The 71,289-nt window shown below is 40.4% G+C and overlaps 4 protein-coding genes across 15 annotated transcripts in view; 2 read left to right on the top strand and 2 right to left on the bottom strand.

Moving 5' to 3' along the window:
- cth (cystathionase (cystathionine gamma-lyase)) overlaps positions 1-11,272 on the bottom strand; it is a 12,172-nt gene extending 900 nt beyond the window's left edge. Inside the window, exons 1-13 of one of the 3 annotated variants that reach the window (XM_086046198.1) lie at positions 10,976-11,195; positions 9,361-9,442; positions 9,020-9,115; positions 8,829-8,938; positions 8,488-8,622; positions 8,329-8,386; positions 7,314-7,391; positions 5,961-6,113; positions 5,061-5,182; positions 4,741-4,793; positions 4,093-4,234; positions 2,778-2,849; positions 1-505 (exon numbers count right to left, since the gene is read on the bottom strand). The exon at positions 1-505 is cut by the window's left edge and continues 217 nt beyond it. In XM_086046198.1, the coding sequence (XP_085902324.1) occupies positions 293-505; positions 2,778-2,849; positions 4,093-4,234; positions 4,741-4,793; positions 5,061-5,182; positions 5,961-6,113; positions 7,314-7,391; positions 8,329-8,386; positions 8,488-8,622; positions 8,829-8,938; positions 9,020-9,115; positions 9,361-9,442; positions 10,976-11,158 (1,497 nt within the window). In that variant the 5' untranslated portion in view covers positions 11,159-11,195 and the 3' untranslated portion in view covers positions 1-292. Of the gene's footprint in view, positions 506-2,777; positions 2,850-4,092; positions 4,235-4,740; positions 4,794-5,060; positions 5,183-5,960; positions 6,114-7,313; positions 7,392-8,328; positions 8,387-8,487; positions 8,623-8,828; positions 8,939-9,019; positions 9,116-9,360; positions 9,443-10,975 lie in introns of all 3 variants that reach the window. The other 2 variants (XM_086046196.1, XM_086046197.1) reach the window with 2 other exon arrangements.
- Positions 11,273-13,185: 1,913 nt separating this feature from the next.
- Positions 13,186-36,459, top strand: LOC147138317 (ankyrin repeat domain-containing protein 13C-like). 2 transcript variants are annotated; one of them, XM_086046185.1, is made up of 14 exons: positions 13,186-13,264; positions 15,178-15,637; positions 19,677-19,718; positions 25,302-25,406; positions 28,672-28,757; positions 29,578-29,623; positions 30,124-30,190; positions 30,579-30,723; positions 31,186-31,317; positions 31,464-31,625; positions 32,551-32,630; positions 32,958-33,056; positions 33,264-33,364; positions 34,552-36,459. In XM_086046185.1, the coding sequence occupies exons 2-14, from the start codon at positions 15,259-15,261 to the stop codon at positions 34,680-34,682; spliced, it is 1,575 nt and encodes a 524-aa protein (XP_085902311.1). In that variant the 5' UTR covers positions 13,186-13,264; positions 15,178-15,258; the 3' UTR covers positions 34,683-36,459. The 2 variants fall into 2 exon arrangements, with proteins under 2 accessions (XP_085902311.1, XP_085902310.1); XM_086046184.1 differs by lacking the exon at positions 13,186-13,264 and having other exon boundaries at positions 14,960-15,637.
- Positions 36,460-36,634: 175 nt separating this feature from the next.
- LOC147138316 (uncharacterized) lies at positions 36,635-43,957 on the bottom strand. 9 transcript variants are annotated; one of them, XM_086046187.1, is made up of 12 exons: positions 43,612-43,957; positions 43,020-43,153; positions 40,560-40,669; positions 40,380-40,469; positions 40,256-40,302; positions 40,051-40,184; positions 39,811-39,892; positions 38,417-38,530; positions 37,625-37,711; positions 37,406-37,477; positions 37,143-37,305; positions 36,635-37,057 (listed from the first exon to the last, which is right to left on the bottom strand). In XM_086046187.1, exons 1-12 carry the CDS (start codon positions 43,731-43,733, stop codon positions 36,848-36,850), a joined length of 1,365 nt encoding a protein of 454 aa, XP_085902313.1. In that variant the 5' UTR covers positions 43,734-43,957; the 3' UTR covers positions 36,635-36,847. The 9 variants fall into 9 exon arrangements, with proteins under 9 accessions (XP_085902313.1, XP_085902312.1, XP_085902315.1 ...); XM_086046186.1 differs by having other exon boundaries at positions 37,137-37,305; positions 43,612-43,956; XM_086046189.1 differs by having other exon boundaries at positions 37,137-37,305; positions 40,560-42,765; positions 43,020-43,110; positions 43,612-43,956.
- Positions 43,958-44,319: 362 nt separating this feature from the next.
- xxylt1 (xyloside xylosyltransferase 1) lies at positions 44,320-64,714 on the top strand. Its single transcript, XM_086046199.1, has 5 exons — positions 44,320-44,678; positions 45,389-45,963; positions 48,906-49,053; positions 54,488-54,620; positions 63,968-64,714. Exons 2-5 carry the CDS (start codon positions 45,472-45,474, stop codon positions 64,362-64,364), a joined length of 1,170 nt encoding a protein of 389 aa, XP_085902325.1. The 5' UTR covers positions 44,320-44,678; positions 45,389-45,471; the 3' UTR covers positions 64,365-64,714.
- Positions 64,715-71,289: the final 6,575 nt, after the last annotated feature.

The following is a 71,289-nucleotide window of genomic DNA, read 5'->3' as shown; positions in this document are numbered from 1 at the left end:
CGCTCAGTTTTATTATGTATGGCATCCGCCCCAAATCGAGAGCTCCATGTCGTAAACCAACAGCCAAATTTGAGACTCAAAAGTAAAATGAGGATGCTCCACTTCTTCAATCGGAACCGCCGTCTGGTTCAATTTATCGCCTCGCTCATCACAGGTTGCCTTCTCACACAACCACAGACATGTGCCAATCCAATTCCCATTTGCTACAAATGGCCTATGGAGGACTCCGCAGATGTTATTTGAGTGTTGACTTGAGCTGGAGTATGACATGGAAGTTTACTGCATGAGAGCATCAGCCGGGCAATTTTTGGAAATGCACTTTACTTCCGAGTCCGCTGATAGTGTAGTGGTACGCACGCCTGAGTTGTGTGCGGGCAGCGTGGGATCGATTCCCGCTCAGTGACAGTGTCTGTGTGTGCCCTGCGACTGGCTGGCGACCAGTTCGGGGTGTAGTCTGCCTTCGCCCATTGACGGCTGGGATAGGCTCCAGCAACTCCCCGCGACCCTGTATAGGATAAGCGGTTTGGAAGATGACATGACATGACACTTTACTTCCTGGCAGTGTGGCAGCGAGTGGGAAATTGTGAGAAGAGAGCCAAAATCAGCTCACTCAAGGACAATTAACACCATGTGCTAAAAATCTATTATAAAGTGTTAAATTACATCCAAGAAACTGTGCAATTTATCGGTTGGTGGGAGGAGGTGGGTGGGGGGGAATTGCATTATTTCTAAATGGATGGTTTGGCTTGAAGATGGTTATTTAGAGTACAGTGGAACATCAAAATTGCTATGCCCCAACGATCGTACCATATTGACACACAGGCCAAGATTTTCAGGGAATCATGTGAGAATGTCAGCAAAACTCTCGAGACCTTATCACAGCGATTAACAAAGGTTGTGTTTAACTTCATTTCATCATTGTTTTTTTTAATGAAAAAAAAAAAAACATTCCAAGAGATTAACAGCAACACATTATACATGATTGAGGATAATTGCTGAAAATGTGAACTATGCAGTGATTAGCTTGATTTTGTGTAACAATTAAGAATGATAGGAGCAATAAGCCACCACTGAAGTTAAGACTAAAAGTGGAAATCAACCCAAACACATTTTTTTCAAGAATATGTTCCTAGCATGCCCACTAATTGAAACATGGCATTCTGATTAATATTGCGTCTGTGGAATATGAGTTAAGCAGCAAAATGCACCCTTTTTTAGTCATCTCAGGGGGCGGCCATTTTGTCACTTCTGTCGATCGACGACCAATCACGGCTCAGCTTCAGAAAACAGGTCAGCCGTGATTGGTCGTTACCTGAGCCCTGAGCAGTTGTGATGTCATTTTCAGTCGACAAAAGTGACAAAACGGCCGCCCCCAGATATGGCTAAAAACGGGTGGATTAACTCTTATTCCACAAACACAACATTTATCAGAATGCCTTGTTTCAACTAGTGGGCCTGCATAGAACATATTCTTGACAAAAATATGTTTGGGTTGACTTCCCATTTAAATGTTTTAAAATGTTCTTTCTACTTATAATCACTGTATAGTGATTTCCTAGATTTGTTGTATACAGTGCATGTTTGAAGATAATTGCTAAAAACGTGCACAGACAGAGAACTGTGTAGTACTGAAGTGTGGCAAAGTGGTGTTAAACTCCTTCACCATTTCAGAGATCTTTTATGCATGGCTAAAACGACACCCAGTGACACACTTGGGATTTCTGTCATGAGTTGGCCCTCCTCCATGATGTAAGAACTGAGCACCTTTATTCTATTCGTTTATCGGCGTAATTGCGACAGCGTGCAGTTGGTTAGCTAGCCATGCCTACAACTCCAAAAATGCATCTTTCCTGGATGCCACAAATTTCAGAACAGCTTGGGGTCATTATTTAAATTCTCAAGTGTTAAATATATTGTGTCATTCGGGCTATTGTATGTTGCAAGATAAAACACTGGTCGCAAGAAATATGTGCCAAAATGTCTGTCAGGTTAGCCACAGGCTGTGTTCAATATACAGTGAACAAACCCTGAAGCGTCTCTGTTATGTGGACCCGAACAACAAAATAAAACTTAGCAAGGAAGGTGATGTTTTGTACAATCTCTCAACCGGTCTGGAAGCTTGTGAGCTAGCTGGTGGATAGCGCCTCTTGTTGCTACATAGAAAAGCCCTGTGATGACTTGGTGGGATATATTTCAGCCACCGGAGGCTTTAAGCAGATATATTTCCAGGCTTCCAACATATCGGGATGTGTAGGCAGGCATATGCTAGATGTACTAATGTTATTAAATTGACAGTTGAAAGCAGTGCCTGTTTTCATTGCATTCACGCCCAGAGTGTCTGAGGCCTGAGAAAAAGTCTGGATTTTTCACGATATTGAAGCCCAATTACAAATACTTTTTTTTTTTTTAATTAATTGAAATTTGGCTTGTTTCCAATACACTGTTATGTGTTGTCATATTTACACGATATTTTTAATTTCACTTTAAACGGAAACTATCAGACAGTGGTTAACCTATTTGAACATTTGAATAATTTACAACACTGCTTGTACAGTTAATAATTCATGATGGTGAGAATTTGACTCTGGAATAGATTATTTTCATCTCCATTGTTTCCTATATGAGACGGCCCAGTGTCCTGAAACAGATTGTGTTGGACTTTTGAGGGTCCACTGTAATTCAAAACAAACAAGGGGAGGGATGTGATGCAAAAATCAATGGTGCACAACACTGCACAGTGAAAGGGAGGGGAAATAAAATCGAAGAGAGGACAGAACCTGAGAAGAGGATTCTGGGAAGACGCTTGTGGAGGAGCCATCTGCTGGCCTTGCAAAGACTTTGATGTCTTTCTGCAGCAAAAATACAACACTACGGCTAAAATACACAATTCTACAAATGGACTATAAATCTACAAATCGTGTGTATGAATACAAAGACAGAATGCGTTTTCTGAAGGCTTTACCGAGTACAAACTGAAAAAGAAACCCCCAAAAAACTATGACTAGTCCGCACAAAAAGACATCTTGTGTCTGATGGACGGTCATGTGGCAGTAAATGCCTGCGCGGAGATACCACAGCATCCAACAAAGTAACACAATTTTTCCTCGAGCCTTCCTTTTGACAAATGTGGTGACGAATTGAGTAGGTCAAGTGACTAAACGCAAAACGCTAAATCAGACGTTTTTTCCACAGTTGAGTTTTGTGCCTAATCGTCGCTTTTGAAGGGGTTTTAATCCAACCTTGACTTTGGGGGGGTGGGGGCTTGGGGGTATTCAAAAGTGCAAGCGTACAATTTGAGGTTATAGTGACACAATCTTGACTAAAAATATCAAAGATCAATTTACACTGATTAATCATGACTGCATTTAGCAGTTGAGTTGGTAATGAAATAGTGCTACAGTTTCTTACATAATTCAGCTTCTGGATAAATGTGTATTAACAGCCTTATCTCATAGTTTTCTTTTTTTTTTTTAGCAACTGTGTTCCTGTCAAATCTTCCAGTCCTTTCTCTGTTGAGTGACGCAGTAAAGGGCTCTTAGCATATGCACATTTTTTATACAGGGCCCACAAATTGAGCCTACTAACAGATAATTATGCTAATGTAACACAAGCGGAAAAAATCTGAGCAATTCTGTTGATTTATAGTACTGCGCCTGCTGCACACTACATTGCTGGCAGAAGAAAAATTGGCAGTAAAAATGTAAGACAGTAAGGCAGGACAGTAGTACTCTATTTTCCCAGAGTCTACAAATTAACACACCACATAAATGTGCAAAATGTTTCTCTACACTTTTTTTACAGCCCCCTACAATGTGACATTCGCAAATTAATTTAATTCACCAGTTACACCCAATGTGAACCTTTATGAGGGCAAAGTATTTTATCCACTGACAAAACAGCCCTAAAACAATTAACGAATTGGTGGGCTGAAATCAGAGGGATTCAATACAAAAAAAAAAAAAAAGCATTTGATAGCAACACAATTCATACCAAAATACTTTTTCCACATCTTCCAGATTTGGATATGGATCTAAAGATTGTGATATTATAAAACACTCTGCAGCTACCTGCTTTTGCACTTTTGAAACTTACAGCAGCAGCATCAAGTGCTTGATTCAGATCTTCAATGATATCCGCCTCATCTTCGAGTCCCACAGAAAGCCGGATCAGAGTGTCACTAATGCCCAAGATGTTCCTTTCCTTCTCAGGCACCGACGCATGAGTCATAATTGCCCTGCGGTGGAAGAAGATGGTGACAGTTTGAGGTGAGACACTTCCTTGTATGAGTGTGGCAAATAGAACAGGCACACTTTACAAGCCCAGGGTTGATCCAACTTTCCAAAAGGTTCAAACACTATTCAGGACTGATACAATCACATATGTACTGACCAAAACACTATGTAAAACGATTACTTGATAATTACTAGGCATAAAAAGCAGGTGCAGCAAAGGGAGGGAAAATAGCAAAATAAACAAAGTCAATTTAAATAGCTTAAGTTTATGTGCTTAAAATTCAAGCAAACAACCAAAAAAAAGAACATGGTATTCATCTCTTAGCATCCTAAAACTCAACTTGTTTGATCTCTGCTTCCCTCTTGTGGCGTATTACCTGACATTACAGCTCTGCCGTTTACCCTTTTCAGTAATGCATATGAACTATCTACTAGGAAGGAAGACCGGAGCCGAGCTTTGACCAAAAACCGTATTTAACAATAATAAATATTATGTAATAATACTTACGGATGTTCCGCTAAACTTTCATAACCACCAAGACTCTCGGCCACTGCAAACAACTGAATAAAAATGAAGAGAAGACAGTTGGTGGCATCACAATAGTACATGGCCATTGTAAAATGCACCAACACTGATCAGTTTTAAAGACCCTGAATAAAAAATAAAATATCAGTGGTTTAAAGTCAACATGACATTACAAAGATTATTGTTTATGATAAAAGTTTGCAAAAGACAAAGGCATACATAACCAATAATCTCATTCCATGTGTGCGCAACTATAGTTTGACAGTCCTGAATGGCTCAAAGAAAATGTTATGGCTAATCACTTTGAGACTCTTGAGAAAGGTGTTGGCATGTTCGAGTTTTCCTTTGATGTAGAAGGTGATCATTCCAGGACATCCCGAGCATTGCCGTTTAACCACTTCAGACTGCGGGTGTGAGGGCAGACCTGCGACAACAGAGGGGGGAACTGTCAATAAAGTAGACAAATGGTGTCATTACCACATGCGTGGGTGCGCTTTCGTTTAATAAGAAAGAATTATTTCCATATTAATTGAATAGTAAAAAGTTAATTGAATGTGTTTCATAAATGCAGAGGTTCATTAAATACGTTTTTACATTCTGAGCATAGTGTAAGCGGTGCTATGTTTGTGGATGAAAATGCGTTCAGTGGGCACTAAAAAACGAGTGCTATAGATCCAAGTTTGCATGCCATCCCTGTGCTTAGGTGGTTTTTATCCAGTACTCCGATTTACTGCCACATTCCAAAACTGACATGGATGTTAGGTTAACTGAAGGCTCAGAACTGTCCATAGTAGACACAAATGTTAGTGTGAAAGGTTGTTTGGCTACATGTGGGATATGTTCCAACCCCAACTAATGAGCACAAGCTGTAAAGAATATTGAAGGTTGGATGGATGAACGTAACGTACTTAATAAGGTAATAGTGTGCACTTACAGCACTTTATCGACAGCAAAGCATCACACTCACCCACTTACGCAATTTGTACCCTGATGGGCAGCTACTTCTATATAAAGGTGCTGCCAGGCCCACCGGGAGAAAATTAGGGTTGAGTGTCTTGCTCAAGGACACTTCCACAGTGGGTAGTTGGAGCCAGGATTCAAACCTTGCAACCCTTCGCTCACTTGACGACCAATTGAGCCACCGCTGCCCTTTATGTCATCATGTAGTGTACGGAATCAGCTGCACGATTAGCGCACACGACCTGGGTAGATGACACGCTCCACTCTCGGATCGGCCTCTAGAAACTTGGCTGCGGCCATGCCGTTCTTAAAGTGGCGCTCCATGCGCAGATGCAACGTCTTCAGCCCACGGTTGACCAGGTAGCAGTCAAAAGGGGATGGCACGCCCCCTAGAGCTAAAATGAAAGAAACACACATGAAGAGAACACTTTTACAAACCAGTTTACAAAAAGCCTCATTCATCCAAACACACTGTATGTTGATACTTAAGAGCCGTTGGTGTTAGATGCCTGACAGATGTTTCCTGTTGTCTTCTCACCCTACAGCCACATTCAAACCACAACAGTACATCAAATACAACAGTGAATCATGAACTGATTCTGACTGAGGGCCATTTCAGAGTAGTGCAATGTTTTGCTCTTTAGCCGTGTTGTGATTTATTATCCTCTTATGAGACCCATTACCTGCGACTGATACAAGGCTTTCTCACACTGGTTAGCATACTTCTCTCTAGAATCCCTTGATAGTCGAGATTTAATTATACCTTGCACAAATTCAAGACACCCTGTGACGGATGTGGGGCTCAAATGACGGATGGTGCATTCTGACAATGATGTGATTTGACTTTGGAGTTCACATTTTGTGTTTTGGGAAGTTGTTCTATAGGCTCTTTGGCAACCATTCGTATTACCCCTCTCTTCAATTTGTCATCAAATTTCCTCCCGCGGCCACGCACTGGGAGGTTGGCTACAGTCCTGTTGACCTTATATGTGTGAATATTATGTGCAACTGCTGTCACAGGAACATCTAGCTGCTTGGAGATGGTCTTGTAGTCTTTACATTTCATATGCTTGTCTACAATTTTCTTTCTCATCTCCTGAGACAAATCTATCCTTCGCTTCATCTGGTCCATGTTTAGTGTGGTATACACGACATCGCCAAACAGCACAGCGACTACTTGTCATCCTTTAAATGGGCTGACTGACTGATTACAAGTTTGAAGACTCCTCCGATGCTAATTAAACGACAATCTTTGGTTGGACAAATTGTTTTCAGTCTTTTCTGAGGGGTACTACCATTTATTTCCAGGTCTGTTTCATGAGTTCGTTTTTTTTTAAATAATTCTCATGAACCACAATTCAAAAGCTATGTTTGATTTTCATTGGTTATTTTCATAAAATGTTGATTCAGTATTATGTTTGTCAGATTCAAGTTATTTCTGTGACCACTGTGGGAGTACCAACAATTTTGTTCACTTGTGTACACAAAATACGTCCTCTGCATTTAACCCCTCATAGTGAAGCACAGACTGGGGTTTCAGTGGCTCACTCAAAAGCACTCGGCCACAGTTGCCCCAATGTGATCCTTTCACTCACCATTCTGTAGAAACTTTAGTCGGTCATACAGATCCTCTCGGTTGACTGACATGAGGCCCATAACCACGTCACTATGACCTGCCGATTATACAAAAGACAGAATGTGGATCAAACCAAAAGACATCTAAGCGAGTCAGCAAATATTTGACATTATATATACAGATGGGGTGAGTGACATTTATGCTATGTCCATAAGTAAGGGGTCATTAAAAAAAAACGTTCCTCCTATTCAAAGTCCACGGTATTACAAAAAAAAATACCAGTTGCATTTAAATAATATAACATTTTTAAAAAGCAAGCCCTGTAAACTCCTAAATATAAAGGCTATTTTAGCCAACCAGAAGCCTGAAAAAGTTATTTCTGGAAAATGGTACAGGACACACTATCAGATGTGTGTGGAGTGAGTCAGGAGAGGAGCCAAAAAAAAAAACCAACACACATTGCGCTTCATTTTTTTGTGACCTTTTGTGTTTTATAGACCTGTTGTAGCAATATTTTCTACAATAACAAAGTGTCATATTTTTAGTTTTGCAAAAAAAAAAAAGGGGAAACAAATGCATGGAATGCCGACCAACGTCTCCTGACTTGCAGACTTGCAGGACAGCTGCTATCTAAGTTACACTAAACATGGAGTTGGGTCATGCATCCAGTTGTTCACCGTATAATTAGAACATAGGGTTCAACATAACCTTATATAATGTGCCTGATGCTGCTTCACCATGCCACAGACATGATTATCTGTAGCCACGTAATAAATATCCTCTTCTAGTATCTATTACAACCAACATTTGGAGGTACGTGCTTGTCATTGGATAGTGACGATATATAAAACAAACACTTTCATCAATTGTGTCGAAACTTAACCCTAACCCTTTCCAAAAAGTAACATCTATATATGATGGAGTTTATGATAAACAAAAACTAAAGACAGAAAACTGACGTTTATGTAGAGCAGGCCCAGAATGACAAAAGACGCTTTTATGAGTATAATGCAAAGTAGATAACTCTTACCTACCATTCATATATTTGGTGGCTGAGTACATGCAAATATCTGCTCCTAAAGCCAAAGGGCGCTGAGTGAGGACACAAAGTAAACAGTGAATACATAATCTAGACATTTTTACACATTGACTTGAAGCTTGAACAAAATGAACACCACATCTCATTGTCACACCTGGAAGTACGCAGACATGAAGGTGTTGTCTACCACAACCACGATGTCTTTGTTGTGATCGTGCACCAAGTCAGAACAAGCCCTAATGTCGACAACTTTCATAGTGGGGTTGGTTGGAGTCTCGATCCACACCATCTGCATAAGCAGCAACAGGCAGGGAAAGGCTGAAAAACACTTATATATCTGATTGTGTAAATAAAGTGAAAAACAAACACTTATGCATCGCACTAGTACTGTACACACCCGCAAGAAAAAAAAGCTTGGTTAAACAGTTTCACAACATGCAATTTGTGGAGCCTGCTGGAAGGTGACCAAAAGTTAAAACAGTATTCTGCACTTACTTTAGTGTTGGGCTTGAGAGCCGCCTTGAGTAGCTCTGGTTTGGTACAATCGACGAAGGTGATCTGCAGCTCAAATTCGGCAGCCACTTTTTGGAAGTATCGGTTTGTACCTTGGAAAGTCGCAAAGCATAAAATGTCGCCAGCTCGTAAAACGTAATCTTCACTTGAGTGTGTATTGAGTGAGTATTCACCTCCATAAACATCATCCATGCAGATGATTCCATTTCCCGCCTTCAGCAAGTGAGTGATGGTCACTGTGGCAGCAAGTCCTGAAGCCACAGCAAGGCCTGCAGAAGGGAAAAAAAAAAAAGTGTGAATAGTTGTTTGTCTGGATACTATGTGCCCCATCGGCTGGCGACTTTGTCCCGTTTCTCGTTGAAAACTCAGCTCAGACAGGCATCAGCTCATCCCGCGACCCAAATGAGGACAACTGTTATATAAAATGCATAGCTGGATGTATCCAACTATGCATACTGGAATGGATTGTGATCATACTCGGAATTTCCACTTGTGTACACGCTGTCACACTTACAGTGCTTTGCCCCATCCAGCGCTGCCACAGCTTTCTCAAGACAGTCTCTTGTAGGATTTCCACTGCGGCTGTATTCATAGCCCTGTATGAAGAATTAAAAAAAAAAAAAAAAAATTAAAAAAAAGACCAATCATTAAAGCAACTTTAAACAAAGCATGCCGTTTTTGAACTGCTTATCAGTGGATAAAGCGTATCCTGCCGCACCAGTCTGCTAAAGAACCCTCAGAGCAACACATCCCTCAACTTCGCTTTTAATACCGCTGAAACCACATGAAACCACATTACTTCCTGTATTAGTTTACCAAAAGATTGTTGCAACGCATTTTCTTATTCGCTGGCGGAAGATTTGACTTGGAGAGTCAAAGTTGTGCCTCTGCTCTAAATCAAAAACAGATACAACATTCTTTATGGGACAAAAACATCTCTTAGTTTGCCAGTCAAAAGCACCAGGGGTTGGAGCTCTGGAATGAGGGAGTTATTTTTATTTCTCTCCAATAAGTAACTGGATTATGCAATTCATTTATATGGATTCTATCCAGATGTAATGATTACAAAGGACATTGGCAACTCTGATTAAAAAACAAACCATTTTTCCAAGGACATCCTCATGAGCGTAATTCCAATAAAAAAACAACTAACGTGTGTAACCCCTCAATGTTTTTTCAATATTTCAACTTAAATATTCATGACAGTTTTAACAGAATAAAGTTTCACCAAATTTTGTGAAATTAAATATTTATTCAGCATCGCTTGGTAAAAATGTTGTGTGTATGCAGGGACATTAGATTAATGCTTTGTCATTATCATATAATTTTATAATCACTTTTTTGCGGAACCCTTCTTTACGACAAGGACACCTGAAGGTTTCCGGGAAATTCGTGTTTGTAAACGATTGGACTATTGTGTGTTCCGACTTCTGTACAAATTGGGGTAATCTCAAAACTGAGGACACCCAAACCCTGTACACGTTACAAATGTGGATTCACATCATTTGAGTTACTGTTTGCCTTGAAAGGAACACACAAACATCTCTGTGAACTGTGCCATGTGTGGAGAAGCAATGAAGATAAACCTGTTTAGTTCATGTATTTGAAATACACTCAACAGCCCACAGACTTCAGCCTTCATCCCACAAGCCGTATAATGGGCTTTCTGACTATGTCTATAGGATGTGTGCCCCATGTAAAACAAGAGCACACTCGTGGGGTCAAGCATACCAGAGTCGACAAAACAATGTCAAAGGTCAGTAAACCAGCAGAAATGGATTTGAGAATTTGGAACTTGTGTGTGTACTGCTGTATCTCATCAAAGAGCGATGGATTTATTGGAGTTATCTGTGGTGCCAGCCTCCACTAGAGAAAAAGAATAAACCCCCTCTTTCATGTGTATTTTTTCTTTACTTTTGGCCCATGTGTAAAGACTAAAGACCGAAATATAATACACATGATGTAACTGTGATGGACGTGACCCAGGAAGCTGTTAACAGAATCCTTATTAAATCTGATGCAACACCCAACCGCCAAAGCCACGCTGGCCTCATTAGAAAAGAGGAATGCCGTATTAGAACTTTCATTTTCATTATCAGTTCAAGTCATCCACACGAGACTGTACTTACGAAGTGCTTTCCGGGTTGGCTCTGTTTGAACGTTGTAGAGAGCGATATCGGCGGCACTACAGCTCTGGAGGTCCATTGCTCCGGCTCTTGTCCAACGTGGATCGCATCGGTGGCAAACGACTTGAAGGGCTTGCTGAACCCGGCAAAAGAGTCGCTCTGGTCGCCCTCAATGTCGTTCTCCATTGCTATGTGGTACACTTAAAACGACCAGAAACACCTGAACGGGAAATGACTGCGCAATCGCAGCCGTCCTTAAGAAGACGCTCCCATATAGTACGTTAGTACTCGTCTCTTTCAGCCAATTGGCATCCGGCATCAAGGACTACAGCAGCATCGATTGGTGGGCTACAGGGGCGTCTACACCACGTGACCAGCGCGTTGTTGCAGCGGGAGAGCTCCGCTAATGTTTCCTGTCGTTTGAATCTTTTCGTTTGGTATTTTTTATTTTCATAAGTTTATACTTTTTATTATGATAAATTGCAGGAGGCAAACTGCCGTAGCAGTATTAAATGTATGTCTTTTTCCTTGACAAAACCCAATAAGGAATCCAAAATCTTTATAAGACTGCAATAAACTTATTAAAACAATTAGGTTGAAGCAAGAATCTATGTAAGGCATTGAATGCAGTCGGGTCGTTACTGTATGTAATAACTATATCTAAAATGCGGCAGCTCTTCCCGGCTTCTGAATACCTCGACGCTCACGTTAAGCTCGATGAGATGAAGTATCTCTCGGCAGCTTTTAGTTTTTCAAAATAAAGGTTTACGTTAAAAGTTCCCGTTTGGGCGTCTCTTTGATTGGAAAATATAGTTAAAGATAAATGTATATTTAAAGGTGTATATGGCTTTAGTTACAGCAATGAATAAGTTGTAGGAAGGAATAAATTAGCTTGTGTTAACTTCTTAATGTAGGCCAAAGGGAATCTGTCAAATAACCTTGACCTTTTGTCTTTTTAAAAAAAAATTATTGTAGGTGGTAATGTTAGATTGTTATATTTTATATATTTTTTATTATGCTCAGCAGAATTCAACTGGCCCGGCAAGGCTAATTGAACATAATTGACAATGTGAACCACATAAATGTCTGTACACCTGTCTGTGTTTTTTTTTTAATGTTTGTGACCATTTGGACTGCCCGTAGATGGTGGCATTTTGCCCTTAAAATTTGTGACAGTGCAAGTAAAAAAATCCTACACTCATGCATGTGCGACCCATGAATTTGTTGTTTTTTCATTGTAATTGTCATGTCATCATGTCATGTCATCTTCCAAACCACTTATCCTATATAGGGTCGCGGGGAGTTGCTGGAGCCTATCCCAGCCGTCAATGGGCGAAGGCAGACTACACCCGGAACTGGTCGCCAGCCAGTCGCAGGGCACACATAGACACTGTCACTGAGCGGGAATCGATCCCACGCTGCCCGCACACAACTCAGGCGTGTGTACCACTACACTATCAGCGGACTCATTGTAATTGTTGATTATTATTTGCTACACTGCTTTTTAACACCTTCTGCAAACTCGAGTCTTTTATGAGTAAGATAGTGAAAATGTAAATATCGCTGGGATCAGGCAGAACTCTTGTGCCTCCAAATGTATCACTTAGTTTTTTAGGAGATAAAAAACCTTTAACGTGGCCTGAACAGTAGAGGTATTCAACCCACGTCCAGCGATATTAACTTTGCTACTTGGTTCACAGTGTGTGACCCTGCATTTTCTACTAGTTTGCAATTTCTTGACCAACATAATGTTGGCAACATTGATGCATATACTGTAAATACAGTACATAGTACAGTACAGAGAATAACAGTGGCCTTTGCATTATGGGTGGTGGACAACAACGCACAACACTTTATTAACCCATAAACACGCATCCACAGGTTGAGAACCCACACTAATATCTTATCCAAGAGTTTCTCGCCAGGTTCCCTCTGCATTTTCATGCTCTCATACCCCTTCCAAGTTGTTGCCCTAGCAGTTCATGTTCACTGCAAAATACATACGTGTGAGACATGATTGATAAATCATACATTAATAGTTCAAACATTACCTAAGAAAAAATAGAATTTAGTATCGTTCACCCTTCTACCTCTGGTCATATTGTGGCCCTTGCTTCTTTGCTGCATGTGTACTTTAAAACATGAATCATCATTTTCAGAGCTGGGCATCTCCTATTTCCCGTCTGCATATTTAATCGACCCACGTGGTCCCAGTCGGTCAGAGTCAGCGAAACGTCGTCAAGAATGGATTTAACCTGTACACGTCACACGCAAGTGCCGGACTCCTGACACGTAAGGAAACCAATAAAAATAAAACAGTGTTGTGTACCTTGCGGTCCCACAGACGCAATGACATGTGCCCCATATTTGTTTATTTCAGCGATCACCACGCTGTGCGTCTGTTGTTTTTGTTTGATTATTTGTCTTTGTTTGGAGGCGAGTCTGGTCGTTCGGCGCCTGCTTGTGACATTAAGATTACGTTGTCAACGCCGATTGGCTGTCGCCGACTAGGAATGGACCGGGACTATGAGGTCAATTAAATAAGCGGGACGGAACACGGTGGCGGTTAGGCGATGCTCAGCTCTTAAAAAAAAAAAAAAAAAAAAAATAGCCACAACCATAAATTTATTATTCTATATATGACTTGTATTCAAATATGTAAAAAAAAAAAGAGAGAGAGAGATTTTTAATAGTATCATAAAATGTATAGCATAAAATTGTTTTATTCACTCTTGCATGGTTGCTGAAGTCAAACAATACATTTTCACTGAAAGGGGATGATGTGGTTCTATAAAATAACGTTTTTTGTCTGTGTATATAATGTAGTTCTTATTCCATAATGTCTAGGTGCTGAGAAAAATAAATCAGTAACCACGAAATAAGCATCTGTTTGATGAGTTTTACAATCAGAAAGTGAATATTTAGTGGCTAAGGTGGCTAGCCCACCTACGATAATATTACGTTTGCAGATGCACTTTGAGGAATTACGCGATTTACCCGTGACTCCATACTGTTATTTTAATTCACCTGCTAACGTTTGATAATATTATTTATAGTCTACTTTTGTAAATACTCTTGAATAACGTAACCTACCGGCTGTGATTCCATATTCTTAAATTGAAAAATAAATACGGCTCCTACTGACACTTTCGACAGCTTCCGCTCATCGAGGTCCCTGGTGAGAGTCGAGGTAACCACAAGCCGCGCATACGCTTCTCGCTCTTTCAAAACGTGGCTGCGCTTCCATTGGTGTGCCGTTGGGGGGAAGAGTTTTCGCATGTTTTACCTAGTGGAACTGTGAATGAAGATTAATTTCTCATTCTATCCTACTTGTAAATAATTGTTTTGTTTTCAGTGTGATTCAACAATTGTTTTTTTCTTCAATGTGGTACCGGTTGTGCCACTCATTCCAGCATCTCGTGATCGTCATTACAGGGATAACGCAAATGTGTATTTTTATGTGCCCCAATCACATGTACACAAAGCAATCATTCGCTCACGGTAACACAAACTTTATTGCCGATACTTACTAAAGAATTGTACAGTACCCAGGATATATGCTATTACGAAACATACAAAAATAATCTGTTTTCAACTTGGTGTAAAGGGCTAACAACGAGGCGGCAGAGTGAGCGATGGTATCAATTTAGCATATTTGCCTTCGAAGTTCTGAAATTAATGTGAATGGTTGTCCCTGCAAATGGCTCGCGTCTAGTCCAGAGTATACCCCGCCACTCGCTCAAACTGGGACGGGATCAAGCTCACCCACACCCCACATGACGGAAAAACAGTACATAGACAGAATGGACAACAGTAATTTAGAATTTTTAATTTATTGAAATTATATTTAATACGATACACTTATAATTATTTATTATTGACTCAAATGGTGTTTTATTTTATTTTGATTATTAAATGCAGTTTTCTATTTTGTTTTTGTAGCTTGTCACCGTTAGTAACCTTTGTGGTGAACTCTCGCGATAACTTGAGGCGGAAGACACCAGGAGAAGTCAACCAGAAGCGCTCGTGTTGTGCTGACAGTAGCGATGGGAGGATAGCGAGGATTTTTTTTTTATATATATAAATATTTTTTTTACCGACTACACACTAACCACTAAAAACAGTTTGTGGCGTTTTGTTTTTGTAGCGAAGCCCTCCTTTTAAAGTGTCTTTCATGTTCTTCTCTTCACGTTGGTTGCTTGAAGACTTCCAGCTGGCGAATTGCATCCGTTGGCCCGGAGGGTCCTCGTCACCCTCTGTTCCCTTCACGTCAGCTCTTTAAAAAAATGACCGGAGAGAAGATCCGATCCCTGCGGAAGGATCACCGACCCAGTCAGGACGATGATTTGCTGGAACCCGACGAAGAGGCAGCCACCGGGACGTTTACCGCCTCCAAGACGAACAACAAGAGCAAGGCGAGTCGAATCTTCAGCAACCACAAGTTGGTCAAGTCAACGTCCACGCAGCAGCATCAGCAGAAGCAGAACCAGCACGTCAATGCCAACAACACGCCGTCTTCAGCCGATGTCGTTGACGACAACAACAAAAACCCCATTATCCGAAGAGGACAAGACTTTCCGGTACACGAATGTGTGTTCAAAGGAGATGTGCGACGCCTTTCGTCGCTTATACGGACTCAAAACATATCCCAGAAGGACATCCATGGTGAGTATAGCTGTGTGACAAAACCGACGTGAGGGGAACGTCCCAAAACACATCTTGTTCAACTGTTGAAGTCTAGGCGAGCTTGCTTTTTTGCCTAATACAACTCTGTTAAATACTGTAAACCATTTTTACAATGGAATGCAATAAAATTCATGAATACAATACAATTTTATTTATACAGCGCAAATTTACAACAGCTACATCTGTAACAAAGCACTTTACATACAATTACAAAAATAGCCATAATACAAGTGAAATCAGTAAATTGACACAAAGCACGATATACAATAGACACCGGAAAATCATAAGAGTTTTTAAACGATATGTTCTTGAAAAGCAATGGGCCTCAAAAGTCGCAAAAAAACACGTGTCAGTGAAAATAGTGTTTGATTGTTTGAATGTGTTGATATTTCTGTGGTTAACTTCTTTTACTCTTGCAATATAGATGAGAAAATTACTTTAATGGATAGTGTCCTTTTTTTTTTCTTGACAGCAGTGCAGTTATTTTTTGGGGGGTGAATTTGACAATATGATGCGTTATCATGCACATTTAATGACTTTGAAAACAATGTTTAAAAATATGCTGGGCCCCACCATATTTATCAAACATGGGACCAGATAACCTGGGTTGAGACATCACATGTGCGTGACACACTCACAATTAGTATTGATAATGCCTTCGCAAATACTGATCCTGAAAGGATTAGGCCGCATTGTTTGGCAGCAACATGACCGAATAGGTCTCAAAAGAGTTCTCGTACTTCAGATGAGGAAGATGCAGTGTGCACAATCTCCCGTTTTTAGTATCGAAATAAGTCAAAGTCTAGCCATAGTACACCGCGATTGTTCAGAACACACATCATGACAATTTGCTCAAGTCCAACTTCAAAGTCAAAGTCTCGTGCTTACTTCTGTCTTTGTTTTGGTCCGTCTTCTCTAGAAACATGCATCCGCGATCGTCAACAAATACCGGGAATACGTTGCTGGGACTGCTATCTGTTGAAAACGATTAGCGGACTAGGAAGATGAAACACTTGTAACATCACTTATGTGATTAGTGGCCAATATCAACGCCCACATTTGATCAAATGTTTGCCGTCATAGTGCAATGAATCATTATAAAAATGTATTTTTCAGTGTCCCAACGCTTTTCTTGAGCTAATCTAATTAATTACTACCAATCAAGCCATAAATATTAATTTGACAAGCATCACATTATTGCCAGCACTGTAAATAGGTTAGACAATGGTGAGAAATTGACAATTTGACTCAAGAAAAGATTAATTCAACCTAAGAATGAGGATAAGAGGTACGCAAAATAGGTGAATGAAATATTTTGACTGACACCCAAAATGTAAATACACTGTATTAAAAACATCTCGTAAGAATGCAAATCTCACTTGGTTGTGAGTATTCAGTTTGTGATGATGGCCTTGCAGAGTTGTGGAAGTTCCACATGACAGCACTCATTTGGCAGGGCAAAGTCTGCACAGATAAAAACAGGATTTCCGACCAAACACACCCTTGTTGCTCTTGTCTGTACTGGAATGCGGCCTGTCCTCATATCACAGCTCAGACTACAGCGCAAGCAGGGGTCAGCCATTTCTTGTTGGGTTGGAGCTCCAACTTGTTTTGTTCAATTGTCAAGCGTCCGTGTGAGTCAGAGTCTGCGGCTCAGATTCCATTGCTGTTGAGCTGAAACCTCATGCGCCCATCACATTACACCGGGCCTTTATATTTACTAAACACTCGACTTCTTCTCAGTGTAATCACTACAAGTTGAGGTAGATGAGAAAATCACACTGTGTGATTCAGGGTTGGACTCTACCCCTTAATTCTCCTTGAATCTATATTTTCATGCCTCCAGCTTTGTGGAAACGATTTGGGGAAGGCCCTTTTCTGTTCCAGCAAGACCCAGCCCCAATTCACATAAAGAATTTGGTGTCAAGAACTTCCCAATGAACACCTTTGGGATGAGCTACAACAGATGCCTCACAATTCAGTAAGATCTTAAAAAAGAAGTCAACCTCCCCGAACTCTCTGCAGCAATATGTTGTAGGCACCTTCACTTGTCCAAACATGGAATTCTGATTAATACTGCATTTGTGTAATATGAGTAAAGCAAAATCCAAACATTTTTAACCATCTCAGTGGGGTGGCCAATTTGTCACTTTCTGTCGACTGAAAATGACAGAACAGTTGCTCAGGCCTCAGGTAGCAACTAATCACAGCTCACCTATTTTCTGAAGCTGAGCCATGTTCGGTTGTTAGCAGAGCCCTGAGCAACTGTGATGTCATTTTCAAATGACAGTAAGTGGCAAAATGGGTGAACCCTGAGATGTGCAAAAACGGGTGGATTTTACTTCTTAACTGATATTTCACAAACGTAATATTATTCGGAATGCTCTGTTTCGACGGGTGGGGCTGCATAAAAACATTTTTGGGTTGACTTCCCTTTAAAATCAGAACGAGTTTAATTGAAGGCTAGGCCACAACACTCTCTCTCTGTCATTCTCTCTCTCTGTCCACAAAGCACCGTTTGAGTAGCCTGTGGGACTGTTCTAAAAATAGGTCACCATGAAGAGACATTGTGATTTTCTAGGAATGTTGCAGAAGTGATCATTTGAAAATGTAAACAATGGCAGATTTATAGAAATAAAATGTTGCATATTGCTTTTTCTTAATTATTGTGAGGAATCAAGTTTATTCACACAAATAAATATAATTAATTAGTAATAACAGCATATCATTGAAGGTAATCCGAGCAAATTTGTTATTCCAAAAGTGAGTGTCAAAGTGTTAGCCCTTCACATTAAACAGTTACCAAGAAGTAGCTCTCTGTTTCAAAAAGGCTGTTCAGGTGTTTTTTTGGCGGTACTACTAGAGAGGCTCACACTACCGAAGACAAAGTCCTCATGTGTTCAAACATACTTGGCCAAGAAACGATTCTGATTCTGAAATCACAAGGAGAAAAATGCCAGTGATTGAGTGGCAAACAGTCCAGGGTGTACCCCATCTCTCACTTAGGCTCCAGTTACCCATAAGTGTCATGAATACAGCTGCTATAGATAATGGATTGATGGCTGAAACATGAACCAGTGCAGTGCTGATACTGTACATTTATCTGTAAATAGCACAGATGGCAGGGTTTTGAAATGGCACTTTTTGTTGTGTTTCTTTTGAGGAAAAAGTACCAGTGAAGATCCGGCCATTTTATCACATTTTCAGCATGCTGACACAATGTACAGCGTTTTGTTCCCATTCAATTCATAAACATCCACGCTGAAGTGGACGTGACACGTCTTTGTTGACCATTTTAAGCTCCCCTTTCCACAAACATACAACTTGAACGGGCACATGGGTCTTTACAATGGAAATACAGAAAAATGCATCCTGAAACATCAGGCCTAACAGGCTTGCCTCTATGAACTTTGGTTTGTGCACTAGTGGTACAGTCAGTCATGCTGGAGCAGTAAAGTACCATTCTCAATTTGTCACTTTAAGAGGTCTAGCCCCACACTCTCTTCATGAAATGAATGATTAATAGGTGTTTTCAGAAGCATTTGCCCACGCAGTGTCTAAACACTTTTGAGTGCCTGTTGTGACATCTGTGTTTATCTGTTTACTAAAGCACTTTTGGACATGTGCCAGCATATTGGTTCATATTGGAGTTCTTCTGCTTGTATTGTCAACCACACTTGGGTTTCTGCAAAAGAGAAGCTACTTCCTCTGGAATGTGTTTGGCTCTTAATCCTAAAAGAAAAGCTCAGTGAGTGCTGCTTGGTTTTCCCTTGAGGGATGTGCCAATTTTCCCAAGAATGCCTTTCTAGGATGAACCCTTTGTATTTCAGTGTTTCGTTACTAATCTCATTTAACAATCCATTTTCTTTATGTTGAATGCACTGTGCAGTACTTCCATAGCTGCACTTCCACGAAGTGTAGGAATAATGGACAACACATTATTGCAACTTAATTGTTCACTTCTTATTGTTATAGCCTGTTTTTCCTCGATGCATTAAATTGTTTCTGCCTTTTCCAGGAAACACACCATTGCATCTGGCTGTCATGTTGGGGCACAAGGGTGAGTCGGTTACATTTACATTCATGTCAAGTGTTCAGGTTGTTTAGTCAGATGCTCGTCCATGTAACAATGCTGTGAATTAAATGAATTTTCTCAAAAAGTGAAAGAAATCTACAAATTAGTTGTACAGTGGAACCTGAAGTTACGACCTTAATTTGGTTCCATGAGACCGTTAGTAAGCTGAAACGTTCATAAGTCGTAATGTTTCCTATTGAAATGAATAGAAATGCAATGTATTTGTTCCGGCCCCAAAACTAAGTTATGCTTACCTTCTCATACCAGTGTGTGATTAAAAATGAATAAAATGAAATAGAAATGAAAGCACACTATTTATCGCTCATTAACTTTAACTAAGGAGGGGAAAACGGGAGGAGGAAAAATCATAAGGTTGGACGTCACATTGACATTTAAAAAATAAATGAATGTATGTGAATGTATCGTAAACTTCCCCCTCCCGACAACATGCGTGGACTATTTTGACATGATTACGCTGACATTAACTTTTTCTTGCTCGATTAAAAATACGCTACAACTCAATAAATAATACATACTGTGAATAGTGTTTTCTGATGAAAATAAAATGATTTTTAGTCTTCCACATCAATCATTTGTGATTGGATGATTGAAGAGGTGGCCTTATATGCGACGCCTTTCTGCCTTAACGTCGTGGAGGGATACAAGTTTTTCACCATGCCAAGACTTAAAAAATGTTGTGCCTAACTCGAATTGTTCATATACAGGGATGCTTGTAATGCAAGCTTCCACTCTATATTTATGTCACTTCCTTCCCCCTCCAGAATATCATTTAGTTTGATGTTCTCGATTAATATGTTATGATATATCAAGCTTACAGTGTAAACTTGAAATGATTTTTGTCTTCAGTTGACTTGCTGAAGCAGGACTGAAAGCCCGATTCTAAATTATTAATTCACTGCCCCTTTGATTGTGCAAGTAGGTCGTGGAACGCACTGTTGAAAAATGCATCCTCACAGGGAACAATTCAAGCATGGTTACACCACGTGCTGGATTTCACATTTGTTCTTCCAATGGACCACAACGTGCAATTGATTCCACTTTTCCGCCAGGGCCTGAACAGAATTGAAGCAGCAGAGTAGGACTGGACACTGTGGAATTGATTGTGCTAATGAGGTTGTTAGTCTATTGCCTGAGCTGCTGCCATGTCCTCCAGGTATCCTCAGATTAGACAGACTACAGGAGGGCTACAGCATGACAATGACATCATACAGTAATCTGGGTGTGGCTGCCCCATTGTTGATGTAGAGACTTTGTTTGTCTGTGCAGGCCTCTGTGTTTATTATCTGGCCCTATGAAATCCCCTGGGATGTATATTAAAAATGAATGAACAAGAGCACTCAGTAAATGCAGATACCCACTAAGGTTTAAGCATGTCCCCTTTGAAATCATCCGCTGCATGGCTACTATGAACTTAATAGCTAAATGAAAAGTAAAAAAAAAAGAAAAAAGATGAGACAGGATTAGATACATATGCACAGCAAATTACAACTTGGCAAGTGCCAATCCCAGCTGTTTTGGGGCAAGAGGCGGGGCACACCCTGAATTGGTCAGCCAATCACAGAGCACAAATAGACAAACAAACAACCACACTCACATTCACCCCTAAGGGCAATTTAGAGTTTCCAACCAATCAATCCACCACACATGTCTTTGGAATGTGGGCGGAAAACCACGCAGGCAGGGGGAGAACATGCAAACCCCACACAGCAAGGCCGGAACCCGGCTTTGAACTCACGATCTCAGAACTGTGAGGCAGATGTGCTAACCAGTTGGCCACCGTGCCTCGAAATTTCATCCCATGATCAAGCCGTTCAGTTTTATTTTTTTAATGAAGTGAGTTGGTGACTCCACGGGTGCTGAACCGCAAAGGTGCAGAGGTCCACTATACAGGGTGACCCCCCCCAAAAAAAACGAGCCCCAAAAGAAGATTTGGATTTGGAAACTTCAAAATTTGAAATGGATTTCTTAAGAAGAAAAGACCACTGAGTATAATGTTTGAATGTGATGTTATAAACACAATCAACTAGTTATACTTCAAGATACATTTGATTCCGTAAAAATTTCGAGAAATTATATCTAATGAAAGTTGGGCCCCTTTTTTGGGAGCGGGAGGGGGTTATGTATGAATGAACAAACAACAGTAAACCAGGAAGTTGCATACAAATAAAAAAATTAATAAATAAATAAAAGAAAAAATACATAATTCCATACTCATCAAAACATAACGTCCTTGCCTCAGGTAGGATTACAAAAAAATTAAACATTTATTTAATTAATGGATCTTATTCCCATGACTACACATTTTTCAAATCCAGGAAATGAGCCACATGAGGATGTACTAATTTGTTGTATTTTGATTACCGGTACATTGCTGTCTCCTTGTCAAGTTCCTCAAAGGAAAATGTCTCAAAACACACCACAGCAAACTCAAATATTAATCTACATTTGCATTTGGCTTTATTTTTTTAATCAAATTCAGAAAACCGCTACGGTATTGTTGAGCCTGCAGAAAATCATTCATGGGAATTGTGTGGCTTGCAAAATGTGGGATCACTATTTTGCTGATGGCTAAATGAGGACAAACCCCGCAGCGCCAGGCTGTCATGATGTAGCTAATTTCATTTCTAAGAATTGTTTTTCTGTATACGGAACTTGAAATGTGCACCTGGGAAATCATAGTGGGCATTTTACAAAATGCTTTCATGCTTTGTTCACAATTAAGACCATCATAGCAAACTGAACACAAAAGTGGGCTGCTTATGTTGTACCAGCAACATAATAACACCATATGAGGGTAGAGCAATGTCAGTTGCAGTATTAAATTATAAGTAAAGGTTGATGCTGAAACACGCAGCATATATTAGTTACGGTAATACTTATTCCAAGTAAATTCTGCATGTCAGTGCTGTATCAATGAAAACTAGCAGTTCTGCAGTTTAGGGCAACGGAAAATGGCTCTCAGGTTATGTAATCTGTGTCTGCTAAATGTTGTCATTACACAATCATTGGATGGCATATGTAGGTGAAAAGCTTCAGGGACTGAGACTTACGTCAGAGAGTGCACGTGTGTTTTCTCAGCGGTAGCCCGTTATCAGCTGCTTCATCCCTGAGCTGAATTACAGATGTTTGATGCAGCATGGGGCACAGATGTTTGATGTTTTACTTTTGATATAAAACCCTCATGGCAGCTGCAGTCTGATCTACTGGCAACAGTGCAGTGCTTCCTAATTCCATTAACTAGAGACCACCCTTACGGATCAATGGGTGGAGTAATACTCAGGGAGCCTGTGGCTGGATCTCAAATTAGATTTAGGGTAGATTTACAGGAGAATGATCAAGTATACCTTTCTTTGGTGTTGATATGGTCTTTAGAAGGTCATTTTTTAAAGCTTCCACTTGGAGTCTCATTTTCCAAAGTGTTTTTTTTCTCTTGGCCTTTAAACAAGCAGCCAAAACGACACTGGTCTAAAAATGGTCTAACGTGAATGTCGACTTTTCAGCTTGTTGTCTTTAATTCAAATTCCTTCCTATTTACTTTCACATCCACGTTTGCATTCTCATTCTCATCCGCATCTAATGGCTAGCAGGCGTACTTGTTTGTGTCAAACCGGAATTAGAACTACTTCCTTCTTCCGTGTCTGAGAATCATGGGAAATGTAGTCCTACTGGCTCAGTGGTTCTCAACCAGTGTGCCGTGAGAGATCATCAGGTGTGTTGCGAACAAATATCCAATATGAATTATTTAGACAAAATATATTATTTTCTAATATATTTTTTGTTAATTAATTAATTTTTTAATTAATTTCTGGCGGCACGTTTCCAGTGTTCCAATGTTGAACAATTTTATTGAGGTCTGCCATGGGACAGAGAGGTAAACAACGCAGCTCGCTTCCAATGACTGCCTGGACCGAGGTTAAAAAAAAATATATTAGAAAAATAGCGGGCTTGGCTTGGTCCAGGCAAAGTGATAACACAACTGACGGTCACCAGATTGACAAGTGATGTTCCATTTTTTTTTCGACTGTCGGAGGAGCCCCTCCTCAACAAAGCTGGTTTTGGACAGTGGCTTGTAACTGCAGTTGTACTAATTCTGATGAAGGAAGCACTTTAAGTGCAACCGCTTGTATGGAGTCGCTGCACATTATCTCGTGCTCGGTGCTTTAAAAAGGTGGTGGAATAGCTTTTAAGATTGGGAAAGTTCTGCCTCATCAAGCAAACACTCCTATTATGCATTTAGCAGACGACTGCACTTTGTTGCTTAGTGTTCCGCCAATGAGCTGTCCAGACGCCGCCAACCTTTTAATGAGTGACGTCATCGTGACAGAACAGTCATCTGAGCCGGAACAACAGGATTGGTATTTGGGTGGGTGTGTTTTTTTGTTTTTTTTCCACTGGCTGCATACAGAGCAGAAGGATATAATTCTCCTTTTACGGCTGAGCCTACAACTGTTATGTGGACTTGTCAACCTTTGTCTTTTATAATGTGTTTGCTCTTTCCTTGCCCAATCCCTAATTGTATTCAGTTGTAGGATGTGTCATCATTCATGGATGCTGGCCCTTTTGTAGTTTTATAGAATGGAAAAGAAATTGCATTTGTAACAGGACGCGGAAATCCAAAAACTGGAACAGCTGAATGCTTTTTTTTTTACCGAAAATATTATGTTACAACTCTCATTTCACCAGATCAAGAGTCACATCAAATCTGTACTAGATAAAATGTACTTTATTGGAGGGGGGTGGGGGGGGTTTATCATTTACTAGCATTTTCTCGCTATTTGCAATCTGGTTCCGTCCCTGGCCCCCTTGGAGAGCGGGGGAATAATACAATTTCCCTTCAGAATACTAGTTAATAAGATAATTGAATTTTAGAAGGAAAAATGGTTTCTTCCGCTTTCTGCTGTCAAGGCCCGTTTTATGAACATATCGCATTAATCGTCCTCAAGTAACTGTTTTAAACATGGTCAGGTACAGTTTGCTCTTGTTGTCGTTCTAAATGTGGAGATGGGTTTGGGCTACTGTTTAGTGCGGAGGTGCAACTAATCTAGTGGGATACAGGGCCAAATCTTAAAAAATTCTAAACAATTTGCATTTTCACGTTTAACACAAACCCGTCATTCAAAATATCTAGAAAATATAAATGTACAATTGCTTGCTTGACTAATTTTAGTGGGTGTAGCCCTTTGCAATTCCACCTGGCAGTTTTACCTGAACGAAAGGCGCACCAAAGTAAATTTGATGCTGTACTTGAACATTTGGAGTATCGGAATAGTATGGAAGTTTGAATACATAAAAGAAGGCCGACCCACGGACGACCCACGGCCTTCTATGTATTCAAACTTCCATAATTCATTTCCAGTAGCACTTGACAGTTGAGGAGAAAAAATCAAGGTGTTATCTTCGAAAAGAGACCAAAACTATGCCGATACTCCAAATGGTTCAAGTACAGAATCAAATTTACAGCATCAAATTTCAGCCTGCACGCGTTTAAGTGCTAAAGTGTGGGGTGTATTGCACTGTTTTGATGGAGTGATTCCCTTCCCTCTACAGAGTGTGCCCATCTGTTGCTGGCCCACAATGCACCAGTGAAGGTGAAGAATGCTCAGGGATGGAGCCCCCTTGCAGAGGCTATTAGCTACGGAGACAGACAGATGAGTAAGTATCTGACTGTCTGACACTGCTATACGATGAGGACATTTTCTGAAACATTTTCACATTCAAATTTAGTTTTCTGTAGAGAACAGTTGAGATCAACAGATGCAAATCCAAAAATGTACTCCTACACATTTTGCTGCTGCCTGCCAATGAAGCTTGCTTTGAGCATGACATTCCTCAAGGCCCTCCAGCCTTTGGTGTGTGGATGAAAAGAAATTTGTTGGTTGTTTTTCTCTCTCCTCATTGGCTGATCAATCCCAAATCCCCCTTTCCACTAATCCCCACCTACCCCTCAGTCAGGTTCTTGAATAGTGGCTTGATTAGTAGTAAACAATACTGTAAATCAGGGGTGCTCAATCCCGGTCCTCAAGAGCCCCTATCCAGCCTGTTTTCCATCCCTCCCTGGCTGCAACACACCTGATTTAAATTATCCGCTCATCACCAAGCTTTGCACAAGCCTGATAACGATTGTGATCATTTGTATCAAGTGTGTTCAGGTAGGGAGAGATGAAAAACAGGCTTGATAGAGGCGCTTGAGGACCGGGATTGAGCACCCCCGCTGTAAATTATGTACAAAAATGAGCTACACTTGGAAACAAAAATTGTTTTGGCACAATGTGTATTGATCAAATAAAGTTCAAAATCATGATCAATTTTATGTTCGAACTTAGAATGTATTCTTGGTGTATTTTACAAATGACGCTTTGTGTGAGTGCCCGTTTCATGCCCTTCACAAAACGCAGCTCACATTTGGTACTTTGTAACGTAAACTGAACAAGCTAAACCCTCATCACATCACTATTTTACTGGAGCAAAGCAACTTCCACTAAATCTTCAGTGCAACTTGAAGGTTCTCAAGTTAACTTGGCTTAGCATAACTTGCTCCCGACATCTCTTATGAGCACATCGCTAAGCAGTGATTGAGTGTAAAGTGGTGTGATTATTATTGTGGGAAATGTGTGGGAAATGTGTGAAAAAGAAATAAAGAGCAGGCGAAGGAGTCATGGCTGGACTTACGATGACTGCCGAGCGAACCAACGCAGCACACAGCAACGGTTGCGAGGGGCACTTGAGCCGGAAAGAGAGTGCGACGGCCGACCCTTGGGATGTGTGATTATCTGAGTATTCAATGGAATAATCAATAGGATAATCGATTCCAAAAATATTTTGTTATTGACAGCCCTGTAGTGAAGCAAGGATGGAGTTATCTGCTTCTCTCTTAAGTGTTTGTGTTTCACACATTTTGCATTCTTGAGTTCCCTAAGGATTATGCGTCTTTCGGGACAGCTTCCTGACACCTTTTATCGAAGAAATTTCCCTGCCACCATGGCATTGAATGGAAAAGGTGCTAAGGGAAAATGACTTTTCCCTCTGTTCACTACATCTGTGGCAAGCTGGAACGTACATACAGGAATAAAAATGTTTGTCTGGGCTTGCCACCCTTTGTAAAAAACACATTACACTGGACTGCTAATAGAAGGCTGCATTCGAACTGTAATCCCGATCTATTCTTAGCAAAAGACATTTCATTATTGTCTGAAGTTATTTTTATCCAATGTTTTTGACCTACATTTTCACCCATCTCGCCCATTTGACTTTTTTTGGTTTGGATTCCTACTGAAAATGAGAAAGTATTTTCTCTTAATTACATTTTAGTTTTTAGTTTGAGTTGGGGAAGTTTGTCAGTTTGTGCCCCAAGTTGCCTTCTCGCCACACTGCTCTGCCGTCGACTTGAGCTCTTTAAAGGCAGTCACAGACATGTTATTGTTTACTCATTAGACGAGATTCTTGTGCTCGTGGGTGACACACTAATTAGTGGTGGTAGTTGGCACTTGATTGATTTGGCCTCAGGCTGGCTACAGAACTTCAGTTTTTCTCTCTAGAAGCCAGGGGGATTCAGGGAAGTAGCAGCTTGACAAAAATGAAGGAGACAAATATTTTTAAACCAAAGCTAATTTCATGGATTGTTTTTTTTTCCTCCATTGAAAGATAAGACAGAATATAGGCTGACCAGAAAAGACCAGAAAATTAGCTCCAGAGGAATAGAAAGTAGAAGGAGGCTGCCCGGCTATTGTACATTCCAAAGGAGGAGGCCTACTTTGTCACTCTTTGAAAGCCCCAAATTTACAGCACACACGTGTGGTAAACAGACACATTTGGAAGATTTGCGATTTGAATGACACTTTGAAAATACACATTTTGATTGATATTCCAGACAAACTACTTTTCTGCCAATTTCTGTTTATGTATTTTGTACACAAACTTGTGATTTGAGTCAAACAATTCCTTTAAAGGAGACACTACAAACGGACAGAAAAGCTATTCTGTAGCTCTAGTTGTATGCTAACATCGCTGTATATTATTGCCCTGCAATGGCTGTTTGACTGTTAATATTTAAAACATTATTCAGGTCTGCCTGTTGGTTGCCTCCAGCCTCCCAGTTGAGTGAGTTCACATGATACCTGTGTCAATATTGACTGTTCTCAGGTTCTGGGAGGGCTGCCAATGAGGCTTAAACTAGTGATGGAAAACACACACAGAGTGGTGTAAACTCTCTTTTCATTAGCCCATTTAGGTAAAGTATCTCCTAATTAATGAAAGGAAAATGTCCTAATCATTATAACTGAATTGGTGTGAACAGAGCGAGTTTGGTTGAATATTGATGCGGTCTGCAGTTCTTCAGCGGTATGTGGCGGTTGGGTGGTCGGTGAGCAGATGCCTCTAATCTTGTCCCACTGAGTGGTAGTGAGGTGATCAGGGGCAGCCCCAACTGGGCTTGTCCACACTCATTAGGCATCTGAGTCATAAAGACACCCCCATCCTGTTGCTCTCTGTGAGTATGTGAGTTACTTGCCAGGTTGCTCACACTGAGGGCTGCGCCCACTTTGTGTTGCCTGGTGGGATGGAGAGCCACAGAGTCAATAATATTATGTTTGTGTCAATGCTTCAATTGACTGTGAGGATACTTAATAATCAATGAATCTATTTGTTACCCAGCCCGAAGGTGTTTTATAACGATATGATACAATGATTATGAATTTTCTTAAACCACAAAGATTAGTTACCGTAATATACAAGTATGCAGCGTCAGCATTTTGGAGCCACGCTGCTTTTCTTCTTGGTGAATGTGATGAACTATCTACTTTGCGCTTCCTGCTTTCATGCACCCTGTGACTGAGGCAAATATTTGGATTTGTGCTGCAGGTTTTATAATGTACAGCAGGTGGCTTATGTATTCATTCATTGAATTGGTCTTGTTTTCCAGTAACAGCGCTGCTGAGGAAGCTGAAGCAACAGTCCAGGGAGAGTGTCGAGGACAAGAGGCCAAAGTTGTTGAATGCACTGAAAGAGGTATGTAATACTTGACTTCTTCTCTTTGTCGTTGTCGTCCTCTTTTCCTCTCATTCAGAACCTAAATATTACATGGAGTGGTCGATTACATCAACCATGATGCGGCCTTCCTGCTATGCCATTAAAAATCAGTTGATGCAGTGTAATAATTTGTGTCATAAAATTATCTATTAGTAATCGTTGTCATCAATTGTGATGTTTTTCATTATGCACGCAGGCCATACCGCCATCTGTATAATAACTAGATGCGTTGTTACACTTGTAGCTTTGTAGCATGAGGTTATGGAGGCTAAATGACAAGTGTAATCATCCGGTGATTTCACTTACCAGGTCAGATGTGTAACAGTGCACCCCCCTAGAGGGACACGGCGCAGATGGCCAAATATGAGACCTCAATCCCATGTGCTTAACTGAGACATGGACTCAACCATGAATTTCCTCAGGCTTGCGTGTCAACGCCAGATTCTGGTGAATGTTGCTTCACCTTGAGTCTTCACTTCTATATATCTTTTAATCTTCATGATGAAGATAAACAAACCTCCCCCGAGTTGAACCTTGTACCTTGTCAATATCCCGTGGACCTTTTAGGGCTCCTTCAGTTCAGGATGAATCCATTTTGATCATTCGGGGTACTCTGGCTTAAATGTATATATTCTTCTTTTGAAATTGTGTGCACCCACCATTTGCATCTCCATCTCCACATGCCACACACGAGTTAGTTTGCAGCGACGGTATCCCAAGTAGAAGGCTCATGTCAAATTGGCTGTCCAGTATTATTCTTCAGCATTTTAACTGCTTCTAACATTGCACCTTTTTGCAGCTTGGAGACTTCTATCTGGAGCTTCACTGGGACTTCCAAAGTTGGGGTGAGTCAAATTCACCTGCAACTCAGTTGTGCTAAGAAGTAGGATTTGTCTCCTTTATTAATATTACAGCACAGAAATAAATAAGCAAAAAGAGTGTCAACGTAATAAAATGCTTGGTTCGAGGAGGTGGAGTTTTTATTTTCAATGTTGTTTATGTCAGCGTGGGTATTCCATCAGACACTGAAAGGCAATTAACAGGACAGAGTATATGTAAATGAATGCACAGTGGATCTATTTAAAAGGGGTAACAAACAACAAAATGTCCATGTTTTGTGTGTCTGAGGGTACGACACGATCTAACAAATCACCACTTTCAGTTCCTTTTAAAGCAAATGACTTAGATTCTAAAAAATAAAGCTTTTGAGCTACACATAATTAATTGTTGGTGTATTTGCTACTGGAAATGAATGAGGACTGTCCTCATTAATGAGTTTGCCTTTTATATCTATTTATCCCCCCAATGTGTTGTTTTACACGTCTTTCATCTTCCAATGCTGCAGTGCCTCTGCTCTCCAGAATTCTACCCTCGGATGCATGTAAGATCTACAAACAGGGACTCAACATCAGGTAAGTCATGTCAGCAAATGTAAATCAACTTAATAGAAGAAGTAGGAAAGCCTTTGCCATCTGGAGCTGATGTGAAAAATCTATTTAGAGCCACAGTACAGCTTTCCACATGTTATATATAAAATATATATAACAGTATGTTTGAATGTGTGTTGTTGGGATGTAGTATGCTTTAATGCATTCTGTAAAACTTCTCCAGGCTGTCTCGTAATCCTAATAAAGACCCTCTCTAGAGATGATAAAGCGTAAACATGAAACAAAGTTTTTATTTATTTATTTTTTTAATGTTTCATTGTGTAAGTCATGTAAGCACTACCAAAAGTCATTTTCATGTTTGAAAATCCTTGTGTTCCCACTCCACTCATTTTGCTTCTGTACATGTTTATAGACTGGACACCACCTTGATAGACTTCACGGATATGAAGTGTCAACGCGGTGACCTGAGTTTCATCTTCAACGGCAACGCAATCCCTTCGGAGTCCTTTGTGGTGCTGGACAACGAGCAGAAAGTCTACCAGCGGATACACCATGAGGTTTGTGAGGCACTGATGTCAAACCAAAATCACTCTGTGTTCCTTCCAGCCCTTAGAATTTCGGGGAATGTGATCATTAATATGATCATTTAAGAAACAGTAAGGATCTTTCTGGGGGGGTTCTTTACTTCTGTTTACCTCGTATGTTGTCCCTTTTCTTGCATGCATTTCCTTCAGGTACTCTGGCTTCCTCCCACATTCCAAAAAGATTCACGTTCGGTTTATTGACAATTCTAAATTATCCCTAGCTGTGAATGTAAGTGTGAATGGCTGTTCGCACTGTGATTGCACAGTCTACCATTACTTCTTCATTTCAGTAGTGCCTGTTAACATGCTGTATAAACTCACCGGGCCCTTCATTAGGTACACATGACCACTCGATTGAACTTTATTACCGGTACAAGAAACAGACTCCCACTGAGTGCACATGCTTGTGTTGACATTTGTGCTTCACATCCAAAGGAGTCGGAGACGGAGACGGAAGAGGAAGTGGATATTCTGATGAGCAGTGACGTGTACTCGGCCACGCTCTCCACCAAGTCCATCACCTTCTCCAGAGCACAAACCGGCTGGCTCTTCAGGGAAGACAAGACGGTTGGTAACAGCTGTCAACGTCATTGCTGGAGATGTGGGGATCCAAATTGTCACAAAAGAGCTTCTCGTCGAATTGTGGGGAGGGAAACAAATTGAAATATTGCTTCCTTTCCATAGATGAGTTCATTTTTTTTTTTTATCTCTAGGAGCGTGTTGGAAACTTTCTGGCGGACTTCTACGCTGTGAACGGCCTGGTGCTGGAGTCCAGGAAGAGGCGGGAGCATCTGAGCGAGGAGGACATCTTGAGGAACAAAGCCATCATGGAGAGTCTGAGCAAAGGAGGGAACCTCATCGATCAAAACTTTGAGGTGAATCCCGTCTTACGGCTCAGCTTGACTCATGGCAGGAAGCCACAACTTGTAACAACATCATGTAGAATCAATACTACATTTTCCTAGCATATGCTTTTACTTGAATCAAATAAAAGAGAGTGGCATTATTGTTTATCGGTTATAAAAAGATTCAGTTGACCTCATTACTATGGCCCAACCGGGCCAGTGTGCTTGGCCTTTCCACTCTACACCACCATCTAGTGGTGAAAGACCATTTAACTAATCAGAGGTAAGCTCTCCCAGCAGCTGTCTGCTCATACTGGAATTTGGCTTCTTTTGCATGACAAGCACAACTTAAGGGAGGTGACATGTTTTTTACTAGCAGTGATTGGTGTCAGGGGAAAAAAATAGTCTTCTTATTTTATTACATTTCGAAGGGCATAAAATGACAATGCAAAGACATTTCTAAGTGGAATAGCAATAGCTTAGTTTTATATCATACAACGTAAGAGGTTCTTGTGGTGGTTCTTCTTTTTAATGCATCGCTGACGTATCAGATTGGGACCTGGTATCGGCAGATACTCAAAATCAAGTAACTCTGATTTTATTGCAGAAAATATGATCAGAACCCCCCCCCCAATGATCATGCCGCTGCATGTGTTTAAGACAGTCTAGTCCAATCGCTGGACTCAGCCTAGCTGATCATGTCATGGGCAAAGAAACCCTTGAGGTTATGTAAATTGGCCTCACTGTTGCGTAACAGAGAGAAGAAGACCAAAAAGAAACCTAGCTATTTCTATACAAGCAAAGCAAAGATGTGACCGAGTGTAAAGCTAAATTCTTGTTGACACAGCGCCCGAGATGAAATCACATCACATTGATAGAGAGTGACAACGTATAGGAGTTGTCTTGACGACAAACTTGATTTTTGTTTGTCTTTCTGCATGTGCACACTCATCAGCCTGTGAGGAGACAATCTCTAACCCCGCCTTCACCCAACACCATATCCTGGGAAGAGTACATCACTGCTGACAATGGAAAGTAAGTGTCTCCGCAGACATGGCGAACCACTTTAAGGCTTATTAGGCTACAGTCAGCTGGGATAGGCTCCAGCTCACCTGCTACTTCTATAAATGGTATCAAAATAGATGCTTCGATTCATTTCCTGATCCTTTGAGTGGCCAGGGAAGATTTAAGATATAAGTGTTTGACTGAGATATCAATAAAATTGACCAAATGGTCATTTGAAAACCTTATTACATTGTGCGGATGTTCAGAGTGAAAACAGCTCAACTGCTTGACAAGCTGTCTTTCTTGTCAACATGAGACGTCGTACTAACTTGCGTGTTGTTGTCCGTCTCGGCTCAGAGCTCCTCATCTGGGCAGAGAGCAGCTGTGCAAAGAAAGCAAGAAAAACTTCAAGGCCACCATAGCCATGAGTCAAGACTTCCCCCTGAGCATCGACGCGTAAGTCAGATGAGATGCCCATTTGGCCAATTTTGATTGGTTGTGTCACTTAAACATTGCAGTGTTAAGCCAGCGTGAATGAAAATGTTTTGGGCAAATACATCTTGTCAATTTGATTGTAATGTAACAGAGACTGCTGGAAATATGACGGATGAAGTCTATATGTATGACCTTGCTCGACTGACCCGGTGTTTGTTTTGCTCTCAGGTTGTTGAATGTTCTGGAGGTGATCGCACCCTTTAAGCACTTTAATAAACTCAGGGAGTTTGTGCAGATGAAGCTCCCTCCCGGCTTTCCTGTCAAACTCGGTAAGAAGACCACCTTCCCTGTCCAAGAGACTACATATGCAGAGATGCAGGGATTTCAGCCAATCGGCTTAAAGAACCTACTACTTACTACCTTACACTCATTTACGGCACAAGCAGTGTATCTAGTCCAGTAAAGAGCCACGCCTCGTGCTTATGTCCGCTATCGTTTTATTGCTCGTCCATTATGGAACACTGTGAAAACTAAAACAAAAGATATTCCATAGTGTTTACAATCAATATTTACAATCATCTCTTTGAATCAAAGATTCAAAAGATAAACAAAATATAACATACCACGTGTGCCTTCAAAACCGGTAGTATATGCAAAACATACATACTGTATACATAAAGTATTAGACTCAAAGATTGTCAATGTTTATTGTCATGGCAACCAATCGAAGGTATTACTAGTGTGAGCTATAAGCCGACACAGCCAAATTACATCACACACACACACATAGTGTGATGATTGGTGAAAGCCCCACGGGTCACCAGATTGACTAGTGATGTTCAAACTTTTTTTTCTGTCAGAGGAAGAGGATTGATTTGAAAGTATGACTATTTACAATTTAAAGATTTGACCAAAATGTAAGAACTATGAACTACAGGAAGTCCTCGATTGACAAACGACTTCCGTTCCTACGCTGGCGATGTAACCTGAGTCGGATTTCACCGTTTAAGGTGAAAATTTGATCAAAATAGTATAAAGTATTAGTGTAAAAAAAACACCCAAAAAACCTAAATACAATACATTAAAAAAAAAAAGATGCTGTACTCACCATTACTGATGGAGAAGAAGCAGGTTAGGGCGAAAAAGGCAAAGATACTCCAAATCAAGTGTGGCCCCTTAGGTTTGCCCACCACTGCTTTAGAATAACTTTTGGTGTTTCCCAGGGTTGATTCAAGTAAGGGAGAACATATTTACACCACACTCCATTCATAGACACGTAAAAAAAAAAACAAGTAAGCAGCTGTTCATTTTAAAAACAGTAAAACACTCATTTTAAACTCATTAGTGAAGAAGAATGTGATGCCTGGGTAAGTTTTGTTGACTGTCCTGCAAGTGTAGAAAGATGGTCAACCATATTTAAGTGTGATTCCAATTAAAGGAGGCATTTGACTTGAGACGTTTGACTGAGATATCAATAAAATTGAAGACCAACCAGCTAAATGTTCTCTTCTTGCAGACATCCCAGTCTTTCCTACCATCACGGCCACCGTGACTTTTCAGGAGTTTCGCTACGACAGCTTTGACGAAACCATTTTTACCATCCCCAGCGAGTACAAAGAAGACCCCAGCCGCTTCCCTGACCTTTAACCCAACCTTCAACAGGCTGGTGGAGGGGTGGATGTTTATGAAGCAACATCACACTACAAAAAACATCAACTCTTCCCCGACAACCTTACGATCCCTAACTGCTTGCTCACCTCAACTAAATGAACATCTCCACAGCCAGCTAAACAAAAACAAACAAAAAAAACACAGTTAGGGTGATGCTGAGTACAGTACTTAAATCCATGTTTCCACCAAGTGGGACGGGAGGGATTGCTTGATAGTTTGACGTCATTGCAGCCCGACGCAATGTTATAGGGATTTACAACTCTACTGTATTTAACGGTAACTTCTTCCTGTCATATGGAAAGCAAGCTTTGTTTGAGCAGGGGATAAAAGCACAATTTGTGTTCTGCTTATTCAACCAAGAAACTGCACTGCATTTAGCTCCACCCTTTAGGCACCACACCACGGTGGCAGGATGGGCCAAAAAAGTGGTACAGTGCCAGTCCCTTTTTTAAATACCTTTCCCATCTTTGACAATGAAAATGCAAGCCAGACAGGACTGCTTGGTGGAAACAGGTGTTACGTGTGTGAGTTTGGGAGCGTGTGTGTTAACACTGATTTTGACAAAGAGACAAATGTGTGTGGTTCTGTAAACACGCAACAGGCATATGACGCAGAGTTGTACATGTGTGAATACACCTCTTAACTTTGTAAGAATTGGTCCTCTTTTATGTTGAGCAGTTCCCAAGATGAATTCACACTCATTAAAAATGAAATTTACTGTACAGGGTGTTCCCCCATAAATCAGACATTTCATACTCTAATAACGTAGTGAATTCTCATTCAAATGTCAGGTTTTAATGAGGTGTCTAAAAACTAAAAAATATTAAACTTGAGTTTAAGTTTAGTGTTAGTTTTACATGAGCTTTTTTTTGTCCATAGTGAAGAATGCATTCATTTGCCTTGAAAAGGCATTTTGTGCGTTAAAATGTGCTTAAATAGTCCAAGAAGAGTGTAACTGGAAAGTAGATTTGGACAAAGCACAATAAGAGTAGTTGAACTAGTCACAAGCGGTACATGTATTGAACAGTTGTAAAGCTTTGTGTATTTGATTATATAATCTACAGTATATCTGTTCTCTGTTGGAATTTTGATACATCTTTTATTCTCATGAAGCCTTTTCAGTTTGTTTGACTGGGAGATGTAGTACATCTTTTATTCTCATGAAGCCTTTCAGTTTGTTTGACTGGGAGATGTAGTCACTCAGATATCCATTTTTCAAATGAGGTCATTTTTGGGGTGGGGGAAACACCCTGTACCTGTACTTAGGTTTTGTTGATTAATGAATCTATTTTCATAGAATTCACTAAATCTTTTGACACGTGTAACATCTACTGCAGCTTTTTGCTTTCATTTCTTAAATGCACAACTGTCAAACTTAAAAGGTGGCATTTGAAATGTTTTTACTCTGAGGCAATGTTATAAATGCTGCAGTTTTTTATGGTACCATGTCGTCTGTCCGATGTTTCTTATGTCACCTTTATACGCTCCAAACTAGGATTGTATAATGAGTAGCTGTTGTAAGGAACTAAGTATTGTTCTTTGTGTTATTTTACATAAACAAAAGCCTTTCTTCTGCACAATCTGTCCATGTTCTCCAAGTCACTGTTTCTTCCTTTTGGTATGTTTTACCCTGAAATTCAACTCAAGAGTTAGTTTGTTCCACTGACTTTTATCCAACAATATATTGGATTGTAACATGGCGGAAGTTGCTATTTTTGTATATAGATGTTTTTAAAGAAAACAAATCTCCTGATTCTCTGGTTTGTTCTTTTGAGAAGGATGTGAGTCAAAACACACCCGCACACTCGATGGTGACAGTTTGCCTGAGTTTTATTAGTTTCCTTTGGAAAAGATCACACTTCAATGTACCTGAAGGACTGGAAATGGAACTGGATGTGTGATGGGCTATCAAGACAAATCATTCTGACTTCTATGATGAGTATTTTATTGAAAACTGACATTGAGCACAAAAAAAAAGCACATGAGCATTTTTTAAAACGATTACCATGTTATATATGCAGCAGTCCTTCATTCAACGACCCCTCTTTTGTTTATAGTAAATACCACACATTGTACTTCAATTGATCAGGCAAGTAAAGTAATATGTTGCCTACATTAAAAATATCCTGTAAATGGGGATCTTAGTCACTCATTTCCATGTCTTCCTGGTGGTGATCATCCCCATTGACTTTGGAGTTTCTGGGGGCGTGGCCCTGGCCTTTCTCTGTCTCGTCAAGTCGCGAGGGCGATGAGGCGGAGTCTGAGTCGCTCTTCCTCTCCTCATCTTCCTCCTGCTCCACTTCCTTTTCATTGCCGTAGCCTTGCTCCTCTTCATCGTAATCCCGCGGCACCTGAAAACAACGTATTCAAGTCACGTGGTTCTGTTGGCCGCACTAATTAAAATAAAATTTTAAATCAGCCTAAAAAAACCTTCACATCGCCTTTGTCGCTGTCTGACTTGCGGTCGCGGTCTCGCTCTTTGTCTTTGCTCTTCTTACTGGACGAGCGTTCTCTCTGCTCTCTACTTTGGTCCCGGTGCTCCCTCCGCTCTCTCTCTCGCTCCTCGCGATCCTTGTCCTTTTTCTTCTCCTTCTTGTGCCTTGACACACACACACACACACACACACACACACACACACACAGTGTTATTACTTAGCAGTCAAAGGCTAATCTAAAAGAAAAAGCTGGTAGGAGCTCACCGTCTGGGCGATGGAGACCTGTTCAAGCGTTTTTTGGGGGATCTGGATCCACTGCGGCTTCGCCTGTGCCTCCTGAAACATGAGATTAGACCATTTGAAAAACTGATTACTGTAACAATCGTTTACTGAACAACAGCCCTCCATTGTTTACTGTCCAGTAAATGTAACAGGGTATCGAACAGACTTCAGTTAACGCCCAAGATGCATTGCAGTTCTTACCGGTTGACACTGCGAGACCTCCTCGCACTGCTGTGACTCTTGGGTGGCGTCTTTGACCTCTTTTTGGACTTTTCCTCTTTCCTGTCCCTGTATGCACAAAAGCCAACAGCATGACTTCCATGATTACATATAGTATACGAAGCCATGAATGTCAGCACTAACCATGGAACCGTTTTAGCCATGGGCAGCACGGTGTATAAGTAGTTAGCGTGCCTGCCTGGCTGACTGGATGTTCTAGCTACGATTAATGCAAACACTACAAATCAACTGGCGTGCAGTTATTATACACAAGCAAAGAAGCTATGTACAAAGTTAAGTTGCCCCGACCGATATGGATTTTTTTTTTTTAGGCTGATTCTGATATTTGGCAGATTAAAATTCCAATAACTGATTAATTTAAAAAAAAATAATTAATACAATTCTTTTTGAACCCTTAACGCTTATAACTGAAACAATATGAATTACAGGTAGAACATTTCATTGTTTTACAATACTGTGCTTTAGCATTTGTTTGATTTTACAACAGAGAACAACTGTCATTATTTGTCTTACGTTTCACTCTATTGTCTAAAAGAAAAAAACAACAAAGCCTATTTTTTACAGATTTTTGGGGGCAGGGAATGTTTGAAGATGATTATCTTTGGCTTATGTTGTAATTTATTTAAAAATAATAAAAAAAACACTCTCCCCCAAATAAAAACCTAACAATCAAAAAAGTCGGCCAATTTTTGTTAATTTTAAAAGCGCTCCTATTGGCCGATTCATCGATCGGGTACTAGTTGCGACGTTAACCTAGATCTGCTGCGGCGACTTCTGCCATGGGTGTGGGAACTCCTCCTCCGTGGGCTCTTGGACCTCCTCCTATTCCTCGAATGGGACCTCCTCCGAGACCTGCTCTGGGAGCGTCTGCCAGAAAAAGAATATAAGTACAATTTTTTCATTCAGTTGGTCAGAACACATTTTCACAATAACACTGAGGCAGAAATTCAAGGATTCAACAGCAAACACTGTAGATTGAGCTTCTTTTTGGAGCTCTTAAGACTTCCACCCACATTTCTCATGTATGAGCTATGAACTGTTTCTGTATTGCACTGCCTTTGTGTGGAATCAGATCGTTGAGATGTCCTGGGGGACAAGGATTGATTTGCTACTTTGTGATGTATTGGCTTTCAATAGTCCCTGTGGGGACCCTAATGCACACAGAACTAAATGCACACTGGCTGTCATCTTGGAAAAATATTTACCATTCAGAGACGAAACACATTCTAACTGTGAATCCGGTGTTAAAGGGGACACATTTTGAAATATTGACTTTTTGAATTGCGCCCTATGATTGGCTGGTGACCAGTTCATGGTGTGCCCAAAGGTAGGTGGGATAAAAGCTCCAGCTCACTCTCGAGTCGCCGAGTGGCGAGAAGAATGCTTGGATGGATGGACTTTTTGATTGTTAGCATACAAATCATTTCTTCAATGATTTGTATCATTGCCCACCCATCAAATATGAAAGTACACAACCTGCCTCCACAAGTGGATATACATTTAATGCTTTTTCTGGCTTTATGAATCGTGCGTGTTTTGCACTTGTTTTCGTTTGCTTGGTTGGTGTTGATTCGGAGGACAAAACCTTGGTCATTTGTATCGCACATTCTCAGCATGTGATGATCCCTTCCCAACTCTGTTGTTCCCACGTTAAGGCTTCTTGTTTTTATTCTTCCTATTATTTGTGACTTAACTTGAACACCGCTTATTGCTTCAATGTATCTTTACTGGATTGTATTGCAAGTTACCTAGCAGTGCCAATGTAAACTGTCCAAGATTTACTTTTTGTCGCACTGAATTCCATTTCAACACCAAATTGGAGGGCCTTCAGCGCATATGAGAAATATTGTGAAAGTGAGTGACTGTGAGACTTATTGTAAAAATGGTTTTGTATGACTGAGTCATTTATTAATTCATGCTTATATTGACTTGACTTCATTTGAAAAGCTGTTCGCTCACAAGTTTGTCAACCTCTGAATTTGCATCTTTTGTTCCTGGGGCGAATGTTTTTTCCAAGAAGGGTTGCTCACCGGATGCTTTTTTTTTCTCATTCAGACGAGGAACATTATCCCTCAGCATTTACACGTGAAGGAATAGCATTTACTACCACTAATATGAGATGTGGATGAAAAGAAAAGTCATTTTACCGGTGTCTTGAGCGAGATCTGGAGCGTCTGCGCCGTGACCGTGAGCGGGACCGAGAATGTTTGCGTTTGTCATCTTTCTTACCTACAAAAAAAAGACAACAATGAAATGAATTGTACATGAAGAGTACATGTAATGGGACTGTAAAAGGTCTGATCAATTTAGAACAGAACATTCATTGAGATTTTTTTTTTTTGAATAAACAGCTAGCTCCACAAGTCCTGCAATTATGAAAAACGCACTTCCTGGTTCAATGGCGGCAGAAATGAGGGACTGGGCCTCTCGAACCCGCTTCATGGCCTCTTCAATTTCCTTGTTGGAGCTGTCATTCTTCAAGCCAGGATTTAGGTTCAGTCCAGCTGCAAGTGGATTCAACCTGCAATGCGCACAATTACAATAGTCGTAATACTTAATCATCATAATAAAAAAGCCCATGAAGGTCCTTACTTTGGATCCATGGACTGCATGAGCTTCAGGAAGTCGGCAGAAAGGGCCTAAAACCGACAACATCGTCATGATAAGACAGATTTTTATTGGTTTGCTCACACTTGGCTAACAACTGATAGCTGACCTGAGGGTTCATGTTAGGTCCTGCTATTCCCATTGCAGCCATCTGCTCCAAGTTGGGCGCTCCAAGACCACCAAACGGCGTTCCTCCCATCTGGAACGGGAAATCATTTCATCATTTCAAATGTTGAGCAGCAGCGGCAGCGGCAGCGGCAGCAATCTCGACGCGTTTGCGGGAACTCACGGAAGCCAGAGGATTGGGTGTTGGAAGAAGGCCCGCCCCGGGCATCATTCCCGCCACGGCATTGGCCGGCGCCAGCAGCGACATGGCTTTCGATTCATCAGGAATGACTCCTGGAGAAGGAGGAGGCGGTTTCAGCGCGATCATACCAGTAAACGTGCACAACTTCCACAAGACAAGCCACCACCAGTTAAACTGCTCTGTAGCCAAGACCAATGCAAATGAACGTTGTCTTGTCTGTAAATCTTAATCCCTGACTTGTTGCTCTTTTGTCAATATGACTGTAGGATTAGCATATAGGAGTTGAATAGTCACAATTACACACTGTGTTCAACACTGCCAAGATGTTATCACCTGTACTTGTTTTCTAAGTCATGAACCAAACGTAAGCAAGCACAGCCGGTTGTCCCGTGGGATGTGCTCTCAACTTTCATTAGATGTTTTATGAGCAAGCGACTCGCGCCGGCTGCTTCGCTATAAAGCACACAGAAACATTGAGATACAGAAAACAAAGTTTGTGATTCGGGTGCAAACAGGGGAACATTTCAACAGCACTTACCAAGACACAAACAGGAAAGGCTCATTCATGTTAGCTTTTCCGAGCTTTTGCGTCTGGTTACTTTGTTTATAAAAAAAAACAAAAAAAACAAACAACAACAACTTATACCCCGTTTCCTCCAATAGCGGCCAGGGACAATTGGCATTGTGCTTTCACTCAGGTGGAGACTGTAACAGTCATACAGGTGTTTAATTACATATGTTTAAATGTGTTTAAATGTGCTTTGTGTTGACAAATAATTTGACATGACATTTTATAATAAATATTACAACTATTCACATTGTATGAGTGAATTATAGTTGCAGTGGAAACTCAACGTCAAACTAAATCAGTTTTGAGATGCTGCTTGACTTGAGCAAATTCTAATTTCAAAAACATGTTTCCACTGACAAATCCGATAATGCCAAGTGAATTCATCCATTCCACATTCATACCTTAAAGTGGAAGTCAACCCCAAAATTTTCTTCACAATATGTTCTATGCACCTCAACTAATCCAAACACAGCATTCTGATTAATATTACGTTTGTGGAATATGAGTTAAGCAGCAAAATCCACTCATTTTTAGCCATCTCAGGGGGCGGCGGCCATTTTGCCACTTTCTGTCAAATGACAATGACATCACAGTGGCTCTAGGCTCAGGTAACAACCAATCACGGCCTGTTTTCTGGAGCTGAGCCATGATGGGTTACTACCTGAGCAACTGTGATGTCAGAACATCTACCTAAGGAAAAAAAGGAGGACTTTATTCTAAATGAATCATTAATGTTAAATTGGACGACGCACAGATGAATGCAAGCGCAGCGTGTATTAGGGTGGTGGCCACTATTTGAAGAAATAGGGTACTATACTATATAATCTTAATCGAGCTATACTATAGTAACATAGTATTAACCTACTTGCCTACAAGGTACAACACAGCTCGGTTTTGTAGTAATATCTAGTATGCGTAACCACACCAAAAATTCCCATTGGGTTATTACTAGCAAAAGCAAAATGGAGAAGCTCAATCCATGATTGTGCTATCTGAAAACACCCCTTTTGACATTTTCATATTGTAAAAGGGAGACACGCACACATACACATATGGGCACAGCAACAACAAAACAGACATTTGAGAAACAGGATAAGGCTGCAGAGGACAAAACGGTTGGTGCCATTTGCAGCAGGGCCTGGTATATATGGCTGGCTGAACCAGGAAAAAGAACTGTAAAACACAATAACAAAAAGAAACACCACTGTTAAATTGGGAGAGGCACTCAACCCTTTCTGAATTACGTATGGAGACGCTCAGGTAAGAAGATTAATTGGTCTATGGGTTTATTAGTGCATTTTTTTTGCATTACAATTGTATTTGTGAGGTGAATAATATTACACTTCGGCACATGCACATACGGTTTTAGAGATGCCCTGACTCATTTGATTTGGTGATAACAGCATCTTGATAAGCCTAAATGCTGCTTTTATAAAGATGATAAGTTTGCTTGACCATAGGTAAGAGAATATTCCCTAAATAGAAGAAAAAAAAGTTTAAAGAGAGAGAGACAAGAAGGGCCTGCGAGCCTGGTGCCATTTTTTTCTAATCTCCTGATGGCAGTAGAGGACCACTTTCAGCCAGCAAGGAAGGGGCTCTCTGCAATTGACTTGTCCACTATGAAAACCACAACACAAATAACAGAGAGAGAAGTTTACAGCCAGATTGCATGACACAAATTGACATAAATTCACATTCTCCTATAGCCACATAACTGCTTGGTAACACCTCAGACAGCTCGTTAGCGAGTTCTGATCCGTCACAAAAGAAACAACAAAACCGCACGATGCTCACTGTCATTGTTTGCAAATCATCAAATGCTCATCGTGTGATGTACGTTCAGGGAACAGAGACAGAAAGCGAACACCAACCTTCTGCGAACGGCACCACGATCAAGGCCCGGTCTACAAAGACGGTGTTGGTCAAGTGCTGGGAGACTCCCACCGACTCAGCCTCAAGGAACTTTACAAAACACACACGTGAAGTCACAGGCAAGGGAGAGTCACTGGAAGAAAACACACACATGTTGTGCAAAGCATACAAACAGGGACAACGTGACATGGTGTCTTCTTGACTGAAGACAGTGACCACCACGGACAAATTGACTCTACAATATGTCCTTATTTTTAACTCTTTTGATCTCATGAAATGCAAAGGCAGGTGCCCAGATTGAAGCATAAATGAGGCAAGTGGAATAAGCGGAAGTGACGTAAAGGCTGCCTCGACCACTGCCGCAAATTATTTTCTCCTTTTCGTGGTGGACTTTATATGCAATTCACGTGTACGATTTATTCATTTATTACTTGTTCTATGGTTTGTTTACTGTACTGTACAATAAACAGGAGCTCTGATTAGACACAACTGCACGCACGTAATATGCATTAGCATTAGCTTCCAACGAGGCCTGCTAGCTGCCTCAGAAAGAACCGAGCGAGTTAGAAAAGTTTCTCCAAAGATACTCACTCAGGTGGAAATAGTTTGAGCTCCTCTATGTTTCCCAGATAGCCGAAGAGAGTTCTCATCTGTTCCGAGGTTGTGCTCGGGGAAACATTTGTCACCTGAATGACGTGCGTGCTAGAAGTCATCTCGGCGAATCTTAATCGAGCTAACTAGCCAGTGGTACCACATTTATAAATAACATTAAAGCGATGTAGCTGTTAAACAAGTATTATGCCTATACAAAAAGTCAGTGACATAGTTCTTCTAGTAATGATAGACTATCCTGTGTCACGAGTCACGACCCAGACGACGATGATAATGATGCGCAGAAAGCCACGGTGAAGCATGATGCGTTCGTGTACACAGCACAATGTCGTAATTTAGTTTTTTTTCTACAGAGGCAAATTCAACCATTTGTTACGTTTTGATTTGATTTATTTAACATATAAACTAAAACACGTACATACATAAAATAAAGATCAAAATAAAGAAAAGATCATTAATACATATGTTCAAAGAGAGAAGGAAAAAGGGAAAAAAATAATGTAGTAGTCCTAACCGTGTCGGACGCAATACTTCTGCTCCGTAGTACTACTCTGCCAACAATTTTACTTGTAATTGTACTCGTTTTTAGTTTAAAATTTTTAGTAGACCAAAATTAAAAGAAACACCACGTTTGCTCTTCATTTTTTTCTGAATCGCTTGTTGCTGAATTGATTAATTTTCCAATAAATTTCAATGCAGCAAGACACGGAATGCTGATGACGGTTAGTGGGCGTGCTCAGGAGGATAGTCGTCTGATAGCTTGCGGCGGTAGCTGTCATGCTAAGTGCAGACAACACGATTGTTTTTGTTTTCTAGCACCAAGGTATTCCCGCTTGCTTCACATTTCTCAACAGTTGCACGTTACACGTGGGTTCTTGTTGAGTTTGGCCACCATACGTAGCGCGGTAGTTTGTTAGCTGACAGTTTTTCAACAGGTCATTCAATGTTGTAGATGCCATGGTACAATTGCATGGTATTTTACTATACAAACTGTTTTTGTGAATCGTGAAAAAAAGTTGTCAAGATGAAACTACATAGAGCAAGATGTAAGTATAATCTTGACTTCTGCTGTGCATGCACTTTGACCTATTTTATCAACTCAGTCATTTTGATCACTTTTTGTTACGTATTCGTAACTCATGACACTTGCAAGTTGCAGGTTCCCATTTGAGGTTTGTAATGTAATGATTTAGATGAGAAAAACGCTACACAAGATTAACAGGTTGATAGCTTAAGTCCACGTGACTTAAATCAGCACAGACTAGTCTCTGAAAGCCTCTTAGTAATAGTTTGGGACAGCAAAGCTTTCAGGTCTTTGCTACATTTCTTTATTATCATAACTATGACCAGCCCATGATATTTTAGATCCTGCAATAATTTCTAGGCTTCTCTTTACTGGAAAATATACTAGGTTTGAAAAGAAATCAAAATGCTGCAATGCACACAGCTAGTGCCAAGCACGTACAGTAAATGACAGAAGCGACTTGCCCTCGAATTATGACTTTCCCACCTCGAAGAAGGTCAGGTGGTCTGGCTCAATCAAAAACGGAAAGAGGTGGAAAAGCGGCAGGAAGCAGTGCATGGTGGCAATTGTGGGAATAAAAGGGAATTCCTTATATAGTGGAAGTCATGAATACTGAACATGCCTTAGCTTGAAAGATGCTGTTGGTTTGGCTGACTAGTGAGAGCAGTTGTGTTTAAACTGAGTGTGTGTGTGTGTGTGTGTGTGTGTGTGTTTGTGTTTTTTGTTTTTCAGTAACTGAATGGAAATGCCTCTCAACCAAAGGGACAAAAACCTGGTGACAGTTTTGCCTCCATTTTTCTGACGTGTGCGCATACATGCACATCTTCAGACTAGCATACATAATCATGGCCTGGTTTAGTATGTTCAGATCCTTTTACTTTTTGCTGATCCTGGCCTGTGTCCTGGCCATAGTGGTGTTCTACTATTTTGGCTCAGAGAATCAGAACCTCTCCAACACCAAGAGTATCACGCTGTCTCAGGCAAGCCGCAACAGAAACAGAAATGATGCAAACCAGCTTGATAGATCCAAGGAGAAAGAAACTGGAGAGAACAATGCTTTTCTACCCAGAAAGAGTGGCGATAAGACTTTGGACCAATGCTACAATGTTCTCATGATGTTCACTAAAGTGGACAAAAACAGCAACCTCCAGGACAAGTTCAGGGTGGCCATGTTGTCTATGGTCAAGAATGCACAGTTCTTGGAAGGAGAGGTGTTGGTGCTTCATTTTGTGAGTGATCCGGCCAGTAAAGTACTGGGAGAGAAGATGCTTCAGGAATTCTTCACAAATGCACCATTCAAATATAAGGTAGGCATAAAAAATATCTGCATTGTTTCCCGTGTGGTTTGGCGTGATCAAAATAAAAGTATGTTTGCATTAGATTGCATTCAAGTACAGTGGTGCCTTGAGATACAAATTATATTTTAAAATATTCCAAATTAACTTAAAGATCTTGTTAATTTCTTATAAGTCCCTATATGACATCGCCCCTAGCTACATCTCTAAGCTCTTGTGTTCCTCTTTCCCTCTACACGACCTCTCTATTCCACAAAAGTCTCAATTTACGATGTAGTCCCTCGTATGGCGGCGACATAACCTGAATTAGTACATAAAGCATAAAGCACTTAAAGCTACGTTGACGTTAAGTCGCTAAGTCACAATTACAGTAACAGTACATATTTGAAATACACATCTATTCCTTCAATCAAAGTTTTCGTCCGTCCCTCTAATTGTCCCTAACCGGCTCAAGTACCAGCTGATGTGTTGTGTTGGGTTCTTTTTAAAAGCAAGACTGCCTGCTGAGCCTGCAGAACACTAGAGTGCTCTTTTTCATTTGCGTTCCCTCCCCGCAGTATTGTTCTCAGAGGCATAGTCTTCCCTTTAGTGGACGCCCATTTCACTGACGAGGGGGGGAAAAAAAACACTGAAAGCTATGACCCGGAAGTGGAAGATGTTCTTTCTCCTGCTAAAATAGCATTGCAACTCTGCATCATCATTATCATCTTCATCATCACTTCACGACGGTGGTTGCTGACAGCCAAAAACTATCTTAGTTAAACAGTTGTAAACAATTCAATCCACTCACGATACTCACAGCTGGTAAGTGGATGTGCATAGGAAATTATCCATCTTAATGAGCTAGAAATAATGTCATGAACGGCTTGTTTTTAGTTTATTTTTTGGCAGCGGTGGGGTGTGAGTGTGGGGGGCGGACCGACGGAATGTAAGGATGGAAGCGCTTTAAAAGGACGAGGACGGGCGGGATCGGAGGACGGACGATGATTTTTATGAATAAGGACGGAGGGACGACGACGGAAGGGTACCCAGGTCACAGACGGAGGACAGAGCGGAGAAAGAGGGTCAAGTCAAGTGCCCAGTTCTGTTGTTTTGTATTCCAGTGAAAAAATATGACAATTTGCACTTGTACTGGAAGCAACGGCCCTGTCTGTCAACTTTTTTTTTTTCCTTCACTACAGTCTCTATTTTAGAAATTGGCTCTAAAGGGCCGCACAAAAGGTCATGCAGCGAGGTGTACACTCTGCCTCTGTTCGGAGAGGCAGAGCACGCTCGGAGCATATTTCTGCAAGTACCCGAGACGGCAGCCACAGGTCTGCTGGTGAAATTCAAAATCGCTTTTTTTACATGTGTATTTTGTACTGTCGTTAACACTACTGGTAAGCCACTCATTCATTTTATGCCTGAGGCTACGGGCAGCATTTGGCCCCCGGGCCAGACTTTGGACATACTGATCTAGTTAATTTCATGCTGTTCATTTTTTTAGATTTTATTTCAAGGTCTTAGGACTTGATGGCTGTCATTGCACTTATGTCACACTAAGGGGCACTGTAGGCTAGATAACATCATACATGTGCTGGGAGGGATCCTAAACCTGTTGTGTTGCAAGGCAAAATGAAGGACACTTGCCACATGCTGTGTTATGTCCTGTTTTCCATTTTTTGTGTCTACATGCCTCTTAACACTCTCAACTTTCAAATGCAACAATTGGACACGTCACATTTTAGTGGTATACTTTGTGCCACTTCTTAGTACCACATAAACCTCAAACTGTTTTTTTTTTTATTTTTATTTTTTATGTAGCTGACCTCCAAAATGGAAGTGTTATGGGAGCGGGAGTCATTCTGAATGGGAGCAACAGAACGGGAGTAATTTTTACTGGGACGGGGCAGGATTTTATTTTATTTATTACGATGCTGTGGGACAGGACTGTATGGGATTTTTTTTCTGTGGGAGTGGGATAGGACAGGAGGAGTGAAAATCCACTTCCGTGTTACCCTTTACCGAGGCACCACAGGTGGTTCGCAGGTCTCCCTAAAGGTAAATGGAAAAAATCTCTGAATTAAAAATACAAATCAAATTTACAACATTAATACATGCAGTACAATCTGGCATAGAACGGAGCCTGTACCTCTGCATGTAGCCTGTTTATTTATTTATTTCAAATTCAACACACTGCATTTTGTACTTTTCAAGTGCACTGCATTCTTTTTGTACAATTCAGTTGTATTGAACTTTTAAGTTCAGTACAATAGACTTGCATTTCGCTGGCGTCGGGCCAAAACCTATTAAGTCGCATTTAGGTGAATTTCATATTTTTTTCAAAAATCTACACTATTGCTCAGTCCACATGCGTGAGTGTTACTTTTACACATGTGACCAATCTAAAGTGTAGAAACTAGCTTGCGCTCTTTAACATTGCAATGCTAATGGTTGAAAAAACTTGCGATTTTTGGATTCTCCTGAAAAGGGACTACAGGTATTGCAGAGGTACAAGGTTTTTGCCCAACGCAAACGATGTAATATTTGAGTTTTCTGCTTTTAAGCAATTTTTTTTCATTAAATTTAATATCCCATCCGTCTTCACCACAACATCCCAATCTGCACACTGCAGAGGCTTTGCCAATCCTCCTGTCGATTTCCCGCTCCCCTGAGTCCACAATGGCAGACGTGACGTTTTGAACTTTTAGGACAAAAAAATGCATCATAGATTTACATAAGTAAACATCAGCTGATAAAGAAATTAAAATGTAACAAAGTTTTGACATCTTGGGCTTAGTTCCCTTTTAAGGTCTTTTGAAATTTAGAAATTTAACAGTTTATGTATCTTCCCTCAACTAATTTTCTCAGATTTTTGGCTATTGTTTATTATTCTCTTCGGGTATTAAAATGCAGAAATAAAGTTTTGTAGTTCTTACTCTGAAACTGGTTGTATTGTGTTACTGTCCGCACAGGTGTTGTTCCACGATGTGGAAGCCCTTACTCAAAAGCTGTTCCCACTTGTGGAAGCCTTGAAGAAGCACTTCAGCACTGGCTCCTGGGGTTATTTCAGGGATTCCATCTTCTTCCTCTCAGTGGCCATGCACCACATCTTGCCAAGAAGTAAGTGGAATACCCGGTCGCTTATTGCAAGCAACGATAAAATCAGGACCGATTCCGTGACTTTCAGCGTATCGGTATCGGCTGAAAAAGTTGATGTATTTATTTATTTATTGACAGAGCAGCTTCCTGCTTTAAAATATGCATTTGTAGATGCTATAACCGTCATTCAAATGAGTATGTTGCTTTTGACCGTAGTGTTACTTTGTGCCACACATGCCCACATACTGTAACGCTTTGGGTCCATGTCGTGTTGAGGAGACGAGCGGCACAAAAATCCATGTGCACACACGAATAATGGGATTTCAAAACACTCAGCGTTTATTTACACTTACACAAATCAACAATCCTAGTGGTACACAGTCTACTTGGGCATGCATGAGCACAAATAAGGACCACACTTTACCTCGCGGCACAGGTGAGTTGAATGCAAAAGAAAAAGACAAAGTGTCCATCATCTACAACTACATTTCCCATATGTTTTTGTTCCAGCACATTCACTATATGGCAAGCGAGAGGAACACTGCCAGAAGCAGCTACTGAAACCAAAGGCCAAGTTAGAATACACAATGCACAATTACACTGCGCTGCCTTTGTCAGGAAAGTTTGTATTCGGAAAGAGAAATATAGGTCTACAAGCTTTCACTTACGTAGTCGGCAGTCAGGGCAAGCCAACAGATACAACAGACTGGCCACACTCTCTTGTTCGTGTGTTTAAAAAAAAAAAAAAAATTGTAATATACGTCTCAATATTTATCGAATAACATGACAAGCGTAGAACATTTCAATCAAATATGTCATTGATTATTAAATGTATTAATTTTGCGTGAATCGCTCCAGGCATGTTTTGCTAGGCAAAAAGTTTTGCTCTCACCAATGGGGAAAAATGCTGGTGTTCATGTTGGCCAGCTAGCTGGATCTGGGAGGTGAAACAGTCAGTTCAATCGTCCAGCACTCCTGATTCTGAAGGCCTGGGTGGATTAGCTTGACATTGACATTGTTGGGAATTAGTTAATACAATTTTGTGGAACAAATGTTAGAATTGTTCTGAACCGTAGAATAAAACAATCATAACATGGTCATTTGAAGAAAAAATATAATTGAGACTGTTAGTGACATTGACAACAAAATGTTTGGTTACTCACTCATAAGGATTGATTGTAATGAAGTGCATGTCTTTTGTGTTATTTTGAAGGAAGGCCTCATTGAGTTTACATTTGTTGCTTGATTGGTGGTAATTCATTTCGCTTGGAAAATGCACAAAATATACACCTCTATATTGATGTACAGTATTTCACTTTTATGACAACATTTTCAACACACGGGAACATTCATGTTGGGTCCAACGAGATGTAACGTATGCACTGCAATTTACTGCTGGATAATAGACACATTGCACGATGAGGGAGACCCAAAGAAAAACAACGCCATAATATAGTAAAAACGTTGTGATTCGTGTGTGTGTGTGTGGGGGGGGCTTTCAGAGAAAGTCACAGACTGCTAAAACTTAAAAACATTCTAAAAAAGTCAGGTGATGAGCTGTCTAAAAGCTATTTTTAAGCTGCTATGAGTTTCATTAGACAATGGATATTTGGCATTTCATGTCAGTTTCATAACTCGGTACCAAGGAAACACTTTTAGTTCATGCGTCCCCTCTGGAGATATCAGCATGCGAGGACTTGTTACAGTATCGTTCTTTCTTTTCCATTTTATGATCATTTGCTCTTTTGGGACGTCACTCATCTTGTAGTTAAACATCTTGTCACTGAGCATTTGTAAAAGTGTTTGCCTGGTCTGTAAACCAATCAACATGTTTTGGACTAAATGTGATGCAAGTCATGTGCGTTGGTCAACGCCAACATTGAATTAGTGGTCATACTGTGAAGCTCAATGAAACAACACGATTTAATTATATTAGATTAGGTTGGCAGTCAAGTAAAGGAAATACTTGTAATTAAATGAATACAAAGTATGATTAATTTATTGTAACAGCAGGGTGTTGATCATTTCACAGCAGGTAATCCAAGGCATGGCTGCAAATGTTTCCTGGCTTGTGATGCTAGAAGGTAACAGATAACACTAATGTGAGACATGATAATGAGGAACAAGAAATAGGAGAATGTTGAAGCGATTCGGCCTATCCATCCATGTCTATACCACTTATCGTGTCTAAGATCACAGACAACTGAAGACCTTGGACTCAGTCAATCACACAATACACATAACACAAGACAGACAACCTTTCACACACTCACATTCACTCCTCCACTGAGTGGAAATTGCACCAATGCTACCTGCACAGAAATCAGGGTGAACTGTTACACATCAATGATTTACATGCAGTTCAGCTCTTTCATCTATTATTTTATTGTAATTGCCTCCTGTTCATGACAACTTGGTGAACAACTCATACCATTTCAGGGTATATGAAAATGAACAATTTTCAAGAGCTCGGCTTGTTCAGAGGATACAAAAAGTGTCCAAATGCTAGGTTTTTGTAATTTCAACTCAATTGGAAAAAAATTAAATCTTTTATTTTGTGTAGGGTACATAAAAAGAACATTAAAAAAATAATGTGGTTCACGGCTGACCTGTTTTCTGAAGATGAGCCGTGATTGGTCGTTACCTGAACCCTGAGCAGTTGTTAAGTTGTGATGTTATTTTCATTCGACAGAAATGACAAAATGGCCACCCCCTCAGTTGGCTAAAAACAGGTAGATTTTGCTGCTTAACTCATATTCCACAAACGCAATATTAATCAGAATGCCTTGTTTCAACTACTGATCTTTCATAAAACATATTCTTGAAAAAAATATGTTTGGGTTGACTTCCACTTTAAATGCAACCACGGGGGAAAAAGCTGCGTGCACAAAATAACTCACACTCGTTAAATTTGTATTTGAAGTTATGTTTGATAGCATCCCCATTGCTTACCTGTCTGTTACGCTGTCAACCACTTGATGATGCCGTATAGTGAGGCTGAGCATAGTTAGACAATGATGTGCGTGTTTGTCGCTCTTACTTCCGGTACTCTATTTAAAACGAAAAAAAAAAAAACCATAACATTCTGTAAAACTAAGCTATTCCTGTTACATTTGGCAATATATTTGCACCCTTTGATTATTTTGTCACTTTGGAACATTTAATTTTTCAGAAAATGATAAAAATCGATCTTTTTCACCTGATACCGGATGAGTTGAAAATCTCCTGGTCGGCACCAATTTCCGATCACGTGATCGGATCGCGATATCTCTAATACATACATTTTCGCTGAAGAGACTGAATGAAAATGTTTATAGCTTGTCAGATGTTCAAAATGCATGCTCACAACACCAATATTCAGTCAAAGGTAAGTTAAAACAAGTCCTCTTAACATATCTTATACAAATATTATTACTTAACAGTCAGCTTCTGATAACTTTTAGAGTAAGCGCAAAGTTTTACACCTAACTCTAAATAGACTGCTGGCTAGCTAGCTTCTGGCTAAAGTTAGCTTTGTTGAGCTAACATTAATTCATTATAGCTTATATGTGTTTTACTGTTATACTGTATGTAGACCACGCAGGGGGCTTTGGCCAGGTAGCAAGTGTAATTTGTTGTAACATTGATAAATAAAAATTCCCTACTTCAAGTTCTATTAAAATCTGCGCATACTGTTGTGTCTATTCAGCATTGGCAAACACTGAAAACAATGCCCCTCAGTAAATAGGCTTTAAGTGCTCACATCAGGGGGGATATTAGGGCCTAATGAGATTGACCCACATTCTTCCTGAAAAAAAGTGTGCTTAGATAACAGTGTGCCTTTTGTTTTGTAGCCAATTTAGGTGTTGCTACATAGTGCTATCTCCTCTGACCAGCGCCTTTAGCACACTCTGAGCTTCTTTAATTGCGTTATTCATCCAATAAAACATCGTTCCCACAGCAAGCAGCACAACACAAGAAAAGCAATTTTGTAGTAGCCTCAATACTAAACATTTTTCTGAAAACAAAAACAAAAGGTCAGGTTAGACTTTGAGACACATAGGGAAATGATCGATGGATATCTGTTTAGTTGAACAAAGAAAGTGGGTAGATTCCAGGCCGATGTCGATGATGATTGTTGCATTCTTTCCATACGTTCTGTATTACTTATGTTTAACTGTTGGGCCAAGTCCAACATCCAACATTAAAGCTGCCTCATCACAGTATTGTAACAATTAAATACCCGCTTCCTGTTCCACTCGTAGTAGTTAGGCTGTGTTAGTGCAAGACAACCGAGCCTGTCACTAGTCATCTTCAGAAAACAGGTGAGCCGTCATTGGTCGTTATCTGAGCCCTGAGTAACTTCGATGTCATCTTCAGTCGACAGAAGTGACAAAATGGCCGCCCCCTGAGATGGCTAAAAGTGGGTGCATTTTGCTGCTTAATTGATATTCCACAAACGCAGTATTAATCAGAATGCCGTATTTTAACTAGGTGGCCTGCATAGAGCATATTCTGGAAAAAAATATGTTTAGGTTGACTCCCCTTTAAGGTCAAAACTTGTACTTTAAAGGCAAAACTTTGGGATTTGTGGTGCTTTAACTTGTTCTGTGACCTCGCACGCAAATTAAAACACTTGCATCTCATCATCTTTGTCCTTTGAAATGAATGGAAATGCCATTAATCCATTACAGCCGTCCCCCAAAAATCAACACAATTCTGTAATGTTTTTTAATTCGGAAAATGTCACTCTGTCTTGTACTTTATAAAAACAGAGCCAAATACCTACATTAAATGTAAAGAATTGAACAGTTAATGCATCATGATTTAATGCTTCAATTCATTTCATTGTGCTACTCCTTCTGGTATGCTTGCCTTTGCCATCGGGGGCAGTATAATACAATAATACAGGCAGTGTCGCCACTACTCTGGCTCTATAACCTGCAAGAAGAAGTTTGTTTTTCTGCAAGGATAAAGATGAGTAAAAAGAATATATGAAACTTGTGATACTGTCTGTCTGTGTTGCTCCACCGTTTGAGTTCAAATATCCGTTGCTTAAAGAGTTATGTACGTTTTGTCTATCTTGCCCATGACACCATTACTGAGTATTTCCCATTTCATTACCATGCTACGTAATTCAGAAAGCGTAGGAAGTTGAAACAATGACCAGAGGAAATTTGATTATCCTGGATACACCTTTATTCACAAACACGCTCCGTGTTCGTCATTCAGCAACCCGATGCTAGAAACTGGTCACTGTGCACTCCGAGGTTTTTATATGCTTACTTGACCTTTTACTTCTTTGCACATTGTCATGGCATTTCCTCTTTGGAGTCCTCAGTTAACAGTTTTGATGACTGCTTTATTCAAACGTCTTTATCTCCCCCACATAGGCTCTTATTTCCTGAATAATTTGCTTGTGTTTGCACAGCTGTTCAAAAGTCATAAATATTTGATTATTTTTTCCTTCTTTCAGATTTGACACGCATTGTGCAGCTTGACATCGACCTGAAGTACAGGACCAGCATCAGGGACCTCTTCCAGGAATTTGACCGGTTCCCATCAGGAGCAGTAATCGGCATCGTTAGGGAAATGCAGCCAGTGTACAGGTATCACGTCGCACAACACACCACCTTTTCGAGACAACACTTTTGTCAAGAAATCACACTTGAAATTACGGAGCAATTGCTTTCTGTAGACCAACTGTTACAGAGATTCGGCTGCATTTTTTTAAACTTGATTTGGCGCATCGTTTATTTACAGATATGAGCAAGAGACTTGCTACTAAAATCAGACGATAATATATTGTTTGCTCATGAAATTACGAACATTTTCTTGAGAGTTTCCATTAGTGTTGCACGGGATACCGGTACCAGTACCATAATGGCTCGATACCATTTTTTTAACACCGGTATTCAAAAAAAAAAAAAAAAAAAACACACAAGCAGTCAAAATGTTGGTATCGTGGCAACACTTTCTTTCCAGAGTACTGTTTGTATGATGTAGCCATAAATCCATCTATCCAGCTTTATAATGCTTCACAAGTGTGTTGGAGCCTGTCCCTGCTGATTTCGGGTGAGAGGCGGGCTACACCCTGGCCTGGTGGCAAGTCAGTCGCAGGGCACATACAAACACCCATTCAAACTCACATTCACACCCTAAGGACAATTTACCGGAGATCCCCCAACCTCAGAATGCAGATGTGTTGACTTGGCCATTGATAACATGGAAATATGAAAGTATTATAAAATACAATACAGTTCCTCTTAGTTTGCGTGACAACATCAGCAAGACTTGCTGGAGAAAGAGTTATTTTATTTTTTTTATTGGGGTTGGTTGCTTCCATGTGCTTCAAACCATTTCATTTTTTATTTAAAAAAAACAAAACATGAAATGATGGTTTAGTTCTGAAGCAGCTGTCAGATTTACAATTGTAATTATTCTTATTCATCCGTAGATATGTATGGCTCTTTGTGTTTCTTTCCTTCAACTGGTTCAAAATATAACGTTTTTTTTTGTCTCAACTGTTGTCAGTCAGGATTTGTGGACCTCATTTACATCATTTTCTAGCTTGTAGCCTATCAAAGAGCCTGCAAGTGTTGGTCAAAAATTGAATTATCATTAGACTCTGTCTTGAACAGGAAACAGCTTGTGCTTTTTCATTATATAATGATAAAGTAAAGTGCAAAGCTTTGCTTATTCAACATGTATTATTTTGAGACCTGAGATGTTATTATCATATCATAGTCATATTGCGACATAAACATTTATTCACTTTTTTATGCATTACTTTTTGAAATTTTATTTATTTATTTTTACTAGCTGCAGAGGTGGAAGTGACATTTTCCGTTTTCTGAAACTTGGTTATAATTGTGTTTTTAATGGCACTGGCATTTGCCAAATTAGATTAACTGATAGCGAAACAAGGTCTTTTTTGTTTTTGCTGTTCCTCAGGTGTTTGCTCATGAATGCCCACTGCGCTGCTGGTGTGAGGCTGGTCTGCTCTTTTATTCTCGGGAGATTACTGAGAAGTCGGCACAGAGACTCTTCTAATCAGCAAAGGCTTTGTTGCCATGCTGTGATTCATGTTTGCCCCCTGTCTCTTTGTCCCCTTTCTGGAGTAAATGGACTATATGCATGGCAGCTCAGGACGTATTTCCGTTGGAAAGATTAGGAGGCGTACGAGCTTCCAGTCGACGTTTTTTCCAAGCTATCAGGATGCCATCTGGAGGAAAACTAACTTCATTCTTTAAAATTATGTTAACCTGGGTTTTTGTGATAGGCTTATTCAATAGCTCTGAGATGTGGTTTTCATAGTGGAAATGTCATCCGAAGTAGTTTGAAGTTTTAAAATTTGATTCAATCGCTATGCATTAATAATAGCGACCGGGAGGTAGCATGCCTCCGTACCCTAGTTGCGGAAATGATGCGTGCATAGTGACAGTGACAGTGGCTACGTTTACCCGCAGCCCAGACACCTTTTAAAACCCGAATTTTGGCAATATTGTATTTTAAAAAAAAAAAAACATGTAAACGTGGGCGGAATAACTTGCAATAATTCGGGTTTTTTAAATTCTGAATATGCCTGGATTACTCCCTTTCTAATCCGAATATGCGTGCATGTATACGCAATCGGAATATCCCGAATGCACGGCACACTGTGCGCATACTCAACCGCAAGGAATCTTGGTCTTTGTAGTACAGGAAGTGCTTGTAAGCGCGGCATCCTCGCCGTAGCGAGCCTAACTTGAAGACAAATTATTTCTTTGCTGCGTTTTCACAGTATTTTCTGTCTCCACGGCAATAATGACACAGTGTGTATATAGACACATATATACAGTACGTGTGTATGTGTGTAGAAGTCTGTATGTCTACCGCACAAATTGCCGGAAATACACAAGCCAAGAGGTAAACAATCGTGGCGAAACTCAGCGGCGTGACGCAGTGGCACACTTTTGGAACGCGGACAAACCAAACCTCTTTATTCCTGCAGTGAGTGACATGAAAATAATGTGTTTTATTGACAGTAGCAAGTAACGAGCAGAAATTGCGTCTATTTGCATCACACCGTCCGTACATCGCCATATTCAAATCCGGGTTTATCTCTGTCCATTCACGCATGCAAACTATTTTTCCTGAATGCTTCAGAAATCAGAATTTTGACCTTAACCCGAATATTGGCTGGATGCAAATGTAATCATAGACATGCATTAACAATCTGCTCACAGTTCTAACCTGACAAGCCCCAGTCACACATGGATTCAGATTTTTCTCATACTGGCTCAACTGTTGATGTCAAAAAAATGTCCATTTATTCATTCGTTTTGTAGGTTTGGCTTGTTTACATTTCTGTCAGTGGAAATCTCTCTCCTATTGCTCTCATGAAAACTTAAAGGGACGGTGGGGCCGGATGGCCATGTTTTCACTAACAAGTTCATTTTATAAATTTTTTTTGATCAGGAAAATGAAAAGAGTTGTCATTTTCTATTTAATCAAATTTGGGAGAAATGAGGAAATAAGTGACTCCATGAATAATGCCTCTTGTTAATGAGGAGAATGGCGCCCCCTACCGTTCTATCCTTGTTCGGTCGGAGTCACTGGAGGAACCGATTACAAACTCTCCATTGAAAATCATTGTACTTTCATTGCTTATAACGTCCAAAAATGGTGATCAATTGGCACCAAAATTTATGTGGACATCTCTACTAATGGCCACTTCAACATGTCAAAAGGATTAACCTCTCCGTGGCAAATTTATATGGGAATGGGGGAATGTGGAAGTGAGCAGAGCTACATAGATTTAGGCTGGGACCAGCGCACACTGCTTCTTTGCTTGAAAAAAAAAAAACACCACTTCTTTGCTGATCACGGTTAGGACGGGTGAGGCATTGAACACTAGTCAGGATATTTACAGACACTGAAGTGGGAATGAGTGGACGTGCACATTTATTTGGATGAGGAATGCCCCCAGTTTTTCGACCGACAACACGCCGTCCAATGGAACGTAACAGCCGAAATGGTACGTTCCAAGGTGGCCACACTCAGTTGTGGAGTCGGATGCGCACGTTCAAGACACTCCTGGTGTTCGATGAGGTCTTACCTCACTCTGACGCCGCTTCACTCTCGCGGCTGCAAGCGGTGTCGGACAACGCACGCGACTGCTTGGGAGGCAACCCCGCGACATGAAGACACAGGCTCATGATCACCTCCACAGTAAGGAGCTAATGTTGTGCTAACGCCTTTTGTTTTAATGGCCTGAAGCTAGTTGTTGCTATTAGCTGTACCGTTATTCTACTGTTAGCCAGAGAGAGAAGGGGGGGGTGGGGAAATAAACATCCATGCTTGCCTAATTGCTTGCCCACTGCCAGTCGCTGTCTGCCTCCCGAGAGTTTAGCGTCGCTAAATGTCCGAAATATAACCAAGGTTCGTATGCACATTCATGCTCGTGCCCACTTCAGCTTGTGAAAATGGAGGAGCAATCGCCACGGTATTTTTGATTTTGTGGAGGTGATCATGATGAGATCACGTTTTATGTCAATAAATTCAAACTGTTGTGCAGAACACTTTTATACTTTCACAGGTTGAAGTGGACAAGAGTAGTAATGTGCATTTGCATTTTGGTGGCGATCGGTCGCTGTTTTAGAACCGACAAATCGAGCAATAATACCACGCTTGGCTCCCTCCCGTGACGTAGACCGCTGAGACCGAAAACATAACATAAGCCACGCCCCAGAAGGGGTCGGGGCAATTTGTCGTAAATCTAATCACAAAAAAGACCTTAAATCACGACAGAGTCTTTTGGGGGGGGCACTTTAGTACTGATGTCATTTTTACATGCAAACCTATTATATAAGTGTCAATGTTAAGCTCACCCAAGTGGCTCTTTAAATGCTGACTCATGACTGCAAACGTACTCATTAACACTTAGGTCATGTGCATTTACTTGAATGGGATTGCTAATATCTTGGTATGTTTTTACCAATCCACCCAGACACCGAGTGAGATTGGTAATGGTAACTGGTAATAAACTTCTCAAGACATCCTACTCCTGTTGCCTCCCCACCTGATTATGAGAAAATGCCACGTGTGCGTCTGCTTATTTGTATTATAAGGCTATCCAAATTTCAAGCTTTTTATTCTTTTCCTATTTTCCACTCCCCCCAATTTATTAATGTAGCTCAACCATTAAATCACATTTTTCCACCCAACCAAACTTGGGCGTTAAAGTGGACATCACAGTGAGCATATGCATGTGTGCATGTGCGTGTGTGTTTGTACCTGGTAAGCGTGGTATGACTATGTGAAGTGAGGTCCGCTGAAAAGTTAGCATTGCAGCTGCTTACTGGAAATCCAGCTTTTGACCATCGTTGTTTATGAGACAAAGGACTACCAGTATTTTATTTTGATCTCAAGATTTTAGAGGATAGCAGTTATTAAACGTAGGTCAAAGTATGTGTAGACAATAAAGGGGCAGAGCTGTTGAATGTATCTCTAGTAGACAGCTGAATCATCTGCCATCCTGTTGTGACTAGACCCCTTACATTTCACATAGAAAAACTGCTCTCTCACAAAGGGCAAATACGGGGTCAGGATCGTTGTGGCCCGTGTTTGATAACCGAGTCTCATAACGACAATCTTACTTTTAAAGCTAAAGCAAGTAAAGTTTCTGAAGGAAATTAAAGTGTCCACAGCAGTACGTAGTCCACGTCCCTGAGGATATTACTTTTCTGTCTGCCTTCTCTTGCATAAGCAATGTCATACAAAATGCATTGCATAACAACACTTGATAAAGGATTTGCTTTGTAAGGACTATGTAGACAAAAAGTACGTGGATCATGATTAATGAATCATTTCTTTACAAATTAAATATAATTAAGGCTGCACACGACATGGCCTCACCGTTCTGAGGTTGGGGGTTGAAGTAGCATCACACAAGTATAATATTAAAATAAGTCCAAAAATATCAATGGGCTAATTCAGCGTTTGGGAACTGAGGACACTAGTTTCTGAAGTTTTGTAGGTGGAATTCTTTCCCATTCTTGCCTGATGTAAAAGTTAAGTTGCTCAACAGTCTTGGGTCTCCGCTGTCATATTTTACGCTTCATAATGCAGAAACATTTTCAATGGGAGACAGGACCAGGCTACTGGCAGGCCAGTCTAGTACTTGCACTCTTTTACTACGAAGCCACGCTATTGTAACTCGTGCAAAATGTGGCCCGGCTGAAAAAGACGTTGCTTTGGATGATGCATATTTTGCTTCAAGACCTATATGTGCCTTTCAGCATTAATGGTGCCTTCACAGATGCCATATGCACTAACACACATGATAATATAAAAAATGCTGAATAATAAACCGTGCACTGATAACAATCCGGATTGTCCTTTTCCTCTTTGCCCGGAGGGCACAAAGTCCAGGATTTCCAAAACCAATTTGAAACATGGACTCGTCAGACCACAGCACACGCTTCCACTTTGCGTCAATCATCTCAGATCAGCCTGGGCCCAGAGAAGTGGTGTGCCTTGCCCCATCTTTGCTTGTGAACATCAGAGCCTTTTCTAGTTGCCCCTTTGGTACCCAATCATGACACTCAACTGTTAGCAATTAACCTGTTCACCTGTGGAATATCCTGACCAGGTGTTTTTTTTTTTTTTTTTAGCATTTCTGAACTTTACCAGTCTTTTGTTGTCTCAGCTTTTTTGGAACGTGTTGCAGGCATCAAATTCAAAATGAGAGAATACATGCAAAAAAGCAATAATATTAATCAGTTTGAACAGTTCTTATCTTGTCTTTGTAGTGTATTGAATTGAATATAAGTTCAAAAGGATTTCAAATACAGCCAATGAGAGCATTGAGTATGTACCGGCGAGCCATAGTGTGCATCCTCTCCTCGGGAGAACTTTCCTGTTTTGAACAGTGAGCTCCCACTCCTATTGGGTGCTAATGGACAGAGTATTATTCAGGACAATGCTTCCTCTCACTATTCAGACCACATCCTGTCACTGAGAAGTTCAGTATTAGATGTGGGGGGGAAAAAAGCTTCATGTCTTTCCACTACGGCTGCATTTGGCATGTTTTAAAAATCCAAGAGATGAGATTTATGTGTCATGGATACAAGTTACAAACACAGCAGAGTGAAGAACTTTAGGAGGTCATGTGCTAATTTACCATAAAATGTGGTCAATTCAGCACACCAGTATATAAGCTGCAGCCACAAAAAAAAAAAAAAATGAAGAATTGTTCATACACAAGACACTTTATGCGCCAGTGGTGCCTTGACATGCAAGTTTAATTTGTTCGGTTATCAAGCTCGTCACTTAAAGCACTCACCTCAAGTCATTCATTTCCTAATTAAATTAATGGAAGTATGTATGGAATGCATTCAAAAGAGGGAGATATTTGCAGGGAGAGACTAAAGAGGGCAAGAGCAGAATGAAAAGTGACAGAGACAGAGGGTTGAAGACCTGGAAGAAGCAGGTGTGAAAAGTGCATTGTTTGTTAGAGGGACAAACAACCTTAGCAGAAAGCACATTTTATCTATCTATCTACACTTCATTTCATGGATTACTTTCTTTAAAGGAGTATGTGATAGCAATAATAAAAACATTTGTATTGAAGTTCACATTTAAGTATGGATTTTCCATGGTTACTTTGTATAGTTTACATTTAAAAACAAAAAACAAAAAAAAAAAAACAACCGTAACTGTCTAACTTCAAAAGAGCAATACTTGGTCATTGAGTGATAATGACCCAAAGAAATGTTCATCCATCCATGCATTCTCTGTGCCGCTTATCTTGAGTAATCAAAGGAATTGTATATACCACAAATGTGTGTTACAGTAACCTGTAATTTAAATTTCAAATCACGGGTATACACTATATTTAGTGCTAGTTTTGCCAGTTAGTGCCTTTGTATGTGCACGCGCGGTGAAGTATGCAACAGGTGTATGACTGGTTGCCTTTGCGGATAGAGCAAGATCATGCGAAAAACATCAACTATTGCCACTTTCGTTCGGAGGTAACCCGATCTTGTTTATGACCAAAAATTCAGATTAGAAAAGGGGGGACCAAAGGTGTCTTATTCGGATTTTTAGAAACATGAATAAGAGCATATTGTCACTGTCCTGTGAAAAAGACTTAAATCCAATTTTGGAAAAAAAAAAAAAAATTTACATCGTCATTAATGCGATGTCTGTAACGTGGAAACACCATTCACGTAAACATAAGAAAATTGAAAAAAATGGACGTGTTTTTCACATAACAGCGACGATATGCAGTTTTTTGCACGCATTTACACGGTCTTTAAAAACCCGAACACTGCCAATATTCGAGATTTAAAAAGGTTATTAACTGCATGTAAACATAGTCAGTGTATAGTATGTTGGGTCAGGCTGTGACCATGAAAAATTCGCCACATTGACTCTGACTCTATTTCATTATGAAATACCTTTTTTTTTTTTTTCCCCTCAACAACCAAAAAACAATATTTTTAGTTTAATTGAAGATTTGTCCATCAATGTCTATGGTTGACTCTCTCAATGTGACTAACTCGTGATCATTCCAGGCCAGGGGTGTATCGTGGCTCTTGCCCAATTTCAGCTCGCTTAAGATCATTTTCTACTTTAGTTGATGTAAGAAAATGTTGTTATTTTTTACTGACTGAGCTTGCTGTGAATGTGTACCAGGGCACGTACACCCATCGTAAGACTACTCTGCAGGGACTTAAATAGCGGACAAACTACAGCTGCGGGATGTAGGTCATTAATAGCATCAAGGCATGACTCAGACATAATGCTTTTCCCACTTGATTTCATAGTGCGCACATGCTGAGTGAATCTTGGGTAACAAGCGTCATGCTTCGTCCTCGACATGGTTTCTCATGCTTCATACAGCAGCAAGAGGGCAAGCATAGCAGAATGGTTTGTTAACAGTATCGATGTCTCTGCAAGGGGGTCATTCTTTTGTTTTTATGAAAGTGCTGCCCTAAAGAATTTTGAAGAAAAAAGTCATTCAGGCTAGGGCTGCTTGATTATGAAAAAAATATTAATCACAATTATTTTGGTCATAATTGAAATCATGATTATTCAAAACGATCATTTCTTTTTTGGTATAAAATAAGAAATGTTTAAATGTATAAACCATAATGACAAATACGTTGCTTTGAAACACTATAATTATGCAAGTTCCTTTTGGGCCAAACTAAATTCATAAACTGTGTTATTACATTACTTTTTTTTTTTTAAAAGGTGCAAATGTATAATTTCAAGTATGATTTCCTTGTGTGAACAAATTTAAGGCGTTGGATATAAATTTATATCAATAATTGTTTTTTTATGATCATGCTAATTTTGTAATCGTGGAGTGTAATAATTGTAATTGGATTTCATTTAATTGCACAGCGCTAATTCAGACCATAATCGCCCAATCCAGATGAAGTAATATTTTCTAGATGTGTAGATATTTTTTGCTCTTCCTGTGGCTCAATAAGGAAATCTAATGCAAACAGTTCACAATGATGCAGTACAGTTCTACTCTTCTCAGCCCTTATCCTACTGAACGGCGAAGGTTTGCAAGTGTTTGCAAACGTAAATATTGAGATAGATAGATAGATAGAGATATATATATATATATATATATATATATATGTATTTTTTTTTTGTTGTTGTCAGGGTTCGTTCAAGATCGCAAATGTTCACAAAGATGTTCGCCAGTGGGGGTGCGAGGTGGAAGTTGGTCGAAGTTTTTAGGCGTAAACGCACACGTAAGCCCGTTTAAAATGATAGGCCGGCCTATAGGTGATACCTATTAGTTCCGGCCGGACAAAAAGGCGGAAAGACGGACAGCGGAAGGGTACCCCGGATTCAGGCGATAAACGGAATGGAAAATTTTAGTGAAATGCGCAGCTCTGATTACCAGCATACTGACATTTGTTAGCTGACGTCTCCTCTTCACACACAGACACATATTCTGGCAGTACCGCAAGGAAAACCCTCAAACCAGAGTGGGTGAGCCTCCACCTGATGGTCTTCCCGGTGTCAACAGTGGCGTGATGTTACTGGACCTTGCCGCAATGAGGGCATCCGCTCTCTACAACCAACTCCTGGATGCAAGAAATGTGAACAAGCTAGTTGACAAGTACAGCATCAAGGGCCACCTCGGGGACCAGGACTTCTTCACCATGATCAGCATGGAGCACACAGAACTGTTTTACTTCCTTCCCTGTGGTTGGAACCGACAGCTGTGTTCCTGGTGGAGGGACAATGGCTACAGAGATGTCTTTCAGTTATATTATCAGTGTAACGGACCCATCTATATCTACCATGGCAACTGTAAAAGCCCCATTCCAGATGATTAATGACTGATGCTGAAAATGCAGTGCTGTTTAATATAATTTAAGACTTACCCTGAGTAGTTCACAAAACACCAGTGTATTTGTCGTAACAGACTCTCGGCCCTTTCCTGGTCGATGGGCTGCTAAGAACTTACCTTTTCCTGCCAACATGCACCACTGTCCCTGTAGACTATACATGAAAACTCTGTTTCAAATCTCATGTAATGGTTTATGTTTCACGCATGCTGAGTACTTTTTTGTTACTTTTTGTCTGTATTTTACTGAGAAATATTAACTGTGACCTAAAAAATACACTGGCCCACTTTTTGGAGATGACTCGGATTCAAATAAATGTCAGCGCTTGATATTCATCACGTAAGTGTTTGAGGTGGTGGCTGGTAAAGCATTAAGTCACACTCCAGAACACTCTTTGAGAAGAAACGTTTCAAATCGATACATTTTACACGGATTAACCCAGGAAGCTTAGCTATGTCGTTCAATTCTTTCTGGCTCTATTGTGTATTCTCGATTGCACTTTACGGTAATGTCATGCTGACACATGCTTTTTTATGCTTCAGTTCAGTTCAGCTTCATGGTAATTCAGAATGAAGAGGCTACACATTATGCTCTTTTATGCGGGAACAGTTGTGCAAAAGGGGAGTTTCAAATACTCCCTCAGCGGTTGTGTATATTGTGATACTTATTGGAAATGTAGCTGGACAGAAAAAAAGACCTTATATATCAAATTTGAACATTTATCAGAGGTCATCACGATAGTTGACTTAGATGATTGACTAGAGTCACTTAGTTGTATTTTGTGAAATTTTAAAGTAAAAAAAATAAGCTAGTGTGATCCAGTTGACTCTTTGAAACAAGCTACATCGCCAATAATAGGATAATGTAAGCTGCAAATGCTCCATCTTGAAAATTCAATCCCTCCTCAACAGGTAAACCGTAAAAAGGTTTGTTGGCTGTATTAGCTTTTAGCTTTGGGGTGTCTAATTCAGTATTATTTTGAACTTAATGTACGTATTCAGCTTTTCTGAAAATATACATTTTGTTTTTGGCAGTAAATGACATGTTATATTTGTGCAGAGGACAGGTAAATGAGACTCTTATTTCTAAATACATTCGTTGAGATGGTACAAACTATCTATAAATGTTAGCGTGGAACCTTTTGTTTCTCATTTAAAAAGAAAATGCCTTCTTTCTGTCACAAACAAGTGCTGACCTATTTCTGTCACTCGCTTAGAATAACAACAGTCAGGATCTTGGATCTTCAATGTGCTGGTATTTAGAATGATCTATAAACTTGAGCTTCTTGAGGGACAATGACAGGAAATTGTATTTGTCCCCGATTACATCTGATTATTTTCATTGCGGCAGTGACACAGTTTTGCCATTATGTTATATCGGATTTGTGATTGAAAAAGGGGTGCCACTTTGCCAAAAGTCTGACGAGCAAACACAATTTAAATAAATTCCTGTTGCAATAGACCAAACCCCAAAAATTGCACTTTCAAAAGTTAATTAGCACAGCAATAGGAACAATCTTCAATGCCCTCAAGCAACGGTATGTGTGTGTTGGTGCCTGTTTGATGCACCGTCCTTCAAGGAGAAACGTGCTTTCACTCCGAAGAAACACAAGTATTTGAATGAAGTATTCTAATGCAAACAGAAATCCAGTCCAGACTTTACCTCGACTCAAGCAAAAATAAAATGAAACAAAAACCCGCAGGGCAGCGTCTCGCTAAACATGTTCCCGGTGTCCAGTCATAATTGTCACTGGGTCCGCTCCTTTTCCAGCACGCCGCGTCCGTGAATTCTCTTCCTGAGGGAATACCGGTTCCACGTCAAACTTTAGCAAACACTCCAAGCTCCAACTCCATCAGATCACAGAGATGACATAGTGTTAACTCAAAACATCGTCTCTGCACTTTTCATGTGCAAAATGACTGTAAGCTTGTGTGTCTCACTCTATACACTCACTATATTCTGCCCCGCCAGTTAGTGGAAGTCAGATTCTGACTCCGCCAGCCTAAAGGGTGCGTACACTTTAACAGTGACTGTATCCTAGTAATTAATAGTAAAATGTAATGTAATCATCTCGTTCACACATCTTTAAGTGTATACATACAATGGACTCAATGGAACCTGTACAATCCATTTTGGGATGTCAGTCGATCTTGAATGCATTTCAGAAACTGTCTTTTATTGTGTTGTAATACAGTGTTTACTTCAAGTTCAACATGACCAAGTTCTGCTTTTAAACACACAGATGACACATAAGATGCATAATACAATAAGTAGAACAGGTGACATTGATACACATGTCCAAACCACAGGGAATTTCTCGCGCAACACAATGAAGACTGAGAGATATGAGTAGACTGTCTCAAGTGCTAAACCTAGACACATTACAGCCTTTTACTGACAAAATAATAACTCACAATGACTTCTTGGAAGATGAAAACTGTGAGCGCTGGCCAGGAATCTGACCCACATAATGTATGGCTCCATCTGTCTGGAATTAGATCTCAAAGTTGCCCTACTTCATAATCCACACGGAGACTTTTACATTTACACTCCAGTTATAAGCTTTGCTGTATTCAAGCGTCTTTAATGGATTACTCTTATCTACTGGGTCCCACTAAGCATTTATGTTTCTACTCCAGTTAATCAAGTTCTCTTTATTGCAAAAATGGACCTACAAAACACTACAGCAATTAAAAGACGACAAAGTGACGGAGTGACAATGTTTGATCTGTTTGACAGCATCACGAACTATCAGTGTGAAAACAATTGCAAATACTTCAGCTGGGAACCGATAAGATCCACATTACAGTATTTGTTTGTGACATTACTGTGTTGGCAGTGGCTGACAAACAGGAAAGCGTTTGTGCGTAGGATCGAAACAAGGGTGGGAAAACTCTGGCCTGCGGCCCACTTACCAAGATTCCTATAATAATTACAGTCGATGCCTGAGCCACCTCTGCTGGCTCCTCTTAATGCGGAGGAGCAGTGGTTCTACTCCGAGCCCCTCCCAGATGACTTGTTCTTTCGGTCATGACCCACAGCTTGAGACCATAGGCGAGGGTAGGAATGTGGATTGACCAGTAAATCGAGAGCTCCAGCTCTCTCGGCTCCCCCCTCACCACAAAATATCAATAGAGTCCGCGTCCCTGCAGACAAAGCACCAAATCCCCTGTCGATCTCCTACTTTGTCCTCCCTCAATCGTGAACAAGACCCTAAGATACTTTAAGACCTCCATTTGGAGCAGGATCTCATCCAAGTCCTGGAGAGGGAATGCCACCCTTTTCCGACTGAGGACCATGGTCTCAAATGTGGAGATGCGGATTCTCTTCCTAATGATTTTACCCTCGGCTGGGAACTGCTCCTGTGCTGTGAGAGTTGAAGATGAAAAAGGTTTTGAACAGAATCGTTGACAGAGGGCAGCCTTGCTGGAGTCCAACCCTCGCTGGAAACGAATCCGATTTTATCTCAGCAATGCGGATCAAACTCTGACTGCGGGACAGTGACTGAACAGCCCGTATCAGTACCCCCTACTCCCAAAGCACCCCCCACAGAACTACTCTGGGGACACAATTGAATGTGTTTTCCAAATCCACAAAATGCATGTAGATTGGCTGAGCAAACCCCCATCCACCCTCGATGACCCTGCTGATGGTGTAGCGCTCGTCCACTGTTCCACGCCCATCACAAAAACCACATTGCTTCTCCTGAATCTGAGGTTTGACTTACTGACGGACCCTCCTCTCCTGAACCCTCGAATAGACCTTACGAAGGAAGCTGAAGAGTGTGATCCCCCTGTAGTTGGAACACACCCTCCAGTTTCCCTTCTTCAAAATGGGGACCACCACCTCGGTCTGCCAATCCAGAGGGCATTGTCCCCGATGTCCTTGCAATTTTGCAGAGGAATGTCAACTAGGATAGGCCCACAACATTCAGAGCCCTTAGGAACTCCAGGGGATCTCATCCACCCCCCTGGGCCCCGCCACTGAGGAGCTTTCCAACCACCTCGGTGGCCGCAACTCCAGAGATAGGAGATCCTGCTTCAGAATACCCAGACTCTGCTTCCTCATGGGAAGACGTGTCGGTCGAATTGAGGAGGTCTTCAAAGTATTTTCCCCACTCATTTAGAATGTGAGTCGAGGTCAGCAGTGCCCCGTTTCCACTGTACACAGTTCTGATGTAGCCTGATGGATGCAGGCCCAGACACCAGGTGCTTGCCAGCAAAGCCTCACCTCCATGTCCGGCTCCAGACGCGTGGCGCAGTGGTCCACACCCAGGCAAGGGAAAGCAAGTAACAAAATCATCTCTCATCATAGAGGGTCTCTGAATCGTGCTTTGCCTGGTCCCTGACGTAGGACCTGTTAGTCATGGGTGACCCTGCCAGAGGCATAAAGCCCCAGGAAATTTAGCACCTACGCTAAATTAGACACGCAAACCCCTCCAATACTAGAAGGTGTTGGCTCAAAGAGGAGTTAATTATAATTAAATTCCAATTAAATAATGGCATTTTAAAATTTGAATGAATTTATTGGTTATTTATTTTATTCATTATTTTAGCAGATTTTTTTTTTTTGCTTACATTGCCATGGCAGTACATCCCTGATCTAACCTTTTCCTATACTACTATGCTGCCTGTTACAACAGCTCTACTATTTTCACTCATTATTTACTATTATTATTATTACTTTTACTCTTCCACCTTTTTTTGGCTGTCACATTCTTTAACAGAGTATCGGAGCTTGTTGTTTTGCGCCTTCACCAGCAGCGTGCTTATGAGGAGCTACGACATGTGAATTGCTCTATAAATAAAGTTTAGTTGCTGTAAGAATTATACTTAGTTTTGTGGGTGAGGTCGGGGGGGCGCAACGTTTTTTTGGTCAGCTTCTTTTATTTAACAAGAATAGTGCTGACAATACATAATATTACTTTGTAGGTCATATTACGCGGTGCATATGTTGTACTGTAGTTTAATTGTAAATTTAAATGTGTATTCTGACTCATTCCGTTTACTGCTTGTTTTTTGAGCTAGACATATGGAAAATATCTGCTCATTATGTTTGCAGTTGTGGGAGGTCAAATAGCAGCAGCACCACCAGCACCAGCAGAAGTAGGTCAGTGTGCTACAGTGCATGCAATAGGGCTGCACAGTATCTCCAGCGGTGGTTAAGAGCCAACCAGGCTGTGTCAATGCATCCATTAGGAAGGGTTAAACACTTTAGAACAGGATGTGCTGATGTCACTAGGAGAGGATCTTCTGCAGAGGATTCATCAGGTCAGACAGATGAGACATCTTTCTGAGAGTTTGAGTTGGGCATGAATTGAAATGGAATCACACTGGTCTGAAGTGAGATGCAAATGCAGATGGCCAATTGAAGCAAGGCCCAACTTGACTTTTCAAGATTCCAGCTGACCTAATTTCACCACATTCATTCGGCAGCACCAGACTACAGTATTTAGGCCATTGCAAATCAATACAAACGAAGTCGAGCATAAGAAAAAGATCTACTGTACACTTTATCGCAAATCTTGTCATGTGAAGAGCAGAAATATATATATATATATATATATATATATATATATATATATATATATTAGAGCTGGGAAAAAATATCATATCACCATGTATCGTGATACTTTTTATGCCGATGCCTAGTATCGATTTGTTCTGCGTTATGCCGTTATTTGTTATGCGTTCTATAACATATTTTTTGAACATTTGAGGTGCTTAAAGTTGAGCTTTGTGAATGGAGTTTTATTTATTGCACACATGTGTATCAGGAACAGTTACTGGAACAGTTTATGCACTTTTCAATCGTGACACTTGAATAAATGTAAAATGGTTCAGTTAATACATAAACACATGCCTCAGTTTTTTTTAATATATATTTTTATAATATCTAAGTATCACAATACGTATCGGAACCCAAATATTGGGATCCGTATCGGATATACCGTGTATATATATATATATATAGGGTATTGCATATATGCATGATACAAAACACCCAGCCCATCACCAGATTGCCATTGGCCAATGCTCAACAACACACCCCGGTTTCTATTTTCAGCTGCATGTATAAATGCCTCCTCCAATTGTGTGTCTCGTCATTCCCATGCTAATGAATTATTGGCACTTGAGTCAAATAGTCGCAGCTCTTGTGCACATGCTGTCCTCATACTGACATACTGACAAGTGGGGACTTTGTGATTTAGGAGGACACTTGTTGATCTTAGCCCAGGTGACTAAAATACAAAAACTGAATTTACTATGGAAAGAAAAGTATTTTTTGGTTTGTGTGTTTCACCCATGTTTTTCTATTCAAAGAATTCACAGGTGCCATTGATTAAACTATTTCCACATTTCAACTCATTCCAACCCATTTTTCTTCCATCTTCATTCTAAATTGGCTGGCACCACTGAATGGTTCAGCTGCAGCACTCAGTGGGAGCCTCTGTTGCTTGACCTTGCCCGCACACGTGAGGAATTTGGGACACACTCTGCTCACGTTTGAAGGTGGACACTGGAGGTCCTCGTGTGTCCCTTGAAAAGCTTCCGGAGAATGCGTGAGTAACTTTAATATTAATGTAATCTGACATGCACGCGGCATAGCACTAATACCTTAAATCAGGTTCCACCTGCTACTTAAATGTTAGCTTCTTCCAAAGATCTTTGATTCAATAATAGCGTAACTATTTGATTCAAAGCTTACCTGTATTTGTTGTCGCATATCAATCATGTAAGTCATGTCTTTAGTTATGTTTTCATTAATTTGTATATAATAAGTGCCACAGAAAATGTATGGAAGGATGACTAAAACTGTCTTTAATAATGTCCAAGGTTTCTTTTCTATTCTCTGTTCCAAGTAACTGTCAACAATTAGATGTTGACATTCAAAAGGCAGCTCAAGTTTAATA

This window comes from Filicampus tigris, chromosome 12 (assembly GCF_054856515.1).
Source record: "Filicampus tigris isolate MCC_2025a chromosome 12, RoL_Ftig_1.0, whole genome shotgun sequence".
Classification (NCBI taxonomy): Eukaryota; Metazoa; Chordata; class Actinopteri; order Syngnathiformes; family Syngnathidae; genus Filicampus; species Filicampus tigris.
Note: the sequence above shows the minus strand (reverse complement) of the source record. Positions and strands in the feature narration are given on the sequence as shown.

What these genes read in the sequence shown, in the direction of transcription:
- LOC147138317 (XM_086046185.1), top strand. Translation starts at nt 15,259, where the DNA reads ATGACCGGAGAGAAGATCCGATCCCTGCGGAAGGATCACCGACCCAGT. An exon ending in CTACGGAGACAGACAGATGA is followed by an intron (nt 25,407 to 28,671) that starts GTAAGTATCTGA and finishes CTTGTTTTCCAG; the next exon opens with TAACAGCGCTGCTGAGGAAG. An exon ending in ACCAGCGGATACACCATGAG is followed by an intron (nt 30,724 to 31,185) that starts GTTTGTGAGGCA and finishes TCACATCCAAAG; the next exon opens with GAGTCGGAGACGGAGACGGA.
- LOC147138316 (XM_086046186.1), bottom strand. Translation starts at nt 43,733, where the DNA reads ATGACTTCTAGCACGCACGTCATTCAGGTGACAAATGTTTCCCCGAGC. An exon ending in ATGCAGTCCATGGATCCAAA is followed by an intron (nt 40,185 to 40,255) that starts GTAAGGACCTTC and finishes TGCGCATTGCAG; the next exon opens with GTTGAATCCACTTGCAGCTG. An exon ending in AGGTCTCCATCGCCCAGACG is followed by an intron (nt 37,306 to 37,405) that starts GTGAGCTCCTAC and finishes GTGTGTGTCAAG; the next exon opens with GCACAAGAAGGAGAAGAAAA.
- xxylt1 (XM_086046199.1), top strand. Translation starts at nt 45,472, where the DNA reads ATGCACATCTTCAGACTAGCATACATAATCATGGCCTGGTTTAGTATG. An exon ending in ATGCACCATTCAAATATAAG is followed by an intron (nt 45,964 to 48,905) that starts GTAGGCATAAAA and finishes CTGTCCGCACAG; the next exon opens with GTGTTGTTCCACGATGTGGA. An exon ending in GCACCACATCTTGCCAAGAA is followed by an intron (nt 49,054 to 54,487) that starts GTAAGTGGAATA and finishes TCCTTCTTTCAG; the next exon opens with ATTTGACACGCATTGTGCAG.